The sequence below is a fragment of the Salvia splendens genome, chromosome 14 (assembly GCF_004379255.2).
Source record: "Salvia splendens isolate huo1 chromosome 14, SspV2, whole genome shotgun sequence".
In the NCBI taxonomy this organism is placed as follows: domain Eukaryota; kingdom Viridiplantae; phylum Streptophyta; class Magnoliopsida; order Lamiales; family Lamiaceae; genus Salvia; species Salvia splendens.
This window is the reverse complement of record NC_056045.1, coordinates 4,587,928-4,643,633: the sequence shown is the minus strand read 5'-3', so window position 1 is coordinate 4,643,633 and position 55,706 is coordinate 4,587,928. Positions and strand designations below refer to the sequence as shown.

The 55,706-nt window shown below is 39.5% G+C and overlaps 5 protein-coding genes and 2 pseudogenes across 5 annotated transcripts; 4 read left to right on the top strand and 3 right to left on the bottom strand.

The window, feature by feature from the left end:
• The first annotated feature begins 8,418 nt into the window (after window positions 1-8,418).
• LOC121763297 (zinc finger A20 and AN1 domain-containing stress-associated protein 5-like) lies at window positions 8,419-9,464 on the top strand. The gene has a single exon (XM_042159292.1). The coding sequence runs from the start codon at window positions 8,564-8,566 to the stop codon at window positions 9,092-9,094; it is 531 nt and encodes a 176-aa protein (XP_042015226.1). The 5' UTR covers window positions 8,419-8,563; the 3' UTR covers window positions 9,095-9,464.
• A 5,075-nt stretch (window positions 9,465-14,539) lies between these two features.
• LOC121763383 (sm-like protein LSM7) lies at window positions 14,540-19,171 on the bottom strand. Its single transcript, XM_042159394.1, has 6 exons — window positions 19,083-19,171; window positions 18,923-18,969; window positions 18,710-18,791; window positions 17,663-17,734; window positions 15,490-15,542; window positions 14,540-15,037 (listed from the first exon to the last, which is right to left on the bottom strand). The coding sequence occupies exons 2-6, from the start codon at window positions 18,923-18,925 to the stop codon at window positions 14,948-14,950; spliced, it is 300 nt and encodes a 99-aa protein (XP_042015328.1). The 5' UTR covers window positions 18,926-18,969; window positions 19,083-19,171; the 3' UTR covers window positions 14,540-14,947.
• A 7,163-nt stretch (window positions 19,172-26,334) lies between these two features.
• On the bottom strand, window positions 26,335-26,955 carry LOC121763983 (splicing factor 3B subunit 6-like protein). The gene has a single exon (XM_042160074.1). The coding sequence runs from the start codon at window positions 26,872-26,874 to the stop codon at window positions 26,497-26,499; it is 378 nt and encodes a 125-aa protein (XP_042016008.1). The 5' UTR covers window positions 26,875-26,955; the 3' UTR covers window positions 26,335-26,496.
• A 197-nt stretch (window positions 26,956-27,152) lies between these two features.
• LOC121763810 (60S ribosomal protein L31-like) lies at window positions 27,153-28,866 on the top strand. The gene is made up of 2 exons (XM_042159895.1): window positions 27,153-27,347; window positions 28,407-28,866. The coding sequence occupies exons 1-2, from the start codon at window positions 27,268-27,270 to the stop codon at window positions 28,684-28,686; spliced, it is 360 nt and encodes a 119-aa protein (XP_042015829.1). The 5' UTR covers window positions 27,153-27,267; the 3' UTR covers window positions 28,687-28,866.
• Window positions 28,867-29,792: 926 nt separating this feature from the next.
• On the top strand, window positions 29,793-31,917 carry LOC121763808 (60S ribosomal protein L31-like). The gene is made up of 3 exons (XM_042159894.1): window positions 29,793-30,011; window positions 30,136-30,746; window positions 31,469-31,917. Exons 2-3 carry the CDS (start codon window positions 30,661-30,663, stop codon window positions 31,746-31,748), a joined length of 366 nt encoding a protein of 121 aa, XP_042015828.1. The 5' UTR covers window positions 29,793-30,011; window positions 30,136-30,660; the 3' UTR covers window positions 31,749-31,917.
• A 216-nt stretch (window positions 31,918-32,133) lies between these two features.
• LOC121764018 lies at window positions 32,134-33,568 on the bottom strand (annotated as a pseudogene).
• Window positions 33,569-39,627: 6,059 nt separating this feature from the next.
• LOC121763682 lies at window positions 39,628-45,018 on the top strand (annotated as a pseudogene).
• The last annotated feature ends 10,688 nt before the right edge of the window (window positions 45,019-55,706 follow it).

Sequence of the window (55,706 nt, the reverse complement as noted above, 5' to 3'; positions counted from 1 at the left end):
GCAAAACAGAGTATTTTACTATTGTCATAAACTTATGTAAGAAGTTTGATTAGATTAACCATAAAACTTTTCAAAATCTTACAACTGTAAAATTAAAATTTTGTACCCTCCAGAGGAAGTCAATACGCATTAAAATCTTACAATTTTACTGGTCACAACACCGACGAATAGTCCAGAGACCACAGAGTGGCATGGCCGCCTAATGTTGCCTAAGCAAGACCACCGAATTTAGCATTACAGAGTCTCATTTCTACAACACACTCCCATAACAATGCTTGTGTGCTGCTAACAAGATCAAGCTATCTCATAAATCCTGTGTGAACTTCTGAATCTCGCAGTTTCTTAGGATTATTGTCCCCACAGAGCAGGTGGCGATAATATTGGAAACTACATTCTAGTTCATACTATTTATATTTGAGAAGTCCGCCCTCATGAACTTGCTATTTTCTTAGGATTATTGTCCCCACAGAGCAGGTGGCGATAATATTAGAAAAATGCTTCATAAATTGCAGACCAATTGATGGAGACCATATACAAACGTTGAGTTCGTAATTATAGCTTAGATATTTTGGGTTATGGTTTTACTTTAATTATCCTTAGCCTTGAGGCAGTTTAAGGCTTAATTAAATTCTGTTGGTATTTAATCTACTGGATAATTAAATCTTTTATTAATTGGTATCTTCCTTTAGGAAATTATTGTTCTAGAATATAATGCTTATTCATGTCTACTATAAGGTATATCTAAAATAAACAAATTATTTAATTCTTAATAAGACATGAAAATTAATTCCATATTCAAGATTAGGAAGAGATATTTCATTATTTAATGTATTCATACATATCTATCCCTTTTAGGATCTTAGATATATAAATATTATGAAACTATTAAATTATTCTCATCCATATCATCTAGGAATCAAAATATTATTATTTATTTCCATAGATATAGAAAATAATAAAAATATTCCTTAAATCTAGATAAATATTAGGAAACTATTAAATTATTCTCATCTATATCATATAGGAATAAAATAATATTATTTATTTCCACAGATATAGATAATAATAAAAATATTCCTAAAATCTAGGTAAATCTTCCAGAAAGATTTTATTTCCATTAAATAATAATATTTTAATGATATCTTTTAATAAAATAATTAAATAATCATTAAAATAATCTTTCATCGTTATCTCATCGTACGAGGTTCGAACGAACGATGAACGACGAAGATCCGACGAATTCGTCGTCGAATCACGACGCATGCAGCGTCTCGGACACCGGCGCGCAGGTGGCGCCCCAGCGTCTCAGCCGCCTGGCTCGTCGGGTGTCGCAGCTTTTCGGCTAGGCGCGCACACGGCGACACGCGCCTCTCGGCCAGCTGCTCGACGCCTGTCTCGGCGTCTCGGCTCGTCGGGTGCCGACACTTCTCGGCCAGGCGCGCGCGCGGTGGCGCGCGCCTCTCGGCCAGCGTCTCGGCGCCCGGCTCGACCCTCCGAGCCGTCGGGTGTCGCGAGCTCTCGGCCAGCGGCGCGCACGGTGGCGCGCCCGCTCTCGGCCAGCTCGGACCTTCCGCCTAGGGTTCGGCCCGGTGTCTCGCGGTGTCTCGGTGGCTCTCGGACGAGCCACCACTCCGCGCCAGTCACCGCCGTGTCGACCTTGACCCGGGTTCCGTCTGGTGCGTGTGGTCTCGGCCGGCGGCGCGCACGAGTCCCCCTTCGTTTGCGCGTCGCCCCGTGATCACGGCTCCCGGCTCCCACTGTCTCGACATCCCTATCTCGATCGCACATGGTGCGTTCGAGCAATTCAAGTTCTTTGATTCGATAGTTCTTGAGTTCATCATGCATAATTAATTAAACAAAACACCAAGAACATGCTTCGCAATCAAATAATACATGCATACATGAATTTCGCGAAATTTAAATCCAAATAATCAGAGCCAAAGACTGGCTCTGATACCAACTGAAGGGGCTGGCAGCGGAAGCGTGCGGACAAAATAGATCACATGAATTTGATCTATTTAGCAGATTATTTAGACAAAATCTATTCGCGTAATTATCACATGTATCATGCTCATAACTTGAATTAAAACATGCTTTAGCACATAAAATTCCTAAAACATGCTTCCTACGGAATTAGCCAATTTACCTCGTTGATTCAATCAAGAATCGATGATGGCTTGCTCCGTCTCCACGTGAAGATCTTCAATACAAGACCTCGGATCTTCTGACTGGTGTCCCGGACTATACGCTGATATTTGTGTGTGCAAATCTCACCAACGTACTAGGACTCGAATAATGGAAGACAGAACTCAGCTCACGGAGGAGAGCACAATTTTTGAAAATCACTCTTTAGAGGGAGGACGAAATTTGACAAAATAATTGTTGTGTTTTCTGTCTCCTTTATTCTCCTATTTATTTAAGTCACATATTGGGCCCAGTCAGGGATCTAAGGAAGAATCTGGAACAGGCCTCACCCAATTTGCTTTTTACTAATTAAATTGAACCCACAATTTAATATAAGCTTATATTGGAATATTACGAGCAGCCACTACAGAAGTAATATTGCACTGCCTTCCAAATCCGAAATTACAAGTATTCCGGGTTTCCTTTAATTGTATTTGATTTATTTCCCGCGCTTAAGATGGAAACATCCATTAATTAATTAATGTCTGCTATAGACTTAATTAATTAACATATTTCGAATTCCAAGAGTGGACTTAGCAAGAAACTCTTATTTATTATTCATAGAGTAATCAAACTCCAACTAGCTAGGTTCCGAATAATAAAACCTCGTTTCGAGCTCCTCTTGTGGATGTTATCAAACGAGACTCTCCTCGCGCACGTTTCAATATAATAGCAATCCTAGCACCTCTAGATAATGATCACCACTACCCAATATACCTTGATCGTTGGGTTATGAAAAACCCGCACCTTTGGTAAGTCAAAGTAGTGGATACTCAATATCGTATGCTCAATGCTAACGTACATTGATTAAGAAATTAATTCTCAAGACCTCGTCTTTCAGTAGATAGCATAAAGACTCGTCTTGCTGTTAGATCCATTCAGTGTTATACCACACCAACGTCATCTTATTTCAATAAGGTTTAGAAATAATCGGACTGACATTGCAACCTTTCGCGATAGGTAGTCTAGGCCTATCTAGGTTGTGAAATTCTTATTTTTCTTTGCTTAGAACTAACCGTGTTACCTTAAATTGGACGACGCCCACAACCGATCTACTAAAACAAAGACTTAGACTTTGTTACGTTTGCTCATACATTTAAATATGCAATAAACAACCATTAAATGTAAAACATAACAACATTATGACAAAAATAATCTGTTGCATTTATTGGAAAATAACCATTAGAGTTTTACAGTATCCAATCACTCGAAAGGTGATTTCTAGTATACAAAACCCTAACACACTTATCTGTTATGCAGTCTAATTTGTGATTTATTGTGGGCTTTGTTATGTTGACACTTACAATGTTGCTTGATAGGGACTTGAAAATGCAGTACAGAGTCTACTTCCATTGGCTGAGCATAGAAACTGTGCAAGGCATATCTATGCAAACTGGAAAAAAACTCACAAAGGTCCACTTTTGAAGCAGCTTTTCTGGAAGCTTGTTAGAAGTACTTACATGGAAGAGTATGAGATTACTTGCAGAGAGCTCGAGAAAGAAGATGGACAGGCATATGCAGAATTAATGGACAAGAACCCAAGCAAATTCTGTAAGGCTTTTCTAACAACTGACAATTGCTCTGATGCCATACTGAACAATGTGTGTGAATGTTTCAATGCCTATATTCTGGAGGCAAGGAGTAAACATGTGTTAGACATGCTAGATGAAATGAGAACCAAACTGATGAGAGGCTTTACAGAAAGAGTTTAGACATTGAGAGTGTTGGGATAAATTCACATGTGTGTCCAAAGGTGGGGAAGAAAATTGAAGCTATGGTCTATGAAAGTAGAAACTGTACTACCATTCCTGCAGTTGGGGGAAATTTGAAGTTAGTCACTTTGACGATAGGTTTGTAGTGACTCCTTCATTAAGGCAGTGTGGGTGTAGGAAATGGGATTTGACTGGCATCACTTGTCTCCATGCATGCGCTGCTATTCATTTTCTCAAGCAGAATGTGGATGATTATGTCCATGAATACTTCTCCTTGAGCAAGTACAAGTCTGCCTATTGATATGGGTTGTCAGCATTAAATGGGGAGAAGCTCTGGCCTCCTGCTGAGGGGTACCCGGTTGTACCTCCACCAGTGAAGAAGATGTCTGGTAGGCCCAAGAAGGTGCGAAGGAGGAACCCATTCGAGAAGGATCCAGCCAGACCCAATAGAATGAGGAAAATTTGTGTGATGACATGCCAGAAGTGTTTACAAGAAGGCCACAACTCCAGAACTTGCAAAAATGAGCCAGTTGAAGTTTTACCAAAGCCAAAGGCATTACACTCTAGTTGGAATCAACATACGCTCTATTTTGTTCCAATGTTTACTAACATTGCAATTTACTCAACTTATAGGCCAAAATGGGAAGGCCTCGGAAGACACCATCCAATGCAGACCACAGTACCATCGCAATAACAGGGAGAGCTGGAAGAAGGGGAGGTCGTGGAGGCCGTACTGGAGCCTGCGGTGGAGGCCGTGGAGTTGTTGATGGCTCAATCCCCACGCAACAAGGCAACACCAACAATGGTTGAAACATGATTTAACTAGTTGAATTTGAAAAAAAAAACAATGTATTTCGACTTGGGAAGTAGTTGTATTTGGATGAAAACAATGGTTTTTTGTGGACACCAAACTATGATGTGTAAACCGTGGGTGTTATTTTGAGGCAGGATATAATATTATGATTTTACCATGTGTTGCATCGAAACTATTATGTGTACAATATGTGTGTTGTTTCAGGTTCCATCCATTACAAGTTAAGCTGCGACAATATCCAAATGACGATACATAAAATGCAAATGACAACCTTTAGGTTCCGATTTTGACGATGCAAATCTGCGACAACACCTTGGAGTGCTTCAACTTCAGTGGTTTTGGAACGGAGGCTCTCGTCAAGTGCATACTACTTAGGAACTCTATCTCTCAATGCACTTTGCACGTTGTCCCTATCCAGCTTCAATTTTTTAAAGAAGTACTCTTGATTCGGTGACAATGATGCATCAATCCAACGAAAGAATTTGCAATCGACCTCCTTCCAGACCTGGCAACGATAGAAGCGTCGTCCGGGATTGGCATCCATATTGGATGTCACCACATCAGCTTCAAGACCGTGATCACAGACCACTGCCTAAAACCTCGGCCAAGTTCTGCTCGAATGCTGGGAAGAAGTGGACATCCTGCACCAAAACCGCATTTGAACATTCAAACCAGTCCAACCTTGAGCCCTAATTCTGGATGAAACATTATACACAACCCTAAAACCAATACAAATCTAAATTGCAAAATCTACATTCGGGATTTCAACAATCATGAACCCTAAATACACATTGCCAATTGCACATTCGAAATCGCCCAATCCAACCACAAATCGAGAACCACAACATCGCATATTCAAAATTCAAACCTAAATAGGTAATACAAGCAAACCCTAAAATTGAAACCTAAATCGACCCCTAAAACCAACGAAATCAATCGCATCTTCAACGAAACGAACGAACCCTAAAATTGAACCCTAAATCGAACCCTAAAATGAAGCTATGGTCTTACCTTGTTACGGGATTTCAAGGACAATCGGGATTGCAGCAGTTTTGTAGGATGAATCGCAATTTGATTCTGAGAATCGACAATGGGTGTGGGTGGATGAATCGAGAGAGGAAGGACGAGTGTTTGATTTGGGGTTTAATTGTAGTTTTGATTTTAACCTAATGTTGCATGTTGGTGGACTAAACGTCGTTTTATCCATAAGAAACGGCGTCGTTTCAATATTTTCCGATGCCAGACACGTCAACATTCAGGCATGCCACATAGGATTTTTAATTGCCGGAAAACACAGGGTTAGGTCAATTTGGGAAATACCAGCGACCCGGCAAAGTTGGTGACTTTATACGTCAATTTTAAAGGTCGTGGGAAAAACCAAAATTCGGACAAAGTTCATGACTTTTAAGGCAGTTATCCCCTTTATTTTAACATTTCGTTTCCCTTGTTTAGTTTCGTAAAATCATGTAAATGGAGAGAAATAAGCGAAGTTCATTTTGTAAAATTGGTTTGGGCAAAATGGGCAAAAGGCTCGACTGATAAAATGCATTTAAATAAGTTCAAAATTAAGTGACCCATCAAAATAAATAATCGATTACTTTGAATTATTTCCATTTTCCTGAACTTCATTTATCATGCGTCAACACAAAAACAACAAATGAATAACGTGATGGCAAAACATGTGTTGGTTGTTGATTATTTATAATTTAACAAGTTTTGGTAGGAAAGATAATTCATCTATGTTTAAAATTATATGATAAAAATATTATTTTTTGTCATATAATTTCAAACATATATGCGTTATTTTTCCTACCGAACAAGCTCAATTAACATATACAGACTCCTATTTCATAATATTTTTATTGTAATTTTTAGAAAATCAACCCATTTTTCAAATCAAAAGTATATTATAAACAACATAAAATAATAGGGAAATTTTCAGTTAATTGAATAAACTTAATTAGTTATCGAGTCAACTCTATCAATCTCGGGCTATTTTCGATTTGTGCTTGAAATTTTTTATCTTGACCCTTAACTATATAAAAATAATACATCAAACTGAAATGATATTAATTATTAATTATACATTTAGAAAATAACATGTCTTGAGTATTTGGATATTTCTTGAGTGGAACTTCATTGCGACTCCTAATGCTAATTAGATATAGATATGATAGTCAATTAAATCATGAACTTGATCAAACAGTTGTCAGTAGACACTTGAAATTGAAATATCAAATAATAAAGTTTCAGTTTTGCTTAATTGTCTCATTCGTATACAAATCAGAGTCTTTTAGTCATGCTTAAAACGATATTAATTAAATTATAAGAAATAAGAAATTAAAGGAACATTATTTTAATAAAACGCATTGCTTTGAACGTTATAAAAATGATATATTGTGTATGAATGAGATAATTAAGGAAAAAATGATATTTTGTGATTTAATATTCCAAATTTGAACGTCATGAACTAATCATAATTTGATCAAACTTTTATACTAAATGACTATGGACCCTTAAATATAATGTCAAAGTTGTATTGTTTTACAAGGAAATGTTTTTATTAGTTAAATGAATCATTAATTAAATTGTGAATATCAATTCCAAATTTGTCAAAATGATATTGAATATTGAACTTTTAATTAAATACTAGTAGTAATTTTGATAATATAGACATGTGTATTCAAATTTATGTCAGTTAATAATGTACAGTTTTAGCAAAAATGATAATGCTCCTAGTAAATAACACTGGCTGACTTGGTCAACTTCAATATGAAGGCAAAGGCAATCACGCTACTACGCTAGCATTAATTTGGACCACAAACCATATTGCATGAAGTTTAATAGGGTAATTGTAATCAAATATACTTAAATTAATAGTATAAAAAATTTAAATTTGATTGAAGTTCATTTTTTCAATACTATCATTGGTAACCAATTCGACAGCTGAAGTATTTAATGTAAACGGCTATCATTTATTTGAATAAAATACATGAATCAAAATGCAAATTTATTTAATATATCCTGCAATAGCCACCCAGTAATAATTACCATGATAAATTAATAGAGCCCCACTAATGACTAATCTAACTCTATGAATACGAGGCAAGTTGGCTTAGCAATTATATACGACGACCAAACATTTTTTTTCAGAAAATACTTATTTTTTATATAAAAAATAATCTTATTTGAAGACATTATATTACTATTAGTAAAATATGAAAAAAAAATTGAAATTTTATCATAAATAAATAATTTAAGTGAACGAATCACGAAAATACAACTCCATAAACTAATTTCATGGAAATACAGTACTCCCTCCGTCCCAAGGAAGATGACCCCTTCCTTGGGCGGCACGGAGTTTTATGCAGTTTTATTTTGTGTGTTAAGTGGAGAGAGTAAAGTAAGAGAGATGGAATAAAGTAGAGATAAAGGTGTTTCCATTTATAGTAATGGGTCATCTTGGATGGGACAAACCAAAAAGGAAAGTGGGTCATCTTTAGTGGGACGGAGGGAGTATTATACTATGAAACAAAAAATGGTAGGAGCATAAAACCATGCTTTGTGTATACACAATAATAAAATATCCCAAAATGGACGTAAGGCCACGTCAGAGTGATCTAGAACCTCCCTATTAGCGCCATTTAGAGAAAGCACGAGGGGTATTTCCGTCACCAACTTGTCGAATACGCGTCCCTATGAGGCCATTATGAGACGCCACCGACTTTAATCACCCTTCAAATTGCAGCCTCCTCGCCCCTCGTCTCTCTCTAATAAGCGCCCCCAATTTCCAATCTCCCTCTCTCTCTCTCCCTCCTCGCATTTCAACGCGAATCACACAAATTTATCGCCGATGGCGCACAAGACAGAGCAGGAGGAGACCGAGTTCAAGGTCGTACCTGAGAACATCTCGCTCTGCGTCAAATGCGGCGTGCCAGGTAATTTTGCCGCGAATAATTTGTGCCAGAAATGCTTCACCTCGCCGCCGGAGGTCTCCGCCTCCGCCGTTCCCGTGGTTTCCGGCGTGGCGAAGCCGAAAATCCACGTGTTCGGAGAGAAATCCTTCAGATCCAGCTCGTCCGTCAGATCCTCGCCGCCGAGGATTCCAAGGCTCCTCGAGACGAGCGCAGATCTGAAGGAGGATCGCGCGGCGGTGGATTTATCGGCTTCGGCGCCTCCGGTGAAAAGAGAAGTCAACCGGTGCTCCGGCTGCAGCCGGAGAGTCGGATTGACCGGATTCAGGTGCCGGTGCGGTGAGCTGTTCTGCGCCGATCATCGGTACTCGGATCGCCACGACTGCAGCTACGATTACAAGACCGCCGGTCGGGTGGCGATCGCGAGGGAGAATCCGGTGGTCAAAGCCGCGAAGATAGTCAAAATTTGAGGCTGAAATCCCCGGAGGAGGATTGGACGAAGGAACGATTCCGCCGAATACATACTCAATCGAGAATCGGGGATTCTTCGTGTTATGATAAATCGGAAATGAAATTATTGCTGCACTTCTCTTCGAGCTGAGACGACGCCGTCTCGTGGCCCAGGGACGGAACTGTAGAAGAGAGGCTGTGAGACAACGGCTTCTGTTACTTTTTTGTTTCTTTTTGATTTTTTTTATTTCAATTGTGACGATATACAATAGAGTTTTAATTAGTGTGACAATATTGCTAGATTTTTACTAGTTTTATGTGTGATTTTTTCTTGATCTTTTTGTATTATGAGATGGAATTTTTGCTATAATCTGTTCGGTATTTGATAAATTTGATTAACGATTTGAGAGTTTTTCATGAATTATCTGGGAATTCAGAAGAGGGTGGAAATGTCATTTGGATAGTGACATTGGGTTCGCGAAAGAGTCATTTTCGGCTGTCGAGATAAAGATGGCAGAAGTATTAGAGCATCCACTACACAGCGCGTCGGCGTCCCGCGTCCTATCCCGTCGAGACGGGTTCGTCGTGCGTCGCGTTGCAGCAAACGTCCCGTGCCGTCCCTTGTCCCGTCCCGTGTCGCCGAGCTATGCGACTGGCCGGCTCGCCACGCGCCTATGCGACGTGGCGCGACCCGGCGTCGTGCGTGACGCCTATTCGCCGGCCCGCGAGTGAGCGTCGTCACGTGCTGACGCAATAAATTTTTTAAAAAAAAAATTTAATATATTAATAAAAAAATTCTAACGGTAATAATACCGTTTTTTTATTTTTTTTTATTTTTTTTATTTTTAAATTAGTTTTTTTACTCTATAAATACTCCTACACTCATCCTCATTTCACACACAACTACACATCTATTCTTCTATCATCTCAATTTCCTCTCAAATTTCCTCTCATCACAAGATGTCCGGCGAAGGCAACTACGGCGGTTCCGGCTCCGGTGGGTGGAATCTCAACGCCTTCGGCGATTGGGAGACCATGATCAACACACTGGGTGGTTCCAGTGCGTCGACGTCGGGGACCCAGGGTTCAGAGACTCCGGGGGTACCAACCATCCAACTTTGACATTGATGCGTATGCCCGTCCCTCCGCCCCGCGGTATTCGCAGGGATTATCCCAGATCGGGGAGGATTTTCCCGTTGATCCAAAGCAGGGAGTAGGCCGAGGCGGTGGAGGTGGACGAGGTGGTGTACAACCCCAGGCGGGCGAGGACGAGGAGGAGGAAGAAGAGGAAGAGGATCTAGACTGACATCCGTACAGCAACCAGGAAAACGCTGGCGGTGTACAACGCCTGGATCACCGTCTCGTACGATCCCATCGTCGGGAATCAACAACCCCAGAAGTGTTTCTGGGAAAAGGTCTGCGAGGTCTACCACCAGATAAAGCCGAAAGGCTCCCGCAAGCGCAAATACAAAATGCTCCGCTCTCACTTTGACCGAGTCGACCAACAGGTCCAAAAATTCTGCGGCCTCTACTCGGCCGAAGCGGCGCGCTACCAAAGCGGAGCCACTGCAACCGACATTTTAACGTCCGTTTTGCGCGCCTACTACCAGGACACCCGTCAACAATTCAGATATGTTGATGTTTAGCAGGCCGTGAAGGACGAGGAACGGTGGGTCGGCGGTTTCCGCTCCAGCTCGGGCTCAAACTCAAAGCGCACGAAGCATACGGCGAGTGGTCAATACTCGTCTGGTGGTGACACCGCTGAGGGCATCAGCCCACATGAGGCTTAATCGCAGGAGTTTGCAGGTACGGTCGGCGATGCTGGAGGATCCAGCCGTGAGCGCCGTCGGCCGCAAGGGACGAAGGCGGCGAAAGCGACTAGAGCGACGAAGGGCCGAGGCGAATCAAGTTAGGCGGCCTCGGGATCGGGCTCGCAGGGAGGCTCGGACACACTTATGGTGGCGTACATGACCGCCACAATGGCGGACACTTCTCGCTTCTTGCACGCCCAATTCGCTGTATGGTGGAACGGAATTGTGCATATGGCAGCACAACTTGGCCTTCCGACTCCCCCTCAACCTCGACCGCCTCCGGAGGATGATTAGCCGGTGGAGTAGTTTTTTAATTTTCTTTAAATTTGTACTCCCTCCGTCCCGGGCTACTCGCTCATTTCCTTTTCGGCTCGGAGATTAAGGAATGAGTGTATAGGAAAGTCAAAAATGACGGCTGTAGGTGAAATTTTTTACTAAAAATGGAAAGAGTGCAAGTAACTTGGGACGTTCAAAAAGGAAATAAGTGCGAGTAGTGCGGGACGGAGGGAGTATTTTTTAATAAAGTGTGTTTGTTTTAATTGAATTGGGTTGGAAAAAAAATAAAAAATGAAATTGAATGAATAGTAATTTAAGCGACGGTTAAGGGACGGAGCGTTGCAGGTTCCGTCCCTTAGTTAAGGGATGGAGGAATACAGTACAGTGAGGCCCTCAAATAGTAGTTAAGGGACGGTATAGAGACAACGTATTGGATGGCCTTATACTACTACTGTTATTGATATTGAGGATTGATTATTTAATTACTAGCAACAATTATAATATCGGCTTGGAATCTAGACCTACATAACATAAGAATATTAAATTGTTTCAATGAGTTAGTGAATCAGTCTCATTTTTATATGCTTCATCCATCTCACATTAATTAAGTTTATCTTTTGACTACAATATTTTAAAAAATTAGAGTAGTGGAGCATTTATAAATTAAATAGAGAGCCTAATAGAGGAAGTCTTTTGAGTATAAAATTTACTAGTAGAAAATACTATAAGTATTTAAGGGAATTAAATTGAGAGAATAATATTCAGTCGGATGTGATCATAACCATATAACACACAGCTTTTTAAAAGTATTTTTAACTAAGTTATTATAAGTACTTAATTAATTTTGAAATATTTCTTAAATTTAATTTCTTTTGTGAAAGAAAAATCAATAAAATAAGAATCTAATTTGTACATATTTCAGGCATCCATCACTTGGGAATAAATTTGAGATGAACAAATTTATGTGCTATTATGCTTATTTCTTAATCTTTTTTTCAAGAACAGGTCTTTAATAACGCGGTCTCGTATTTGTTGTCGCTTCCAAGATAGTGATCCATTTTCTTTATTCATGTAAAAATGCAATGCATATTTCCATCAAATAAAGGCAGATGTCATTGTTATTTAGCGGAAATTCTTATAAATATCTTATCTGATAACTGATAAGTTATGTTGGGTGGATATATTGTACGTGTTCACTCCATCAACCATAGAGATGACTTGGTTTAATGTCATTCTAAATAAATAAAGATTGGTTTCTTTATTTTTAAGATTTTCTTACTTTGGTGGTAGGATATGAATTCAAGGGGTTGCTACTTATAGATATACTTGGATACTCGGATGTCCACTTGAGGATTTCGTAACCGTCCATTATTAAATACCCCATGTCCCATTAAATATGTAACATCTAAGAATTGGCATGGGTTTTTATATAATAATGTTTTGGAATTAATGTAGAGAAAGTAAAATAAGAGAGATGAAAAAGTATAAATAGAGATGTTTCCATTATTAAATACCCCTTTGTCCCATTAAATATATAACATGTGAGAATTGGCACCGATTTTTATATAATAGTGTTTTGGAATTAATGTAGAGAAAGTAAAATAAGATTCATGAAAAAGTAAAGATAAAGATGTTTTCCTTTTAAGAAAAACGTTTCATTAAATTGGAAAAATCCAAAAAAATGGAGGAAAGAATTAGTGAAATATAATCAAACTTTTAATATTAATTTAAAATAAAATGAGTAAAAAAAGAATTTGTGGGATGTAGAAATTCACCCAAAATAATAAAAATGAAATGAGACATCTAACAACGAATAGACTAAGAAAGAGATATGAAAGATTTAATTACAGACGTAGAAGTAAAAGTATATTATTATATTATATTGTTTCTATATGTAAATTGTTATTATCATTTTTTAGAGAAATAAATCGCACTTTCGAAAATCATGCGCCAAAATTTATTGTGATTTGACTCGACGCAGATTTTAATAATATAATAAAAAGTGGGTGGAAATAGTTAGCGGAATGTGAGTCATATTTTTATAAATTAATTTTATAATAAAATATGAGTGAAAAAGAGTTGGTGGAATATACGTGGTCTACTACTAAAAAGGTAAGTGAAATATTACAAACTTTGTAAGAGTGAAGGAAATGAAAATAAGTGATAAACTTTCTAACGGTGGGAGTGCATTCTAATTATGATTGATAAATTTCAGTTAGAAATGATAAAGCATGATTCGAAATTGATTAATCCTAAATGGAGAGGCATACCAATTTTTGTCCTGCAATTGGATTTATCTTTCTGTTCAATTTATTTTGTAAGAGAACATTTACCATGTAGATAGATCGACAGATTGAGATAATATCTGTTAATCCGCCTTTTACCACAATGAATTGAAAATTTCAAGAATTTAATTCGTTGACATAGTATCATCTTGAACTAAATTAGAATTAATGTTACGATGAAATAAAAATAGTATTTGAATATTATATGTAGGTGGTAACTTGCATGCATTTGATCCACCCAAGCAGCAAGCCAGCTACGATGAAGAAAAAGGTAGATTAAAATGAATGGACATTCGCATTCTGCTAAAGTAAATAGGTAGAAACTAGAAAGCATTGAAAATAGTAGTACTACTATGTCTATCACATTATAAAAGGATGAAAAAAAAGCTACCCATCATGATGTGATTTTTGGAATTGGAAAGCGATGTGATATTTTGGAAATTGAATGGGGTAAATTCTCTCTAATCGATTTATGCCATGTTTAGATAGGAACGACGTTGCTATCATACCAAAAATTGTTCTCTCTCTCTATCGAAGCTACCGATGTCGATAAACAATCAAGTTTTAATACTTGTACTCTCTTCGTCTCACTACAAGTGATGGATTTCTTTTGGACACAAAAATTAAGAAAATAATGTATATTGAGTTAAAATAGAGAGAGTAAAGTATGAGAGAAGAAAATGTAAGAGAGATGAGTGAATAAAATAAAAATAAAATAAAGCAAGAGAGGTGAAATAAAGTAAAAGATGGTTGAAGTTGTGTTTTTAGCTAAAATAAAGTGATGTTTGCGGACAATAAAATCCACATTGTTAATAGTGTAATGTATAATGAAGAAAATTTCAAAAATAAAACGAACTAATTTTATAGAATAGACCAAAATAGCAACACAATATTCTTTAGAGACTAATTTTTTAGAGACTAATTTTATGGGAGGAACTTAGAATTTGGCATGGCATTGAATTTTCCCTCAGCAAGCAGCATTCTAGCAAATTTAGTGCACATACAGCAAATGTTTGCTTTTTCCAAAATTCCTTCAATAATACGGGGCTTTGAAAACATACATGCACATGATTTCATCTAAATTACATAAGAGTTTAACAAAGATGATAAATAAAATATTTCCAACATCCAAAAAAAAGGCAAACATACAATGGGCAAAAAAACCAAAGAAATTTGGACAAATAGTGTCCTGATTACCAATGTCTATTGCGAATCTATAACAGATCATAGAATCAAGATAAGGGTCAGTGCAGCAGAACTACTAGTGTTGCATTTGCCTAACACTAGTTCACTGTGAAATATCCAAATATTGTCTAAATCTGGACAAAGATTAACACATTTAAGTATATTTCTCATCACTGCCACGGCACAACTATTAAATCTGAGAAAGATTAACTTATGATAGAAGAGAAGTAGAGGAAACAAATTCCAGAAGTTGCAAAGTAATGCCCATTTCTTGAAGTCTCCCATAAAAGTAGGATCTCACATAGGGATGCAGCATCTATGCCCCATCAGGCTGAACGAATGGATTGGAAATCTCATCTGTTCCATCTGTTGGGGAAACGAGCATAACAGCAGTTCCTCGGCAAACCTGAAGTTGCAGAAACAGAACATTACATGTAAAGGAACAGGTAATAGCTATTTTGTGTTCTCTAAGCCTTGTGCTAGTTTATCAATTAAACATGCAGTGATGTTTGTGTTAATGCGATCTCAAAAATGAATCACAATTGGAAATGCAAAAAAATATAGCAGCACAGGGATCCTGTAAACTAAAAAACAGTACGAGGACTTAGCATAACAAACATTAAAAAATTTTAAGTATAGGGGCCTAAAAATTGTTTTGGCTATAATTCTTTTAAAAAATGAAAATCAAACTTCCATGATGATGCAAGCATCTTCCGATATGTATGGAGGATTTTCAGCTAATGTAAAACTTCAAGCTCTATCAAATTGTAAGTGAAGGTGAATGTAAATCTGCAATACAGTTGGACATAGAAGTATAGAACACAATTCAAATTATCCATGCACATAGATGAGACATACTATTAAGCCAATGCGGCGGGTCTGATCAGTTGTCTTTAGCGGATCTTCTGGATCTGCAGAGAGTGAATAAATGTGTGTGTGAATTATTGATAGTTTTATGCAGAACGACTCCTACTAGTATAGGAAACTAAAATCCATAGCACTTAATATCTTCCTCATGGGAAGGACAATGTTTGTCATATAGGGATAGTTTATGTGATAGAGTCAGTGTTGTTAGGGTCGCGGGTCGGTCCGGGGCGATGGGGCGCCGGGGCGAGGAACCCACGAATCGGGGCGCAAAATTATTTATTATTTATATATTAGTAATAATAATGATTAAATATAAGTCACTAATATATAAATACTTATACTTACATAATTAGAAGAAAAAATATTTAAAATTCAATCTGACATTGGGTAGAAAATAATTATCGGAGGAAGTATAATCTATTTACTTGTTTTGATATTTAATTAATGAATTTTATAATTAAGTTATTTTGGGAAAACATGAAAAGTTGGCAATAATAATAAATTAATAGTATAAAAAAGAGGAAAAGTAAAAAGTTGAAATGATTAGAGGCAAAAAGAGGCGGTGGGTGCCTAGGTTTTATCAAAAGGACTCCATATTAAAATACTAATAAAATAAAAAAAAGTTTCAGCTTCCTCCCTCTTTACACAAAAACGGATTCACGCCCCCTTCGTCGACCCAGACGTCCCACCGCCCCAGGCGTGCCCCACCGCCCTGATCGCGACCCCACTGAGCCCCACGTATCTCGCTCGGCTCACCCATGTTGGGGCGAAGCCGGACTCGACCCTGGCGACCCGTGCCCCGAGCTTGTTTTTAACAGCACTGAGAGTCACAGATGAGTTTTATCATGTGACTTCACTGATTCAAAGATCCATAAGGTCCTTGCACATCATGATTATCATCAAATTATTAGCTCAGAATATAGTAATACATGAAATCAATAGGCATTGTTACTAAGTGCCTAGAGGGACAAATATGGCTATGTGGTATAAAAGAGTAAAAAACCCATGGTTGTGGAGTTAATTATCAATAACATCAAGCCAAAAATAAAGATTATATCAGTAATAAGTTGGATGTTGAAGGTAAATACGGTAGCAGCTTCTAAATATGACCAATTCATGTAACATAATGTATACTGGGATTCCGCTCATCAGCAGTGATGAGCAGCTATCTTGTTACATTTCAATATCACAAGTCATATGCATTGAGGTCTGGATGACCTTGGTTATCATCATATGTCAACAAAATGGTCATACCAATGGTGCACACCAGTGTTGTTAAAATCGCGCCCCGAGCGCGCTTGGGTCGCGGGTCGCAAGGGTCGAGACCGACGTCGCCCCATTGTGGGTGGGTGGGACGAGATTCAGGGGTCGCCGTTGGGGCGGCTGAGGCGGCTGGGTCGAGCGACTGGGGCGAGCAGCTGGGGCGAGGAAGAAGAAGAAGATCGTCGGTTTCGACGGAACCAGCGTAGAGAGAGAATGGGGAAAGGAAAGTGAAAGAGGAAAGTGAAAGAGAGAGAGTGAATGGGCTTTTGCATATGAGGTGGGGACCACTTCTGTTTTGCTAGTTGGTCTTGACAAGTTGTATATTACTATTTCTTTACATATTAATGAATATTTTTCGTATGATGCAGTATGTTTTAATACATTTAGTAACACTTAGTTTTTTGTTAATTACACCTATTCCATGGAGTATTATTGCAATATACAAATTATATTATTATAAAAGAAGTATTATTATAAAGAAATATTATTCAACATAAAAATCAATACTTAATTTTCATAATATAATTTTGAATACTAAAAAAGTATTTAGACAATGGTTTCAATTATTTATTTTGTGTTATACTTATAACTTATGAATTGTTTTGATATTTTGATAATTTCTATTTTCCACTTTATCTCTATTCACATGAATTACGTCGACATTTATATTATTTGATATATTATAAACATTAGAGTAATATATTTATTTGATTTAATATTAAAAGGCAAAAAAATTAGCCTAGATTAGTGGGTCTCTCGACCCAGTCGACTCGTCGACCCGAATTTTCACCTTATCGACCCGGTGCGACCCTCGACCCTAACAACACTGGTGCACACAAGATAAATTTACAGAATCATGCCATATATGTTTGCAGAAACTGCCAGCAATTAATGAACTTACCTCTGAGAAATTCTACTGCTTCATCCAAAACAAGATTGAGCAACTGGTCATAGCCTTTTAAAGTTCCAGTCACTGAAAGGAATAGTTGGAGTTAAGCTTATACGGATTATAGCATCTAGCTTTGCCAAAAGAAACCACTGAAAGTGAGAAAAACATTATCTTTCTGAGTCATGAGGTTCTACTACTGAGCATAAAAAATAGTTGGATGTGAAACACAAGCTGCAGAAGTTGTATAATTGACTGGCATATTTCACTGAACCGAAGTATGACCAACCAAATACTTAGAAATCAAATTATGCTGCAAGTGCCATGTAAGATTTTTTGGACTTAGGAATTTCAACTTTATTTCTACAGATTAGTCAAAATGCAGAAACAAGGGCTTCCCGCATGATGACAAAAGCTAAAATCAATGAAGGCAAATTCATAGAGATACATATCCATAAACACCAGCAAACTCCAGGAAATAATTAAACCTCACAAGGAATCAAGGGAAAGTCTCTGATCTACAATATGTCCAACTAGAAAAACAGGAACCCACTTATCAAGTCATTATAACTTAGTCAGTCTTACAATTATTGCCACTAATTAAGTAACCATAGGTCGATAAGGGCGGTGAAAAGCCTCTGAAATCCCAAACCAAAGAAAGTTGGAGATAGAATTAGAGAGTAAGAGAAATGACAATGAACTGTCTTCATAGTAAAAATGACAGGAAGCTATTATTAGTAAGTTCAATAAACAGCACACTGATATATAGTAGTAGATTACACGTTCAGTCATATATCAAGCCCCTTTAAAGAGAACACAAAATGATTGATCAAAACCAATTAGTCTAAAACCAATAACGAACTTGAAGAAAGTAGGCCAACATTTCTGCCCACATATTGAGTGCAAACAACACTACTACCGTCCATCTGATATTCTGATCCAGTCAAGTGGAAGATCAAAATCACTACTTTAGATCCTTTTTTATCCTTTTTCCTAACAACAGCACGTTACGCACAAAATGGAATTACAAAAATTATAATCCAGAAAACAGAAGCCACATACCCAGCCTTCCACCAGTTAGTTTGACTTGAACACCCTTGTCGACGAATTTCGCCAAGTCCAGAACAGTTTCTTTTCTGCCAGACTGAAACGAAGAAAATGAGTAATACAAAAAAACAGACTTTTTGGAAGACCACAATAACCAAACTTTTTGCAACTGATGGGCATCATTCAATTAAGTTTTCGCTTACACACAAAATTTTTTCTATCACATACCATTTTGAGCTTCGATCGACTGCGTTTGTAGCTGAATGACTAGCAGACTGCAGTTCAGTTGCGCGAATAGATTAAAGTAAAATTATCGGAATAAAATCAGGAAAATTGTGACAATCGTAGAGAAAATGTAACATTATTGCCTGGATAAAGGATGACTTACGATTTTCAAATGGAATTCAATTTGGGAAACTGAGAACTATGCCCTTGTTTCGTCTTCCCGACTTCGGATTTACTTTCGCAGTTCCCCTGTAAATAAATAAATAAAGAACTCCCTCCGTCCCTTTGTATCTAGAGATGTCAAACGGCCCGGGCCAAACCGGAACAGGCCCGGCCCACCAATGAAACGGAGCGGGCTTAGGCTGAGCTCAGCAAGTTAAATGGGCTCCAATTGGACCTTTTTACTAACCCAGGATCGGCCCGGGCCCATGCCCACTCAAAGCTCGGCTATGGCCCGGCACCATCTCAGTTTTATAGTACTATGTATCCTTAATTCTTTGAATATATTTATTTTTTGCATATTATATATAAATATCCTTTAATTTTATTTAGGGATATTGACATCTAATATCACGAAACTTTCAAAAAATTGGATTTTTCCCACAAACTTTGAAATTGATAAATAATATTATGAACTTTACCCCGAGTTTGTTATTTTCCACCAATGAAAAAATTTCGGAAAATAATATCATGATACAAATTTTTTTTCGTAATTTCTCGACAACAACTTCGAGAGCTTCAAGTTTTTCAAACTTTGAGAATAGTTTTTCTTGAAGCACACCCTCCAAATTTGTCCTTCAATCCATTAATATAGCCATAATTTTTTCATTAGTGGGATATAACAAACTCAGGTAAAGTTCGTGATATTGTTTACCAAATTCAAAATTCGTTGGAAAAACCCAACTTTTTGAAAATTTCATGATATTAGATGTCAATATCTCTTTTATTTATTATTAGATGAATTCAATTAATCATTCTAAATCAAAACTTATACTACCTCCGTATTTTAAAAATATCAACTCTTTCCATTTTAGTCCGTCTCTTACAAATAGAAACTTTCAGACTTTCTATTTTAGGAAATCTTAAAACCTCTATATATCAGTTTATTTTAAACTTATACCACTATAATAAAATGGATCCCACGATCCACTGACATTAGTTTCTTAATTACAATACTCCATACCATATCATAGTTCTATAATTATTATTTTTTCATAGTTCCATAATTGATTATGCATGCAATATGTGTACTATAATTCTATTTAGTCTTTCCATTATTTAACAAACTTGGCCTGACCCATCCCGACCCGGCCACTTACCATTTGGGTTAGGCTCAGACTAGGCCCATTATATATACCAAAACCCAAGTCTGGCCCGGACCGCTCCATACATGGACTTAGGCCGGGTTGGGCCTAAATGTCACCGGGCATCATCAGGCTTGGACTGGGTCGGCCCGACCTACTTGACACCTCTATATGTAGCTGAGTCGGGTTCCTTTTGGATTATCGTTTTCTTTGTTGGCAAAATCAATAACATTTCATCTCTCTCACTTTATAATATTTCTTTATATTTCTACCTTTTTAATATTTACTTTATTCTCCTTTAAAATATTCTCCTTTACAACATCATCATGTTGTTAAGTTATTTGAAGGAAATATTTAATACTATGAGTAATTAGAAAAGCACTTACGAACAAACTAAGAAACATTTTAATTTTCAACTTATCAATTTATGCAAAATGATACAACACACCCTATATTTAGATTTTTCTCTATCCAAAATCTAGATGTTTTATTAGGTATCAATATTTAGAAAATTTCATAATTAATAACTCTATTCTATTACATAATTTTAGATAATACAAGTATCTAGATATTCTACCTATTTGTTTTACAAATTATGCATTAACTCATGTCCAATTAAAAGTGCATACTCTTGGAATGGATGGTGTATTATATTTTATTTTTCTAAATTTGTTTATTGAACTTAATATGTTTTTCAATAAATATATTTTTTATGAAAAAGAGATTTAAAAAAAAGGAAAACACAGTGAGTTTAAACGGTGTATTTTTATTATATTTGAACACCGCAACAACAATAAAAGAGGATTTAAACAAGACGTATGAAACCCTAAAAGCTAACAGTAATAATATTTAAAATCCTAATATGTAAAATTTAAATCCTAAATGCTAAAATGTTAAATAAACAAATACAGTATTATTAATATTTGAAACACCCTAAAATGCGCGCCGCATTTTTTCTTCTTCCCTAATCATTGTCTTGTTCTCTCATCCCTTTAAAATGGCACCGATGCATGAGACTCTGTAAGAATAGTGATTGAGCAGAATGAAGCATGCAGCAGATGAGCAGAATGCAGTGCCTCCTCATATTCAAGGATCCAACTATGGCGGCGAAAATAATAATGCATGATATTGTCCCTAAATTAAATTGATATAGAAGACTTATCACCCAAAATTAATTATATGGTGTATGCGATAGACCTATCATGAAATAAAAATGCATTATACAAAAAACCTCACATTTAAATGTTTGTACGATAAGATTTAATTTGTTGAAAAAAACCAGACACTTTCTCCATATTTAATTCCCAAAATGGTAAATAGAGTAGATTTTAGTTAATTCCCAAAATGCTAAATAGAGTAGATTTAATTTGTAAAATGATAAATAACACGTGCATCTTGATGGCTTAGCTACCACCAAGTCTACAACATGTAACTTGGTTAACTTGTTGATTGACAAATCATTTTCACAATCCTTAGAGAACAATGTTCCAAAGAGGTGGCCAACTTCTAGTCCAAAAATTGTCATTAAATATTTACATTCTTCTTCATGCCACTTTGTATGACAACTTCAACTTAGTAAGGGGATGGCAACTTCAACTTTGGGAAAAATAGTAGAGATTAAGATAATAGATTGCGAAAATTGTAGTACTCAATGTTGTTATTACAAAATGTGGGGGTGAAGTATGTTATTGAAGATGAAGAAGTTGGGAGTGGACACCCAGTAACGATACCGTTCATGGCTCTGAGAAAACCCTTTTTAACTGATCTCCCAGAAGTAGTAGAGCTGCCAGAGGATATTTAACATCTCCGTAATCTTATCTGGCTCGGGTTAAATGATCTTCCGAAGCTGACACACTTGCATATGACATTGTCTACCAATTCTATGTGTTTTTATTTGATGTTTAAAAAGTGATTGGTGAAATGAAGCAGATAAGATCCTGATTACTCCAGAGTAACTAAATCAGACATCAACTCTACGCTTAAGCCTCGTGATGGATATTGCTCATTTTTTGGTGGTATTTTGACCCTCGTTGCCTTGTGTGATTCCTAAGTGTGATACTCATGTGTATCAGGAAATCTCTCTTCAAAGCTAGAAAGCAAATTGCTCCCAAGATTGCCATGTTTATTCAAAGAGTCATCGATATAAATCTACTCGTAGAGTTATCTTTATTTGCAATGCCTCCTTGGTATGTGACTGTGCAGGTACATGTATTCTGGTACATTTCTATCATCCAATTTTTTCACTTGCGTTTTTCATTTTTGTTGCTGTTCTTGTCTCATATCAACAGATTGATCTCTTTAAAAACTAGAAGAGACGACATCTTACCGATCCCACCCATTTAATTTTTTTAAAAAAAACTAAACGAGATGTCATCTCCATAAATGGACATAATAATAAGAGAGGCAAGAGTATTGATTCGACTTAATAATAAGAGAGACAAAGAGTGTAGATCCACTTCAACAGGAGGTAAGAGTTCCAGCAGTGTCAACATGTCATACGACTTTATTTTCGACTGTAGAAATAATATAGAGATGTTTATGCAAATGAAGTTTTATTAGGCATAGAGTAAATTGGTTGGCTCTGGCCTCAGAACCGAAGCTACTAACTATGGATTGGTGTTTAGCACTCACTTATTCTTTTTGTTTACTCTTAGTTTGCTTATAACAATACCTTCTTGCTGTTGCATTACGTTACAAGTATTCTTCACTCAACTTATGTTTACTGACATGAATAGAGAAGGACTAAGGTACAACTCCTCTTCTGCATCACTGTCAGGTGTCCATGGCCTTATCCACACTACTTTTACATGCAATGTAAGTGCCATGTTTGTACCTGCTAACTCCTTTACTTGTGGAAATTGAGTGAGAAATATATTAGTTTGTCAAATGGTAAAGACAAATTCTTTTCGGATCTTGAAAATCTTAAAACTTCTAGTTCCAAGAGAGTTATGCTATGTGTATCAGCGTATGCCTTGGCTGAGTAAGAGAAGTATGTAGCTTGACCATATTAGTATCTTTAATAGCATGTTTTATCTTTTATCATATCTTCACTTTTCTTCTCCCAGGTGCGATGCGTAGTTAGTTGTTCTAGAAAGATATTGATGCCCATGCTAGAGGAGCTTTTGCTTATGGTGCACTTCCTAACAATCTCAGGTATATAACAGACTTGCTTTCGCTTGGCATTTGGCTCGAAAATCAACTAAATGGGTACTGAAACAGGTTGCCTACGGATGTGTAATCTAGTGACTTCATATTTTGATGCCCCTATGTTTAGATGTACTTGTGAGTCGAGCAGCTGGTATGATTATTTACGAAGCTACATTCATCTTGTGATCTCTGTTTGCTTCTTCTATGATTACTGAAGTTGCTGTTAAAACACAGATCTTAATACTACCATTGTTGTTATAGCATTTTCCTTTAACTTTAATATCTAAGGTTAAGTCTAATTTATGCTGGCAAAACAGTTCAATTTGAATGTTAGGCGCAATGAAGCAAATCTACCAGAGAGCACACAAATCAGCAACTGATCTTGGTTATCAGGAAGAAACCCCCGAGACTTCCCTCAACCAATGCCTTAATATTGATCTTTCAATCTTTACATTGTGCATTCAAGCAATTCTACCTTCATATATTTTGTTTCCAGTATTAGTCATTTTGGTTTTTGTCCATTGTTGTTGTTGCTTATTTTGAGTAGATAATTCATCTCCAAAGCTGGATTTTTGCTCTGGAATCCAGTCATCTTTTCACCGTGTCTTCGGTACTTAACACCTTAAGCACACATGCCCTTAGAGCTCGTGCACAACACTCTTGCTCTCACTAAGGCTATCCACAATGGCGCCTAGCGCACCGCCTAGCCGAGCGCCGGCGCTAGGCGAACCATTGCAGCTTCCAAAAACCGCCGAGCGGTTTTTCGGAATTAAAAATCGCCTAGCGCTAGGCGGTCGACGGACGCTGGGCGATGCGCTCGGCGCCATTGCAGCGTCGGGATCGCCCAGCGGTTTTTTTGTTTTTTTTTTTAAATTTTCGAGACACTATATATACGTGATTTGCACTTCATTTTCATTCGCACCACTTGTATTAACGAGTACTCTCTCTATCTTAATTTCTATACAAGATCAACACCGAGAAATGGATCTAAACAACGAGCCTAGTTCAGGGACGAGTGGTTCTCAAACTCCCCCAATCCCCGTTGGAGGCGGATGGAATCAGATGCCCGGGTACTACAACATGTACCCGTGGCAGCAGATGCTACCCGGGATGCCGACTGGAGGGAGTCCGCCGGGGGGGTTCCCGGCGATGCCGGGTTGGGGACCCAATATGCAGATGATGCCGGGGTGGGCACCCAATATGCAGATGATGCCCGAGGGAGGTTCGGCGACGCAGGGGACGCCGGGGGAGTACCTGCGACGCAGGGGACGCCGGGGGGAGTACCGGCGACGCAGGTGACGCGGGGGAACGTCTATCGCCCCAGTTTTGATTTCAGCACTGCATCGTCGCACACATCGACCCCAACGGATGCGCAGTTCACGCCGAGCGGTTTTGATGAATTTTCGTTGGCGGATTTGGGGTTTGATAGTCTCGGAGTTCCAGAAACTCCCGTTCAAACGGGGGGAGCAGTGCAGGGTAGTGGCGCCCCAAAGAAGAAGGGCGAGGGAAAGAAGGTCGGGGAGTCGTCGCAGCCGGGTGGGGATGACCCCACGGCACGGAGAAGGTGGACGGACGAGGAGAACGTTGCCCTGTCAAGGGCGTAGGTGAGTGTTTGCGACGATCCTCTTGTTTCTAATAACCAGAGGATCGTCAACATGTGGGGCAAGGTAGCAGCAGCCTACCAGCGATTTTGCCCGGAGGAGAGGCCACACAACGGGGAGGATTGCCGGAAGGCGTGGAACCGAATCAGGGCTGTCGTCTCCCGATTTTCGGGTTTGTACGCCAACGCCCTCCACATGCAGAGTAGTGGTCAAACGGAGGACGACTGCAGGAGATAGCGGAGAAAGCCTTCCCCCAGCCTGGGTTGTATAAGGACTTCACCTACTGGAACTGCTATCTTGTGCTGAACGACTCTGAGAAATTCCGAGTAGGTGTCGATGCTGGCTGGCCGAAACGGCAACGATTGAACTATACCGGGGATTTCAGCAGCAGCAGCGGTGGTTCCCACGACCTCCCCGAGACGGACCAGGTGCTCCCCAACCCTCGTTCGTTCGGCCGCCGACCTCGCCCCGTTGGGCAAAAGCGGGCGCAACGGGTGGCGAGGGGGGTCGCCGGGGGTTCCCAGGAGGTCCAGTCGGCATCCCCTTTGACCGCCAGTCTACAGAGGATCTCAAGTACTTCGCGCGTCAACAAACGCGCCAGATGATGGTGAAGACGTTAGCCGAATGGCGAGCGACGACGGACCCCCAGGAGAAGAGATTTCTCTTCACATTGCTCGAGAGCATGAATGACGATCTGCGTGGAGGCGGCAGCGGCGGTGGCAGCGGAGGCGGCGGTGACAGTGGCGGCGGAGGCGGTGGCGACGGAGACGCCGGTGACGATGGCGACGGCGACGGCGACGACGGAGCCACCGAGTGATTTTTTTTAAGTAATGTACTTTTTTTTAATGTAATTTTTATTATTAATGTGCTTTTTTAAAATTTTAGTACTTTTTTAAATTTATTGTACTTTTTTTAAAATTAAAATAGTATTATTAATGTTTCTCGTATATGTCTCGTAAATTAAATTCCGTATATTCTGTTATTAGTGATGTGGCTATTGATGTGGCTGGGCTATTTATGATATGGCTAGGCTATGGCTGGGCTATTTCTGATGTGGCAGGAGGATTTTTAGTATTGATGATGTAGCAGGAGGAGTTTGTGGCTGGGCTATTTCTGATGTGGCAGGAGGATTTTTAGTATTGATGATGTGGCAGGAGGAGTTTGTGGCTGGGCTATTGCTGGGCTATCACCACTGTGGATACCCTAAGGCATCCTGGGAGAGATCATGGTGTTTTTAACTATAAAAACTGTAATGGAGCTGCCTATTTATCAAGAATAAAGAGAGTGTTTCGTTATCTATCAGTTTGATCAGTAATGGATACATTAATCATCAAAATAATACTCCTATTAATCATTCCACAGATTATATCGAAATTCAACAATAATCTTCGATTCATCAATGCGAGTATCCGAAATCCATATCATCATTAACACAAGAAAGCAAAATCAGCATCGATTAGCATTACAAAGTCACATATTCAATATTCCTAAGCTATCTATTTTCCAGATAACATGAAACGAATTACTACTTATCTTTGGGCGTGGAGATGCCGTACTTCTCCTGGAGCTTCTGGATTTCTTCCTCCTTCTTCTTCTGGTCGAACTTCTTCCCCATCTTCGCCTGCTGGTAATAGAGGACGATCAGGTACCGGTTCGCCACGTTGAAGCCGGAGAGGTGGTCGACGGCGGTCTTGGCGTCGTAGATATCCTCGTAGACCACGAAGGCGGTGCCGCGAGTGTCCTTGTTGGTGCCGATGCGGATCTGCCGTATCGCCCCGTACTTGCCGAAGATGTACATCTCCTCGCTCGTAATGTTGAACGGAAGGTTCCGAATGTAGAGCACGCGGTTCACCTCCGGCGGGAGCCTGGTGTTCCCTTTGCGGAGGCTGATTGCTGCCGCCATTGTACCACAATTTGGGACTTAGGGTTTCGCCTGCGATTCAATTCGATTCCTGTTTGGTTAAATTGAAGAAGCCTCTCACAATTATCTAAGCGATTTATCGATTATAGTATATAGGAAAAAATTTTATTTAATTATTAATCGTATTATAAATATAATACTAATAAGTAAAGTTAACAAATATTTAATACGGATTACTGCTACTGATCACAGATTTTATTGGCATATTTATTATCAAGGGCCGAACAAAATAGCCCACAAAGTAGGCTTTATTACTCTTAGGCCCATAGCAATAACAATCAAATCATTGATAATATATCGTCGCTAGGGTTTTTACTATTTTCGTCTGCGAACGAAGAAATTAACCTTTAGCAGCAGCAGCAGCACCCAGCTACAATGGTGGAGAACAAACCAAGGAAGGAGGAGGTTGTCTCCAGAGAGTACACCATCAATCTGCACAAACGTCTCCACGGATGGTACTCTTCGTATCTAGGCGTTTACTTGCTTAATTGCTGCTATTTTATCAAAATTTCAATATTTAATTGCGATCCAGTAAATGTTGCTGTTCTATAATTTATTCTCGTTTATAATGGTTTAAGTGGATAGTTTGAATGCCGTATTTCTCAGCGTTTAGCGTCTAATTATCGCTCAGTTCTGTAGACATTAATTTTTGCTTGAATTTTGTAGTACTCCGTAGTAAGTTTTTTCGATTCTGGATGGCGTTGAGTTTCTTTGTGGTTCAAAATCATTAATTAAAAGTATGATAGTGCAGCAGAAGCACATGAATTAAGAGAAGAGGAGGATTAGGTTATTGCTTGATAAATATTCAATTCAATTGTTTTAAGTAATTTGTCCTTCAAAGATTGAAAACAAAAACTTATTATCAATAGTCTTCTCATTATGATAGATTCCATATACAATGGATGCTTCTTGGCTGACTGCGGAATATACTTGTGCAACTGAATACTAGCCATGCATCTGCTTGGACTGTATAATTGTTTTCATTACTTTTTGCTGAGCTATATTTACTACTTATGCACCTGCTATATTATAAATTACGTAATATATTTTCCAATGAGAAGATTATTTATTGTATTGAAATACTAGATTATTGGAAGCATATCCAGGTATCTGTATTCTTGTTTACTTACAATATAGACGCAAACATGAACAGACACAAATTCTTGGTACTGCGTTGCTGGCCTTTAAAAGTTATTTTTCGTATACTGGTATGTTTTATATAGATTGTTTTTTTGAAGATAAATGAAACCAAGGATATTTTTCTACTCACTAAGTAAATGAAACTATGCAGCCATTAACATATTGTGCTTTGAAAAAAACAGTGCTTGTTATAGGCTTATAGCATGTAATTCCATCTTTGTAAAATTGAACTGAACGTAAGTCCTCTTGTTCAATTTGTTGCAAGTATCTAGCATAGCTAAGAGGAGTACTTTGTTTTTATTATAATGCTATATTTATGTTAGCTTTGTTGTTCCCTTTGTATGAAGTTGATTGACTTGTTGAAATGTACTCAGTACCTTCAAGAAGAAGGCACCAAATGCTATCAAGGAAATCCGGAAGTTTGCCCAGAAGGCCATGGGTACTAATGATGTAAGGGTAGATGTCAAGTTGAACAAGCACATATGGAGCCGTGGAATCCGGAGTGTGCCAAGAAGGATCCGTGTTCGCGTTGCCCGCAAGAGAAACGATGATGAAGATGCCAAGGAAGAGCTCTACTCTTTGGTCACCGTTGCAGAAATTCCAGAGGGAGGGTTGAAGGGATTGGGAACCCAAGTCATTGAAGAGGAAGAGTGAAAATTCATATTTTATTTTGATAGATTTTTATGGGCTCCTCGTTGTTGGAAATTAAGAACAAAAGATATTACGCAATTAGATAATGCGTTTTCGTTTTTTCATATTCTGTTCTCATATTTGTATTGTGGAATTTGGATATATTCATTTCATGCAGAGATTGAATAGTTTATTATTAGATCATTTTATGTTCATTTTAGATCGTTAAAATGAATTAAACCGGTCATAAATGAACTCTGCATATAATGCACCAAAATTGATTAAAAATACACTAAAATGAATTGAAAAAACTAAACTAAAATGGAAGGGTTAGATGATTGGAAATTAGTTCGACATTAGTTATAAATTATAATCCCTATAATGATTGAGTTATACTAGAATATAAGTAGATTTTGTGGAAAACAATTTTGAAAGTGGCATTAGCGATTTATTTGCTCAAAATTCATACTACTTTATAGTTTCTAATCATTAATTATTGCTTATATATTTAGAAAATATATTAATTTTTAAAATTAATGTTATAAGTAAAAGCCAATGGACAATACACTTCTTTCAAATTATTTGCTCACTCTTAAAAAATAAATTTCCATAATATAATAATATTACTCCTATTACTTATTTTGGGAGTTTTTTAAGAATTTCAAATAATTTAGATGTAGAAAAAAATTGAAAAAAAATCTCGTTGGGAGGGGCTTAAGCCCCTGCCCCTCTCTGATGTGAGATTTATACTACTAACAATATTGTAATTATTTTATTTTTATTTTGCCAATTATACATTAATATCTATGACGTTTCGAAATTTATTTTGTAACGAAGGTAATGTTAAACTTTAATAACTGAAAAATAAATCACATAATTTGAAATGAAGAACGAAAACGACACACTTTAAACTTCAAAAAAAATTGCTCACCAAACAGAAAAATATAAATATTTTATTTACCGGAATTAAAAGTAGAATAGTAAAGTGATTAATAATGCATTCGTTACTTACATTAAAGGGGTCGGGTGGTAGCTCCGAAAACGCCCGAAACAGCACTGTGCAACCCCATTTCACAGCGTTTGGCAGGCAACATATAAATCCAGCGACCCGGTACAGAGGCTTTGGGTTTCCGCACTACACTTGCTACTATCGGCGTTTCCTTGTCAACACAATCCCGGTGGTGAGCAGGTATAAGGAGAAAGTGTTTTCACGATCCGGCTGAAACGGATGTGTGTGTCCAATTTTACCCCGATTTCACCAATCGAAGGATTGACGAAGGAGGAAGCGAAGAAGCAGCTCCATTGTTTAGCGCGGATGCAGAGGAAATTCGATCGACTAATTTTGTGCGGTAAATGAATTTGAATTTTTGGTCAATTTCGTTTGAATTTCGAAATAGATGTGTAGATGCAGTTCATAATCTGAATTTGTGATTCAATTGAGCTCAATTTTCTGTTCAATTCCCACTGCCGAAGAAATTCAAGGAAGGAGTGACGAAGGAGGAAGCGGAGGAGGCGAAGAAGCAGCTCGAGGAAGCCGGCGCGAAGATCTCCATTGTTTAGCGCGGATGCAGAGGAAATTTGATCGACTAATTCAATTGAGCTCAATTTTCTGTTCAATTCCCACTGCCGAAAAATTCGTTTAACTCAATAGAGTAGAAGCCGAAGACGGGTAGTTTAGTCTGAGGCATTTTGTTTTCAGCCATACCCCATTTCAATCAAACTCCCACAAATTAGGCTGTAGTAGTTTGTTGGGCTGAACCAAACAACCCACAACTCTATCCACCAAATCAGCAAATACCCATTTCCCACGAAGCCTGATAATTGTTGTATGAACTACCACCCGCCCCTAATAGATTTATTATCAAGGCCCGCTTTATGAATAAAATAGCCCATAGAAGTTGACCTTTTTACGCTGAAGCCCAAATAAAATCACACATAAATCGCTAGGGTTTGTGTACAGACAAAGGGAAAGAGGCGAAAAACCTTTAAGCAGCAACAATGGTGGAGAAGGTCAACAAGCCAAGGAAAGAGGAGGTTGTCTCCAGAGAATACACCATTAATTTGCACAAACGTCTCCACGGATGGTATAAAACACTTCTCTCTACGAGATACACACTATGCTCTCCGTATCTGAGCTATTTGCTACCTTCTTTCATTATCTTTTCAATCTCTAGGTCTTTGTCGCTTAATTGCTGCTATTTTTATCAGATTCTCATTATTTATTTGCGATCCACTATGACTGAAAATGATAGATGAAATGTTGCTGTTCTGTAGACACTAATTTCTGCTTGAGTGATGAATGATTTTTCTATTCTGGATGGTTTTGATATTCTTGGTGAATCGAAATCAGTTATTAAAAGTATGTAAGGGCAGCAGAAGCACATATATTAAGAGTATGAGAATATTTATTGCTTGATAAATATTTAATTCAAATTATGTTAAGTAATTGTCTTTCAAAATAAAAACTGATCATTAGCCTTCTCAACATGGTAGATTCCATATATCATTGATGCTTCTTTACTCCCTTGTGAATATACTTGTAAAACTAACTACTATCCCTGCATCTGCCTGTACTTTATAATTGTTTTTATTAGTTATATGGAAAACAGTCTTTGCTACATAGCATGCTATTCCATCTCTGTAAAATTGGATTGAACTTTAGTCTTATTGTTCAATGTGTTATATTGATCTAGCATAGCTATGATGTTACAATTGATTTCATATATTTAAGTACTGATAAAATCAATGCTATAGTCTATGTTGTTTGCTTGTTTTGAACTTGACTGGTGTGCTGAATTGGACTCAGTACCTTCAAGAAGAAGGCACCGAATGCCATCAAGGAGATCCGGGAGTTTGCCCAAAAGGCAATGGGAACTAATGATATAAGGGTTGATGTCAAGTTGAACAAGCACATATGGAGCCGTGGAATCCGAAGTGTGCCAAGAAGGATCCGTGTTCGCATTGCACGCAAGAGAAATGACGATGAAGATGCCAAGGAAGAGCTCTACTCTTTGGTCACCGTTGCAGAAATTCCAGAAGGAGGGTTGAAGGGCTTGGGTACCCAAGTCATTGAAGAGGAAGAGTGAATTCAAATTTTCTTTTGATAGGTTTCGTTTCTATTTACGAAAGTTATGCACTTTTGGCCACTTGTGTTTGGAATTCATAACAAAGAATGTTATCTCATATTTGTATTGTGGAATTTGGATATATTCATTTCATATAGGTATTGAATGGCTATCGTATTTCAGGGATCAATACTAGTAGTAACTGATATTATAATAGAGCAAAAGTCCTAGTGACGTGAAATGGTTTAAAATTCGCTTTGTTTTAAAAAAAAATGGTTTACAACACTTTATATTACTACTATGATAAAATCTTTTATAATATGCTCTTCTACTCTTATCAGTTTTCTGTAAAGCCCATTGTTAAAAACTGTCATATAAGCTTAATCTAAACTGTTACTTGCATGTATAAAACCATACTAAATTTTCTTTTCCAAGTACTAAAAACAAGCGTCAGACGGTCAGAGAAGATAGTACTGATAAAGCAAAAACAAAATGTGTCTCATTTGTCAAGCTTTAGCAAAATAAACAACTGATTGAAGCTAGATCAAAGGATGTCCTAATCAACTCTCACAAAAATAGATCCAAGAGCATGTTCTCTATTTCTTCTTCTCACCACCACCAGCAGCCCTGCTCCAACAACAAAGCAGAATAAGAGATACTATTACTACAGAAAGAAACATTACATCACCATTTATTTTAAAGATAATTCACCTCATCTTTCGGAGAGCACCAGACATCTCCTCTCTCTTCCTCTTTGCCCTCTTGTGGGTGCCCAACTTTCTCTTGGCTACCTTCAAAGCACGCTTGTCCTTCCCGACTTTGAGAAGCTCAGTGATCCTCTTCTCATAAGGTGCAAATCCAGCAACTTATCTGATAAGGCTCCTCACAAAATGCACTCGCTTGCTTGTTTTCTGTATTAAAACATAGTTTTTGATCATAAACAAGTTGAAAAACCAACTGAAACTACCTAATGCAGGGAAATGGATTTTCTATGCAATGAATCAGACGAAATCATTTACATACAAAATGTCTACATTCCAAAACTTCATCGAAATAACCAACTATCACACGCATCTAAAAGAGTTCGTGTATCCCTGAATTAGTGTGTAACTATATAACAGAGTAAGGCAGCATTCATATTTGAATAACTAAACATTAGCAATCAAAACTCTTGATATCATATAACTACATTTGTCAGTGACTACATACAAAATGTCTACCTTCAAAGGCTTACATATCTAAAGACGGTTACTCCTTCAAATATCTCAATTCTCTAAATCAGCTCAAAGAGCTCATGTATCACCAGATTAAGGCATAACTAAACAACAGAGTAACAAAAATTCCAAATTTGAACAACTAAACAATACCAATCAAAATTCCTGATATCCTACAACTACATTTGTCAGTGACTATGAGTTCAAAGAGCTCATGTATCAGTGAATTAGTGCATCACAAAACAACTTTCTAATTTGAATAACTAAATTTGAGCATAATGAATCAGTGGCTACATTTGTTAGTGACTATGATTCTAGCAAATGAATCGGTAATGTGCGTATATTCAGTAGCCGAATAAAATCATTGATTAAGAATTGCAAAAACAAAAGGAGCAAGTAAGAAGATGACACAAATTCAGGAATCATATAAAAATTAAAATAGATAGCACTGGTATGAAAATTGCAATAACAAAAAGCATTAAACTCACCCCTTTCCTGTCGGAGGGGCGCGGCGCTAGCTCCTTTGGGGTAACGACATGACCTTTCTTCAACCCCACAAAGATACCACTGTTTTGCTGCTTCGGAGCCATGGAGAAGATGGAGAGAGAAAGATGGAGGTGAACAAGTGTTTAACCTAATTATAGTTAGTGGATTTGGGCTTGGATTTGCATAACTAGTGGGCTTTCTAATTAACCCTGATTAGTTGGCTCTTTTAAAAATGAGTCCAGTTTAGTTAATTTGAAAATAACGAATGAGTTTTCTATTTGTACTTTTATGATGAATGGTTGACATTAAAAGCATGAGAATAGTTTTATTTTCAACTTTTGGACATATAAGTATGATTTTTTAATTTTTTTTATTGATGCTTTAATTTTAAGTGTAACCTTGTGCGGTATGCAAAAAAAATTAATTTGTTGTATACTACTATAATTAAAATTTATAAAAATAAAGTAATATTTGCACCACGCAAAACAAAAATAAATATGTATGTAAGAACAATGTACGATTAGAGGTCCCCAAACCGAACCGAACCGGCCCGGAACCGTCGGCGGCGGTTCGGTCCGTGATCGGAACTGCTGGTTCCACCGGGCAGGTTCAGGTTCCAATGTTTCGAAAACCGTAACCGGCGGTTCGACGGTTCCCGACACCTTTTCAGTCCTATTTCCGACCTACCCCATGGCTTTTCAGAAACCGGTCAGGAACCACCGGTTTTCGTTAGAAAACCGTTGACGAAACCGGCGGTTTCCACCGAAAAACCGGCAGTTTGAGCCGAAAACCGGCGGTTCCGCCGGTTTTCAAAAATTTGAAATTTTGAATTTATTTTATTTTATTTAATCACAATTTTTCCCTATAAATACCCTCCATTCTCTTCATTTCTACTCACCACATTCTTGTGTTAATAATAATTTCTCTTCTCAATCTCAATTTCTCTATTCTCCATCCTCATTCTCTCAAGTTGTTTACGTTATTTGCGCTCAAAATTTACTCACGTTGTTCACGTTATCATATTCACACAATCACACTACTCTCTATTCTCCACTTTCAATTTCCATAAATATCGTGTCTTCATCTCGTCGTGGTGGTGATCGGGGCAAGGGAATTGCCCAAGATCAAAGTGATACTCGTCGTCGACGTGCCCCTACTAGAGCACAAGTTGCGGAGGAGGTGGGAAGGCGAGCCGCTCTTCGAGCGCAAGTAAGTTCTAATATGTTTATGTTTTTTGTTAATTCATTCTTATTAAATTCATAATTTCATTTTTTAACATCTATGTGTCTATGTGTTTTATTTTTGTGTTAGTATTTTTACTTAGTTGTATAATTTTCGTAAGAGGAAGAAGATCGAAATGCGGCCTTGTTACTTTCCCTCGCCGACGACGACCAACAAGGGGGGCATTCACATTCGGCTTCGCAATTCGAATACGATGTGAATCTATCATCGGACGAAGGCGATGATGATCGCATCAATTCCCCCCTTCTAGCGCCGGCCAAGTTGGTGAAAATGATGAGGTGGCCGATGCTCCTCCTCCTTCAGGACGACAAAAGAAGAAGATTCCTCTAAAGTTGAAATCCGATATTTTCACCAAACATTACAAGAAGGTCCCGGTGGTAATTTCAAATCCTAATGATCCGACCACTACCGTGGAGACAAATGAGTTCAAAGCATATTGCAACTATTGCGAGAAAGTCTATCCATTTGGAACTGGTGGGGGATATGGTACTCTCCATCGCCATTTGAAGACAAAACACCATGTGAAATATGGGCATACTAAGTCCGAAAGCCAAATAAACTTCCCTGCCGGCTCATCGTCTCAAACAGGTACGCCTCTATTTAAATATGATCCCAAAATGTTACCGATGCTATAGTAAGATGGGCGGCAATGAAACATTTGCCGGTTTTTTAATGACAAAAAATATGAAGTTACTATGCAAACCGCTTTTAATGTTGCTACAAAAAGAATTCCACCATCAACTGCTCAAAGATCTAACAACCGACAGTTTTTTGATTTAAAAAAAAAAGAGAAGTTGGAAAATTTCTATCCAACTTGGGGCACAAAGTTAATATTTGCTCTGATGTGTGGACGGATTCTTTCTAAAGAAATTCTTACATGGGAATTTCATGTCATTTTATAGCTAATAGTTGGTCTTTAAATAAACGTTTAATTGGTTTTAGACAATTTTGTTCACCGCACACCGCACAAGCAATTGCATCTTTAATTATTCAAGTTTTGAATGATTATGATTTATGCAATAAAATATTTTCGGTTGGTTTTGATAACGCAACCGCTAACACTGCAAGTATACCCGATTTAATTGCGGCTTGCTCCCCGGTGATAAGTGGTAAGTATTTTCACCAACGATGTATTTGTCATATTTTAAATTTATGTGTACAAGATGCTTTGTCTTTATGGCAAAGACATATTTAACCTATTACAACAGTTGTATCATTGATCCATTGGAAGCCTCAAATTGGCAAGGCGTGGAAGAAGTATTGTCATTCGAAGAATATAAGGTACACAACTTTTATTTTAGACGTGTCAACTAGATGGAACTCTACATATGATATGTTGCATTCTACATTAGAGCATATAGAATATTTGGTTGATTTTTATAGAACTTTCCATGTAGATGATTTATATCTAACCTCTTCTTGTTGGGATCAAAGCATGAGTTTATTTAAATTATTCAAAGGTTTTAGAAATGTCACCGTTGAGTTATCGGGTGTGTATTATTGCACATCCGTTCATGTTTTAGAACATTGCATGTACATATCACTTGGTTTTAAAACTGCAATGAAAAATTCCGCAAATAATCTTGAATTAATGTGTGTTTTATATTACATGGTTGAAAAATGGCTCAAGTATTTCAATGAGATCCCAACAGTTTTCTTGCTTGCAAAAGTTTTGGATCCAAAATGGAGACTAGTTGGTACTTAAAAAATTTAGAATTTTATTACAACAATTTGGCTTCTATTGATCTTGAACCACTCCGAGCTTTGCAATCGAATGACGAGGACGACGACAACTACATAAACCTAGCCCAAACATTCCAAATAAACCTCCCCCACCTCCCAACCCTCCAAATAAAATTTGAGTTCAACTTGCGGGCTCTCTTTCACGATTACGAAGCCAAGTACAACAGTACCCACCAAGTGAGACCTAGACCCCCCGTCAAACACATAACTTTGGCTTCTTCCAAGTTGATGACCCCGACGCCCAATCTCAATTGGCGGACTTATACGGCTACAGCAGCGGAGGAAGGACGGCAAATTCGGCAAGTGAGTTAGATTTATATTTTGACTCACACTTTTCATTCAATGATGAAGAAGGATGTCCCGTTCCCTACCAAATCGACGTCCTAGATTGGTGGGGATCACACGAGAAAGATTTTCACATCCTTGCATCAATGGCCAAGAAGATCTTTTCGGTTCCGGCTTCCACTATCGCCGTCGAGTCCGCCTTTAGTGTTGGAGGCAACGTCTTGGACGACAGAAGAAGTAGACTCACCGGGCAAAACATAGAAGCCACCATGTTACTTGATGATTGGTGCTCCGCCGAAATTAGAGACTAAGAACCGGATTGGGACAATCAAGTAGTACAACCCGACCAAGACTACTTCCCCGGCAAAGAAGAGTAGGCCTATTCCTCCGATCAAGCCAAATAGGTAAGCAAGGTAAGAGAACTACGTGGACTTTGATTCCAAAATGCAATTGAGCATTGAGGATACATAAACATCTCAACTTAAATTTAAATTTAAGTTGAGCTCAAGTCCTTTTCATTTATTTCTTTTTTCTCCCCTTTGTTTCGAATATGTAATTTGTAAATTGTAATCAAGACTTTAAGTCTTTTGTAATTTATAATTTTTAAATTGTAATTTGTAAATTTTAAGTTGTAATTTGTAATTTTAAAGTTGTAATTTGTAATGTTGAAGTTGTAATTTGTATCAATAAAATTGCATTTGTACATCGCATTCGCATTATTATAATTTTATTTATGCAAGTATATTTACATTTTTTACTTGAATTACAATGTTAAAAAAAAATTAACATGAACCGCCGAACCGGCCCGGAACCGGATAGGAACCGGTTGTTCCGCCGGTTCACGGTTCAGGAACCAGAACCGTCGAACCTAGGACGGGCCGGTTCAGGTTCATGATTATCTTGAATCGGAACCGGCGGTTCCGAACCGTGAACCGCCGGTTCCCGAATCGTGGTAACGTCTATGTACGATTGTATGTAATATACAACAAAATAACAATGAATCTAGTAAAAATTGGCAAAACAATCCAAACACATTACATTATTTGTAATAATACATTTAGTAAAAGTTGCCAAATAAAACAATTCTCCACTCACAAAATAATTGAGAGAATGAATTGGGGGTGCAAACTAAACATTATTAATAGATAAATAAAAAAAATATCATGTCGAAAATTAATTTCATGTTAAAACAACATTGATATAGAATCAGAATGATACCTAATATCGGATTAGATTTCTGCAAAAAGTCCAATGAAGAATGTAATAAAAAAGATATTAAAACATGTGAATTTTAAGTATTTATAAAAAAAAATAGAAGTCTCTTCTAAACCTTCCACGGTTCCACCTCCTCCATTTATTATTGAGAAAAAAAACTCTATAACTTCGCAGGTTCAATAAATCCTAACCTTAACTATGAGAAACTAGTCAAAAATTGAACACAATACTAAAAATTGATTGGTAAGGTCAAGGCTTTATAGAGACCATGTTTTTCTGATAAGGTGAACTTGATCTTTAATTTATTTATTTTTTCTTGTATTTCAAGAGACCATATTTTTGAAAGTTTTTGAATTTGGTTCAATGATACTAATATTAGTAATCTTCATTATGATAGTAACAGTATAAATATTGTGACACCAATTCATAAACTCTTTTGAGCGTCTAAATTGCATCTAAACTTATCGAATAACTATGAGTGGCAAAAGTTATCAGTATATCAAATCAGATGATAAACCATGATCAACTCTAATATGTTTTGTTAAGGGATGACAAAATCTTTTGTTTAATTTTTGTCGTGTTTGACATTATTGAAAATTCGATATAATAGTGTTTATTTTTTAAAATGAGATAGTAAAATTTGGATTTCTTTCTATTTCCATTGAAATGTGGAACATGTATTTATTCCAAAGAAAAAATGTACATGGGCTCCTATTTGTTGCATAGACTATATAAAATTCTAAAATTCACAATAAGGGTATTCCAAAACTCACATTTTATATATTGATGGATCATATTTCAATATGAAAGAGATATTCACCAGGAATATTTTAGTCTTAAAAAAAATACTTATATTGATATGAAAATTGATAACTAACCAATTTATCAGTTTTTTAGTCTATATAGAAATTGACGTTCAATAGCCCATTTCCAGCAAAGAGAAGTTGAGAAAAAGGTGAGAAATATATGCAAATCTTTTATTACTCATTTTAATCGTGTTGACGAAAACACAAATCCAATAACCGTTTAGGGATTGCAATTGTTAATCCCTCTGAAATTGATCGTTCCAGTTCAGACTTCATCAGGTAAGCAGCTGGTTTTAGTTTTCTTTAATTTCGATTCATAAAAAAAAAATTGTTTTCCTTGTAGTTTCATTATTGGCGCGTGGTATCTATTGCCTCCCGGGGTTTCAAAGAGCTTCTGTTTTCCTTTGCGTTTCTGGGATTGAATCCAATCGATAAATTAGGCTGGGGATTTGATTGAGCTTGTGTTGGGGCGGCTAACTGAAATATAATTCCTCTTTATTTCTGGTTATTAAGTTTTATTCTTTGAGATGAAACCTAATTTATGCGTTATAAATTGGGTTAAGTCTCCTCTTTGAATTAGTTCATAGCTTTCGTTTACTTTTGCTTTTCCTGAGCTATGTGGTTGTTCTGACTTCTCGAGGATCATACTCTGCTTACAAGTTGAGACATTGATAACCTCTATGCAAAATCCAACGATGCTCAGCTTTTTTTCTGTTGGTGTAGTTCTTATTTATCATGAAGTTCTTACAATTAAGTGATATTATAAGCAATAACACATAAACTTGCTATGAATTCTGTCACTGTTATAGAATGATGCATATGTATTGGCTGCTTCTGTGACTAATTTTATCATCTACTTGCAGGTCTCATAGCTCATAGGCAATCAGTGAACCTAACTAGTGCTAGGCAATGGATAAGACAACAGGCCATTGATTATTTGTTAATGATGGATCGTTCCTGGAGAGGTTCAAGCAACTTCAACAGGAGAAGGGTGAACAGGTCGAGAAATCTAAGTCAGATTCAAACACGTGCAAGACTCGGACCTCAAAGACTGTCGTCAGTAAAACGACTATCAATTTTAAGGCTAATAGCTCTGGTAGAACGACACAAGCTCCTTCAAGTGGGAAACTTGCATTCAGTTTGAAACAAAAGTCAAAACTTATTGCAACCCCTGTTAAGTTTGGTGAAGATTTGGATGAAGAAAATGAAGATGCTGGAAATTCCTCAGATGATGGGCCAGTAAAGCGCCCAAAATTGGCCCCACTTTATTCCTCTGATCTGTCATCAAAACAAATTAATATTGGTAATTTACTTGTTTTGCTATTTTTTTGTGCATCACTATGGGTAAAATCTATACCAAGTGGCAAGTATGTCTATCGTCATATATGTCCCTGACTATTTGATTTTGGAAAATTCTATGGTCTTGGTCTCAAACATAATTTCCCCACTTGTAGTTTTTGTAATGGTGACCTGCAGTTTTCCAAAATTTTCATTTTCGTATTAGCAGGGTAAAGAGTTCTATTATAATAACAGTTTTCAGCCTTCTTTCTGGCTCAAAGTGTCGTATTAACTGTTTGTAGATTGTATAGTCTTTGAAAACCTGTTGATCAGGATTTTGTTAACTCAAATTTATAATCTAATTTCGTTCCTTATATCTAATGTGCTAGTTTTCCCTGCAAGAATCACAGGCACATTCATATTGCACCAGGATTCCTTTAAGTGTATTGCTTTTATTTAGTGATTTTGTTTTATAACTAGTTCTCATACTCGCTTTGCACCAACACCAGCCTGTTCTTTTCTTTCTCCATTATACTTAACTGGATGGGTCTCTAAGTATTGATTGTGCTGAGTAGTGGTTCACATGCGCCAAGACCTATCTGAGCTCAAGAGCTGAACAGTTATTTGCTAGAGTATTCTCCTAAAACCTATTTCCAAATGCATGTGGCTGATATTTTGTCCATCTATTTTAGACCATGTGTTGGGTATTTATTGCCTGAGTAACAGTCAATCAGATAATTAGAGCAAATTATTCGTGAATTACTTTTATTTGGTGAATGCAGCTTATATTTATGTTGATATCGACGTTGGTGAAAAGAGGTGTTCAGTGAACGATTTGGAATATGTGACTCGCCTGCTAGAAGACTAATTTAAATTCTCTTCTTCAGGGTGTAAGTATTAATCAGTTCTTTGAGTGACATGCAGCACCACCTTTCCCTAGTGATCCTATAGTGAAGAACGCTGCTGATAAATTAGCTATTTTGTGGCTAAGAATGGGAGACCGTTTGAGCATGTGACAAGACAAAAGAATCCCGGAGATACTCCTTTTAAGTACGTCGGATTTAATTTCTGGCTGACTTTCTCGTTCTTGAAGTAATTGATCTTGCAAAGTGTTTTCTTTGATTTGACCTATGAACAGTAGTAGCCTCCATCTGAATATTTATGATTTGCTTCAAATACAATTTATGATTTACAATTCCCTTGTATTGTAAACTGTGGTGAGCAAGTAGTTTCATTAGCAAAGCAGCTTTACACATATCACCTCTTGTCAATAGTTATATAACTAGTTTGTATTATTTCTAGATCACAAATACATTGGGCCTGTTCTCTGATGATTTTATTGCTTTTATTTATATTTTTAGTACCCTTAAATGCAAGGGGAGATTGTGCTCTATATTCGCCTAAAATCATATGTTTGTGCATTGCTTGATATTACTATAATGAGTTCAATTGATTTCATTTGCAGGTTTTTTATTTGATGAGAACAGTCCAGAATACAAGTACTATAAATATCGACTTAGTGAGGAGGAGAAGGCTTTGCCCCAATCAAAAGATTCCCAGACATTGCAAAGTAACGTCTTTTGATTTCAGCCATTCTGGTTCAAATTATTAGCTGAAGTTCTTTTAATCAGAATTATAGATCAACTGCAATAAGTACATGCTATGAAAAAAAGATTTACGGTTTCCATAGACTAATTCCCGTTCTTGCTTTAGAATTGTAATTATTTGCTGGTGTTGTATGTGAGCAGGTTTCTTGCAATGTTGAGTTAATGATAATGGAACTCAACTCAATTGTGGTTTTGTTAGTTCTAAAAAAGTGTCTTGAGATGTTTACTGATATGAAAAGTTGAAGACGAATGCACCCTTCTCATTGTTATCCACCTCCGACACTATTGCTAAGCGCCAAATTTGACTGGACTTTCTGGAGTATGATATATAGCCTCCTAACTCATTTTAAATATTTTTTATATGAATAAAGATACGTATATATACTGTGCGTCTTTTTTTGTCCTAAACTTATATCATTCTTGTTTACATTGTTACTGCATGTCTTGCACAATTAAGCTTCTGTGAACAAAATTTTGCATGTGTAACCCATTATCGACTATTCGGTTGCTTTATTAATGTGGCCTGCTATTATTATTGGTGGTTTAGGCAGTACAGTTCCTAATTCAGTGGGCAGTTCTCAGAGGTCGCAGCAGCACGTTAAATATCAAACTCCTGCTTCAGCTTTATATGGAGCCACAGAGAGTTTAAGATCTTCCCATGCATCATCACAAACAACAAACCGAAAGAATGGTACTCCCTCCGTCCCTCTGTAGCTGAGTCATTTCCTATTTTGGCAAAAAGCACCAACTTTTCTTCTCTCTTACTTTATTCTCTCTTCATCTTTCTACATTTTTCCTTTTCTACTTTATTCTCCATTCACTTAACTCACTTTTAACACAATTTCTTTAATTCCGTGCCGAAAAGAAACGCCTCTACTACAGAGGGACGGATGGAGTACTTTCTTGTATTCAGCATATGTTCCTTCATTTTCTTTGATCAAATTAGGCCTCCCTTTCTATATTTAATCATCCATTTGCATCAATGGGGAGTGTTTGCGGCAATTGAATCCTCCTTTTGTTTATGATCCTACATTACTTACTGATTTGACCTGCTCCTGTATAAGATTTATTTTAGGGTTCTCCCCATTTTGAATAAATTTGTTGGAAACTGACAGTAAGATGCCCAAGCAAGACAACTAAAGAGAGAAAAAAACTATGATGCTGAAATTGGAAAGGGATCCAGGAATTGAGATTAGTAATCAAATTCATCAGTGATAATTCCCTGCCTTGCAATCTTTCAATGAAACTCAACCAAAAAAGAAACACTAGCAAAAGATACATTCATGATATAATGGATAACTCATCAATATTAAAAATTGATCTAATCTTCCCACCAAAAACTATATCATTTTTTAAGCATGAACCTAACTGATTTGCCTTCTTTGTTTAGACAAGTAAGTAGGCACTACAGATTTCTAGGCAAATGTTGCTATCATGTTATTCCCTCCATTCCATAGTAGTGGAGACGTTTCTTTTCGGCACACGATTTAAGAAAAATTGTGTTAAGTAAGTTAAGTAAATGAAGAATAAAGTAAGAAATGAAAAAGGTAGAGAGATGAAGAGAAAATAAAGTAAGTGAGAAGAAATGTGTTGACTTTTACTAAAAGGGGAAATGACTCCACTACTATGAAATGTACTAAAATGGCAAAATGACTCCATTACTATGGAACGGAGGGAGTACTATATTTTGGGCCCTTCAAGGTGACTTTTACTAAAAGGGAAATGACTTCACTACTATGAAACGTACTAAAATGGCAAAATGACTCCATTACTATGGAACGGAGGGAGTACTATATTTTGGCCCCTTCAGGGTCTGAAGAAGTATATCATCCACATCCAGCCTTTGTGACTGAGTCGTACTTCTGGGAGATCTCTTAAAATACATCTCCCTGAAAGGAGCATGCTGAACATAATAACTCAGCTTTTGATAGCTTTGGTCCCTAAAGATTTTTTGCCATGCATTTGACATCCAGTGTTTGCTTGTGCCGAATACGTTTAGGTGAATCAAGTGGGCCACCTGGTTCAGACCCTATTTCCATGATGGAATACTATATGAAGAAGGCTGAACAAGAAGAGAAGCTGAGGCCTTTGAAAGCATCAAAAGATGAGATGCCTCCACCTGCTTCCCTCCAAGGTTAAGTTTCTGTATCCATTCTTTAGGAGTCCCTGTGTTTGCCAAATCCAGAAAAGCACCATTAGTAATGGATAATGTCCTTATCGGCTTATCATTCGATCAACAGGTTCTAGTAAAAAAGGGCATCACATGGGTGATTATATTCCTCTCGAAGAGCTTGAAAAGTTCATGGCTACCTGCAATGATGTATCTGCACAGAAAGTTGCTGAGGAGGCTGCAGAGAAGACAAAAATTCAGGCTGATAATGTTGGTCACAGACTTCTATCTAAAATGGGTTGGAAAGAAGGTAATGAAAGTTGGTCATACTAGCCTACTTATAAGTAGTCTTTCTTTTCATTCTTGGATTTTTGTTCTGTTATTTCCTTTCTGCAGTCTCCTATGCGTTCTGGAATAATATTATTTTATTGATGTGAATTCCAATCCAATGACTTGTGCATGAATTCAGGTGTTTGTTACTCTATTCCTTGAATATTTTTCTGCAGTAATTGACGAAATACATAATTGAGAATAGTATCCTCACTTGATGTGGAACCATGTGTATATTCTAATTATTGCTATTTGCTTTGTTTGAATGGAAAATGATATTCTATAGTATAGTTGCATATGAGACGAGTTAGCAGATACTGATTCAGTCTACCAGAAAAATTGACTGGCGATTACTCCTACACATGGGTTTAGTGTTAGTGTTAGTGTTAGTGTTAGTGTTAGTGTTAGTGTTAGTTTGTCTTGGCAATCTGTATAGTTCTAACATAGTGGAGATAATTGCAGGTGAGGGTCTGGGGAGCTCAAAAGGTGGAATGGCAGCTCCTATTATGGCTGGAGATGTTAAAAAGGATAACTTGGGTGTCGGTGCTCAAGCTCCAGGCGAAGTCAATCCCGATGATGACATCTACGAGCAGTATAAGAAGAGGATGATGCTAGGCTATCGCCACTGACCAAATCCTTTGGTATGGTTTTCACCTGTTCTCATTACACCCTTTCATATACAAGCAAGGTTATTGTTTAATCATCTAAAGCTGCACTATTTCAAAATATTTGCAGAACAATCCACGGAAAGCATATTACTGACAACATTTCAGTAAGTATCCCCATTTGAGAATAACCAGAGTTCTCCATATATTTGAAGCTGCTTGAGTATTCTGGAACCATTACAAAATTCAGTACAAGGTGGTGTTATATTTGTTTGTACCTAATTATTTTGTTTTTCTTGTCTGTACGCACTTTATTTTCCATTATTTTGCCCCTTGGTGAATGATATCTACTTGGTGTTTTGTGAACCAATCATTGTGTGTGTGTGACCACAATGTTGTGGGCATTTCTTGAATTGGACGTCCCACTTAATATGGATAGAGTTTGCAACACAGCCTAATCTTCAAATAAAGAATCTCACCAGATCGAATCCGTATCCCTTCCGATAAACAAAATCTTGGTTTCTCGTCGTCTTCTACTTGTATCCTTGTTATTTCTTAATTGAAAATGAAGCGAATTGTTGATAATTGTGTCAGATCCTGAAATTAATTACCAAGGCTACAACAAAACACCAACGACCTCAGTTTAGGCACCTGGACAACATCAAATAGTCGGGAAACGGAAACAGGCCCGTAGAAGACAATGAAGTGAAGTACGTGCTATATGAGCTGGAACTCACTTTGCGAAAGGTGTGTCGACATTTGAGTTTAGGGTTTATTGGTTAGAGTATAAGGTTTATAATATACTCCATATTTTGAAAGAAAGAGATAAACATAATCTATTAGGGTGATATAATGTGCAATTATACACGATGGCTGATCCAGGGGGCAGGAGGGGGGTGACCGCTACCATGGACCCAGATGTGATTTCCATTGTCGCCACCTCCGATAGCTTCCGCCATTGCCGCTGCCCCTCCCCCCTCCATTAGTTTCCGATAAATTTTATTTTGCTCCTTCTGTTTTAGGATCCTGGATCTACCACTAACTATACAATTATATCATGCTTATATTCTCTACCTTCAAGTGATCCTTCTTTTTACATTTTCTAATTGATTCTTTTGTCAATGATCAACTCTAAGTCTCCAAATGTCATATTTCATATTTTCCCTAAAATTTTGGATTGACTTAGTGGCATGCATGGACAAATAATTTTTTTTATGTTGCGTCATCCAAGTTGATGACATTCGTAGTTAATAAAATCGTAGCAAAATAAAAGTCAGCTGTAGGGTTTAGTGAATCCAAATTATAAAGTGAATCCAAATTATAAAATAAAAAGATTAATGACAATTGATAGTGTACTCGACCTACGACTACATGCTAAAAGTCATGTATTTCTATTAACAATAAATAAAACTCTGTGTCACGAGTCTTTGAAACATTATAAGGTGGAATTATTGTATTGATTTTAGAGCATCCACATCCGTGCTCTTGCCAACGAGCATGGATGTGGGCCCGGACCCACTTTTTCTGTCTGCTCTTAAGTAAGAGAACAATACCCACATATGTGCTCTTCCATAAGGACGAGCACAAGGGTCCAACCATTCCATTATTCAATTTAAATAAAAACATTTCCACAAAATTAAAATACATTAAAAATACCCAGAATAATATTACAAAATACATTAAAAATTACACGATTAAAATTCTAAAAAAAATTACATAATTAAAATCATAAAAAATAAAATTACATAATTAAACTCCTAATCAATAAAAATACATACTTCAACTCCTAAAATAAAAAAAACCAGTACTCGTGGCCGAATTCGCCCAAATGTGTCTTGTTTCGATCCTCTCACCCACCGTCGTATGCACACCTCGGCGTGGGGGAGACCTCACGCTTGAGCTTCCAGCTTCATCCTCGTCGTAAAAGCTAGCCACCCTCTGTCCTTCGCCGGCTATAATCATGTTGTGTAAGATAATACACGTGTACATGATGTCGGTGATATTTTTCACGTACCACAGCCGAGACGGGGCCTTCACAATGTTGAATCGGGCTTGAAGGACCCCAAAGGCTCTTTCGACGTCTTTCCGCGCGGACTCTTGACGCTGCGCAAAAAGAACCCGTCTCGGGTCTTGCAGGTTGCTGAGCGTCTTCACGAAAGTCGACCACCTTGGGTAGATACCATCGGCGAGATAGTAACCCATGTGGTATACATTTCCGTTGACGGTGAAGTCGATCGCCGGTGCTACACCATTCAACACATCATTGAAGATGGGTGAAGAATAGAGCACGTTCAAGTCGTTGTCGGATCCGACAACACCGAAATATGCATGCCAAATCCATAGGTGGTAGTCGACGACCACTTCAAGGATAAGTGTTGGGTCGCCGCCTTTGTGGCCGCTTAAGTGTTGCCCCCTCCCAGCAGTCGGACAATTCTTCCACCTCCAATGCATGCAGTCAATGCTGCCAAGCATACCGGGAAGCAATGGACTGTTTCGTGAAGACGAAGCAACTGTTGGCAATCATCGGTGGAGGGTGCCCGAAGGAATTCATCACCGAAAGCTGAACGAACGCCATCGCAAAAAAATTTAAGACAAAGGATTCCAATGGACTCACCGACATGCAAATACTCGTCGAAGAGGTCGGCCGTTTGCCCAGTAGCGAATTGTCGGATGGCACACGTACACTTCTGCAACGCCGAGAGACTTTGCCGACCGACTGCATCTGGACCTGTTTGGAAGTATTCAACACGGACGGACAATGTGTTGACAATACGCATAAACACGAACTTTGACATGCGAAAACGACGCCTAAAGTAATCTTCCGGAAACCGCGGCTGGTCGGAAAAATAGTCGGCAACGAGCCTTTCATGGGCTCCCTCCCGGTCACAATGAATGTAGCGGCGAGTTGATCTAGTTGGTTGAGGAGGAGGGGCGGGGGTATTCGCTGCGACATATGCTTCATAAGCGACACGATGTTGTTCGTAGTATTTGATGGGGTACGAACTAAACCCTAATGGCAAGCCCAATAACAGTGACGGCCCATCAGCCCAGAGCCCAAGAAAGAGTATCTGTTCGGCACAAAAGAGTTCGGCACGACCAAAGAGTTCGGACTCAGCCTATAGCTCGGTAAAGTTCGGCACGACCAAAGAGTTCGGACTCAGCCTGCAGCTCGGACTCAGACTTCGCACGACCAAAGAGTTCGGCACGACCAAAGAGTTCGGCATGACAGGATTGGCCACCCACGAAGGATACTTCACTTCGAATAACACATCCGCCTTCAATAATTGACGGACTTCGTCATGGATGACTTGACTTCGTTCTGCCGCAAAGAGTCTTTGCTTCTGTTTTATCGGCCGGACTGAAGGATCAATATTTAACCGATGAGTGATTACCTCGGGGGGCACTCCGGTCATGTCCAACGGAGACCATGCAAAGACGTCTTTATACTCCTTGAGGAGCTGGATGGTTTTTTCCCGAAGTAGGGGCGTTCCCGCGAAGCCGATCTTAACCGTTCTGGATGGATCGTCTTCGTACAGCTGAACTGTCATTGAGTTCGGCTCCGGTATGACTTCGGTCATCGCCTCTGACTCCGGCTGCTGTGATTGCTATGCTTGGTGGTGCCGATCTGACTGCTCGGCACTTCTAAGCGCAATTTGCAGACATTCCTTTGCTCTCTTTTGGTCACCTCGGATGACCGCTATCCCTCCTTTAGTAGGGATCTTGATGGTGAGGTGATAGGTGGAGCAAACGGCCCGAACTGTGTTGAGCCAGTCTCTTCCCAGGATGACGTTGTACGGGGACCGAGCTTTCACCACGAAAAACTCAATCATCGTACTGGAGCTAGTAGGCGCTTTCCCCACCGTGATCGGAAGGCTGATAATACCTTCAGGGCGGGTGTCCTCCTGGGTGAAGCTCTTCAGGGGAAGCGGAGCCGGACTGAGCCGAGCTGGGTCCACTTCTAGTTTGTCGAAGCACTCTTTAAAAAGAATGCTAACCGACGCTCCTGTATCCACAAACACCCTGTGGATCAGTTTGTTTGCCACTCCGGCTTGGATGACAATGGCGTCTTGGTGAGGAGAGATGGCCGGGACGGGATCAGCAGCCGAGAACGTAATCACTTCGTCCTGCTTCAGCCTTTTATGCGTTGGCTCCTCTCGATTGGAGCCTCTGCGTTCTGACTTTAGGGACGACTTGGTCTTCCCGGCAGGGAGCGCGTCAATAGTCTGGATTACTCCATCATATTGCGGCTCGTCATCGTCTTCGGGATCCGGCTGCCTTTTCGGATCCTGAGGAGCGCAGTTCGCACCACTCTGCTTTTTATTCTTCTTTGGCTGCTTGCTTCGGTATTTTTTCAATGTCCCTGCCTTCACAAGAACGTCGATACCTGCAGCCAAGTTTCTGCACTCCTCAGTATCGTGACCGTGGTCTTGATGGTAGGAGCAGTAGCTATCCTGTGGTCGGCGCGCGGCTGATTTCGTCATCCGCTTTGGCTTTTCGAATAGGTCAGAGTGCAGTTCGAAAATTTCCGCTCTCGGCTTGTTCAGCGGTACGAACTGAGCGGGCGGCTTCTCGGGATTGAGACGAGGTCCCAATCTGTCTTGCACCGGAGCCCTTTGAATTCTTTCAAATGGAGTCCGGCGAGGATGCCCCTGATCGCTATGATCGGGCTTCCTTCTGTCTCCTCGGGTCGACGAGCTGTCTAACGACCGTTTGCGACGGTCTGCCTCATCGGCCCGGGAGTACTGGTCCGCAATGTCCCACATTTCCTGAGCTGTCTGCGGACCGCACTCAACGAGCTTCCTGTAGAGAGCTCCGGGCAGGATCCCATTTTGGAATGCCGAGATGACAAGCAGATCGTTGAGATCGTCTACTTGCAGGCATTCCTTGTGGAATCTTGTCATAAAGTCGCTGATTTTTTCGTCGCGACCTTGACGAATGGAAAGCAGCTGAGCCGAAGTGATTCGGGCTTCCGCTTTCTGAAAGAACCTCCTGTGGAAGGCATCCATTAGATCTCGGTAAGATCTGATGCTGCCCTGGGGGAGGCTATCGAACCACCTTCTCGCGTTCCCGATGAGCAGCTCGGGAAACAGCTTGCACATGTGGACCTCGTTGAGACCCTGGTTCGCCATGTTATATTGATAGCGCCCCAAGAAATCGTGAGGATCCACGAGCCCGTCGTAAGTCATCGACGGAGTTCGGTAGTTCTGTGGTAGGGGAGTTCGGGTGATGTCGTCCGAGAACGGAGTCTTCAATGCTCCGTACACGGCGAATCCGATATCTCGTCGGTATGGAGGAGATTGAGTTCTCCTGTGATTCCGGTACCGAGGAGGAGCTGGACCATGTGGGGGACGGGGATTCTTTCTCCTGGGAGATGCGAGTTTAGGGTTGAAGTCCATACATGACGTGCAAAGGCTAACCGGATGTCTAGCCGCACTGAATCGGTTCCTTTCCCAAGCAGCCGAAAAGCAACTGCCGTTCTTCAAGGTGTTGAAAAAGGCACCAAAGTTCGAGTGGGGAGCCGAGCAGAAAAAAGCCTTTGACGAGCTCAGAAGTTATCTAGCCGAGCTTCCTCTTCTCTCTGCTCCAACCGAAGCCGAAGTAATATTCTTATACTTAGCGGCATCGGATCAAACCATCAGCGCGGTGCTTGTACGAGAAGAAGGCCTAAAGCAGCTTCCCATCTATTTTACAAGCCGAGCATTAAGAGGTCCAGAAACCAGGTATCAACCTCTGGAAAAGATTGCTCTGGCATTAGTAAATGCAGCAAGGAGACTGCGGCCATACTTCTATGCTCACAAGGTATGCGTCTTGACTGATCTGCCACTTCGGCAAGTGTTGACCAAACCAGAAGCATCAGGCAGAATCGCCAAGTGGGCTATAGAGTTGGGAGAGCACACAATTGAATATCTACCTCGGAAAGCCATCAAGGGACAAGCCTTGGCAGATTTTCTTGCAGAAGCAAAGTTCGATCAAGCAATTCCTGTTATTGCCGAACAGAAGAATTCTGCCAATGCCGAACTAGCACAGCCCTTGGAATCCGAAGTAGAGCCGCCGGACTGCTGGAGCGGATTCGTAGATGGAGCTTCAAACAAGATGGGAAGTGGAGCTGGTATTTTACTTGTCGCTCCCGACGGACACGAGGTAACCTACTCACTTCGGTTCCTATTCCCCACTACTAATAATGAAGCCGAGTACGAAGCCCTCCTGGCCGGACTCCAGCTAGCGCAAAGTCTGCTCGTCAAATCTCTCAAAGTCCATTGTGATTCACAAGTCATAGTAAATCACATGTTGGGTACAAGTGAAGCTCGTGACGAGAGAATGAAGAAGTATTTGGACAAAGCGCAAAGCATCAGCCGAAGTTTCTCCTATTTTCGGATAATCCGCATTCCCAGAGCGGAAAATAGCCGAGCAGATACCTTAAGTAAGTTGGCCTCAGATCCGAGCTCAAAGGCGGAAGAATTAATGCATCGAAGCATTGATGAAGCCGAGGTACATTCAGTATCCAGCTCGCCGAACTGGATGACGCCGATCTTGCAGTATCTAGATCAAGGACAATTGCCCGAGGATAAGAGAGAAGCTCGGAAGATCACGTGCCGAGCTCTTCGGTACGAACTTCATGAAGGAGTCCTCTTTAGAAAGTCTTACCTCCAGCCGTTATTGCGGTGCGTAGGACCAGAAGAGACGGACTACATCCTCAGAGAAGTTCATGAAGGATCGTGCGGTAGCCACATCGGAGCCAGAGCTTTAGCTAAAAAAGTTCTGAGATGGGGATATTATTGGCCAACCATGGTACAAGAGGCAGTGCAGCTCGTCAAGAAGTGTACGAAGTGCCAAATTCATGCAAATGTCCCAAGGATGCCGCAGACCGATCTATACACTATGCAAAGCCCTTGGCCTTTCGTGCAATGGGGCATAGACATAGTGGGACCACTTCCTCAAGCTCCTCGGCAAATGAAATTCCTTATCGTTGCCGTGGACTACTTCACGAAGTGGGTGGAGGCTGAACCATTAGCTACGATAACGAGCTCAAAGGCATTGGACTTCGTCTGGAAGAACATAGTGTGCCGATTTGGCATACCCCACATCCTCATCTCGGATAATGGGACTCAGTTCACCGACAAGACGTTCAAGAATTGGTGCCAAGAGCTGAACATTCAACAGCGGTTCACTTCGGTCTCCCATCCCCAAGCAAACGGACAAACGGAAGTAACGAACCGGATTCTGGTGAAAGGGTTAAAAGCTCGGTTAGAACAAGCCAAAGGACAATGGGTAGAAAATCTCCCTCAAGTCCTATGGTCCTACCGAACTACGCCCAAAACCTCCAACGGTGAAACTCCGTATAGTCTGGTGTACGGCACTGAAGCCGTAATTCCGGTGGAGATCGGCTTACCCAGTCCCCGAACTCTAACTTTCTCCTCAGAAATGAATGACGACGGACTGAGAGCAGAACTAGATCTCGCCGAAGAAAGAAGAGAATTGGCGTGCATAAAAGCAGCCAAGTATAAGGAGCAAGTAGCCCGGTATTATAACCAAAGGGTGAAAAAGCTTCAATTTCAAGTGGGAGATCTCGTCTTGAGAAACAACGAAGTAAGCCGAGCAGAAAAGCTGGGCAAACTCGAACCCACATGGGAGGGTCCATATCGGGTGTCAGAAGTCCTCGGCAAAGGGTCTTATAAATTGACTCACATGTCAGGAGAACAAGTACCCCGAACATGGCACGTCTCCAACCTCAAGAAGTTCCACTTGTAAGAGACAAAAGTCCGGTCAGTCCGTCTCGTGTCTAGTTCGGTCATAGGGGTATATGTTTTTATTTGTTTGTTTTTTACTTGTACCTTTTACTTGTCGTTTTATAAAAAGTTTAAAGTTTTTTTCTTTCGTCTTTTTCATTTTTTCCCTATGTGTTTTGTCTCTATGTGCTTGTCGTCTCTTACAAATGGTACCAAGGTATATCGTTCTTTAAAGACTGATCCCCTTTTTAGATCGATTATTAAAGACTATTGTGAGTCCAAGCTTCTAAGGAGGATATAAGACCACAAGTCAGCTTAACAAGCAGTCCGTCTGAAACGAACTGCAATAAGCCAACGATTGTGAGTCCAAGCTTCCAAGGAGGATACAAGACCGCAATTCAGCTTAACAAGCACTTCGTCTGAAACGAACTGCAATAAGGGAAAGTCCGATCCACGCGATAAACCTCGCCGAATTAGGACGACCAAGTTCGGTCAAAGAAGTTTACCTCATAAGACCGGGGACGACCATGTCTGGTCAAAGAGGTTTACTGCATAAGACCACTTCGGTTAACTGGGAAAGTCCGATCCACGCGATAAAACTCGCCGAATTAGGACAAGGGAAAGTTCGATCCCGGCGACAAAAATCGCCAAATTAGAACACAAACCAAGTCTGGTCAAAGATGTTTATTTCATCAGACCAAAGACGAGTCCGGTCAAAGATGTTTATTTCATCAGACCAAAGACGAGTCCGGTCAAAGATGTTTATTTCATCAGACCAAAGACGAGTCCGGTCAAAGATGTTTATTTCATCAGACCAAAGACGAGTCCGGTCAAAGATGTTTATTTCATCAGACCAAAGACGAGTCCGGTCAAAGATGTTTATTTCATCAGACCAAAGACGAGTCCGGTCAAAGAAGTTTACTTCATAAGACCAAGGACCAAGTCCGGTCAAAGAAGTTTACTTCATAAGACCGAGGACAAGTACGATGAAATTTTTTCGCTAAGCTGTAAATACAGTGTTAGAAGCGAAAACAAAATTTCATTTTTCAAATCTTGTTCGGCATACAACTCAGCTACCCTACAAAATGGCGTTACGCTATTACAAAGGACTATTCTACTGTCCAGGGTTGCTGAAGTTAAGCCACCTATCTGCAAAATCCTCTGGAAGCCGAGTTCGGTTGTTCCGAGCAGATGAAGAATAAGCAGGTCGACGAGATGCTATCCTCGACCCAACGCCTCTTCCCCGAGCCCAAGAAGTCCTAACACCTCGGCGATGAAGAGTCTCTGCAATAATCATCTGCTGATCTTGCTCGCTCATAGTCACAACTCCTCGGCGAATTTCAGTCCGTCCCTGTCTTGACGATTCCGGTTGCTCCTGAGCCCGTTCTCGTCTTGACGTTTCCGGCTGTTCCGGAGTTCGTTGTTGACTGGAAGTAGGATTTTGAACAAGGGAACCAGAGGCTTGATCTGGAGTGCGAGCATCTGTTGGCACGACGTGCCGAAGGAATCTTTCTATGGAGGGGCGCCGAGAAAGAACAATGTCGTACCGAGAAGCCCAGCGCCGTAATGATTTCACAACTTGTTGGCAAGCCGAGCTCTCCAGCGCATTGTTCCTCCGGAGTACATGATATTCCTCCCACAGTTCGTCAACTCGACTCTGAACATCTGATATGGTCAATCCCCCGCGCACACGGATGTAATCCTCGTACGCAGTCCTCTCAGCAACGGTCGTATTCAGCTCGGCCTCCAGATCCTTCTTATCGGACTCTAAGTCCTTATTATCGGCCTCCAGCTTCACTAAACGAGCCAGAAGCTCGTCATTCTTCGTCTGATCGGCTATAGCTCTTTTCTCAGCTTCGTCTAAAGCCGAAGAGTACAGCCGTTTCCAGTGAAGTATCTCCATCTCCTTGAGTACAAAGCAGCTATATTAGTTCGGCAGCTGTACCGAGCAGATAGTAAAATACAACAGGAATAAAGGCGAGTACGAAAAGCTATACGAAGACAAGTGTAGAGAATTTTTCATTCACAAGGAAAATTTTTACACTAGGAGGGCTTCAAGGCCATTTTACAAGGAAGAAACTAGACTAAGAGAAGGGAGACGAAATCATACTCCGCCAGCTTCGTCTCCGGCTCCTTGGTCTGGTTCAGCTTCTTTCTCCTGAGCTACTTCAGCCTCGGCCTCGCCTCCTGCCGGCCTCGCCTCCGCCTCCTGATCGGCTTCCTTCTCCGGATGCCCGGCCCGCTCGACTTCGGCCTCCAGCTCCAGCGGCTCGGCCTCACCCTCTCCGTTGTAAGTCGAAGCGGGTGAAACGGGTCCCACGGAGGCAAAGATAGCCTCCAGGTTCTCGTCCCGATCAGCTCGACAACTCCGGACTCGGTCTGCAGAAAGCAGGACCGAGGATGAAGCGAGCTCCTCAAGGAGCGGCAGATTCTGAAGCCGAGCTGCTATCTCTCGGCTGTACAGAGGCAGCACGACGTCGGCCCCCTGCTCGCCCTTATCGGCAATTAGCCTTACCAGACTACCGACAAAGGCCGAGAACTGGCTGCTCAAAAAGAGTTTCTCCGTGTAAACACGGAGAGCCTCCCCCTGGGCAGCCACGGCGGCAGCATCCCTCCGTTTCGTCTGCTCTCGCTGGATGACGAGCTGGTTTTTGGCAAACTGAGCTTCATCCTGGGCCGAAATCCTAGCAGCTCTGGCTTTCTCAAAGTTAGCCTCAGCCTGTTCGGCCCGATGACAAGCAGCCGCCAACTTCCTCTGCATCTCAGCATAGTCATTGGACGCTTTGGAGAGTTCGACGGCGACGAGCTTGGAGAGCATATCGTTCCTCTGAAAATGGATAAAGAAAAAAGTCAACAAAGGGGCCACAAAAAATACAGGAAAAAAGCAAGGCCAGAAAATCAAGAAGAGAATTCACCTCGGCGAAGTCCGTGGGCCATAAAAACGGCTCACAGATATGTTCCGAAGGAGGCGCCAAGACCACGTCTTTCTCTGGCGCTCTCGGGGGCTTCGGGGCCTTCCCCCTCCCCTTTGCCGAAGTCGACTCCGGCTTCTTCGGATCCGAAGAGGTTTTTTGCCTTTTCGGAGTCCTCTCGGCCTCAGACGCCGAGCTGGTGGTTTTCGGCCTCTCCGGCTCCTTGGACTCCGAAGATTTGCGGCTAGCCTTACTCAGCATGTACACTGCCAAAAAGCAAGAAAGCAAAGTCAGATTTTCTCGTCAAAGCAGTAGAGCATAAAGATAAAGAGAAATCCTCACCCTCGGCCTCTTCGTCCGAAGACGAGATGTCGAACACGACGTCGCCCTTGACGAGCTCAGACTCCGTGTATTGTTTC

Bases quoted from the DNA above. Each gene is read 5' to 3' on its own strand.
- LOC121763297 (XM_042159292.1), top strand. From the start codon at position 8,564: ATGGCGCACAAGACAGAGCAGGAGGAGACCGAGTTCAAGGTCGTACCT.
- LOC121763383 (XM_042159394.1), bottom strand. The intron at 17,735-18,709 runs GTATGTGGCTTC...TATTCCTTTCAG, and splicing joins ACTAACTGGTGGAAGGCTGG to TGACTGGAACTTTAAAAGGC. The intron at 15,543-17,662 runs GTAAGTTCATTA...CACTCTCTGCAG, and splicing joins AGCAGTAGAATTTCTCAGAG to ATCCAGAAGATCCGCTAAAG.
- LOC121763983 (XM_042160074.1), bottom strand. From the start codon at position 26,874: ATGGCGGCAGCAATCAGCCTCCGCAAAGGGAACACCAGGCTCCCGCCG.
- LOC121763810 (XM_042159895.1), top strand. From the start codon at position 27,268: ATGGTGGAGAACAAACCAAGGAAGGAGGAGGTTGTCTCCAGAGAGTAC. The intron at 27,348-28,406 runs GTACTCTTCGTA...AAATGTACTCAG, and splicing joins CACAAACGTCTCCACGGATG to TACCTTCAAGAAGAAGGCAC.
- LOC121763808 (XM_042159894.1), top strand. From the start codon at position 30,661: ATGGTGGAGAAGGTCAACAAGCCAAGGAAAGAGGAGGTTGTCTCCAGA. The intron at 30,747-31,468 runs GTATAAAACACT...AATTGGACTCAG, and splicing joins CACAAACGTCTCCACGGATG to TACCTTCAAGAAGAAGGCAC.